This window comes from Vicia villosa, unplaced genomic scaffold (assembly GCF_029867415.1).
Source record: "Vicia villosa cultivar HV-30 ecotype Madison, WI unplaced genomic scaffold, Vvil1.0 ctg.003609F_1_1, whole genome shotgun sequence".
In the NCBI taxonomy this organism is placed as follows: domain Eukaryota; kingdom Viridiplantae; phylum Streptophyta; class Magnoliopsida; order Fabales; family Fabaceae; genus Vicia; species Vicia villosa.
In genome coordinates, this window is record NW_026706253.1 from 128,279 (window position 1) to 200,367 (window position 72,089).

At 32.7% G+C, this 72,089-nt stretch overlaps 2 protein-coding genes and 2 pseudogenes across 14 annotated transcripts; 1 reads left to right on the forward strand and 3 right to left on the reverse strand.

Annotated features, from left to right (window-relative positions):
* Nucleotides 1–17,095: 17,095 nt before the first annotated feature.
* LOC131641272 (protein FAR1-RELATED SEQUENCE 5-like) lies at nt 17,096–18,890 on the reverse strand (annotated as a pseudogene).
* Nucleotides 18,891–44,542: 25,652 nt separating this feature from the next.
* On the reverse strand, nt 44,543–47,222 carry LOC131641274 (non-specific lipid transfer protein GPI-anchored 1-like). 2 transcript variants are annotated; one of them, XM_058911581.1, is made up of 2 exons: nt 46,693–47,222; nt 44,543–44,845 (listed from the first exon to the last, which is right to left on the reverse strand). In XM_058911581.1, the coding sequence occupies exons 1-2, from the start codon at nt 47,033–47,035 to the stop codon at nt 44,667–44,669; spliced, it is 522 nt and encodes a 173-aa protein (XP_058767564.1). In that variant the 5' UTR covers nt 47,036–47,222; the 3' UTR covers nt 44,543–44,666. The 2 variants fall into 2 exon arrangements, 1 of the variants encoding a protein (XP_058767564.1); XR_009295472.1 differs by lacking the exon at nt 46,693–47,222 and adding an exon at nt 46,102–46,686 and having other exon boundaries at nt 44,709–44,845.
* A 1,444-nt stretch (nt 47,223–48,666) lies between these two features.
* LOC131641276 (magnesium-chelatase subunit ChlD, chloroplastic-like) lies at nt 48,667–55,527 on the forward strand. 12 transcript variants are annotated; one of them, XR_009295476.1, is made up of 14 exons: nt 48,667–48,872; nt 48,956–49,137; nt 49,458–49,743; nt 49,867–49,919; nt 50,417–50,617; nt 52,204–52,338; nt 52,664–52,825; nt 53,131–53,251; nt 53,338–53,445; nt 53,669–54,300; nt 54,381–54,432; nt 54,690–54,787; nt 54,906–54,961; nt 55,360–55,527. XR_009295476.1 is itself a non-coding variant. In XM_058911583.1 (9 exons), the coding sequence occupies exons 5-9, from the start codon at nt 50,606–50,608 to the stop codon at nt 53,421–53,423; spliced, it is 516 nt and encodes a 171-aa protein (XP_058767566.1). In that variant the 5' UTR covers nt 48,669–48,872; nt 48,956–49,137; nt 49,458–49,743; nt 49,867–49,919; nt 50,417–50,605; the 3' UTR covers nt 53,424–53,574. The 12 variants fall into 12 exon arrangements, 1 of the variants encoding a protein (XP_058767566.1); XR_009295475.1 differs by having other exon boundaries at nt 54,690–54,961; XR_009295480.1 differs by lacking the exon at nt 54,690–54,787.
* Nucleotides 55,528–64,585: 9,058 nt separating this feature from the next.
* LOC131641273 (protein FAR1-RELATED SEQUENCE 5-like) lies at nt 64,586–67,961 on the reverse strand (annotated as a pseudogene).
* Nucleotides 67,962–72,089: the final 4,128 nt, after the last annotated feature.

The window sequence follows — 72,089 nt, forward strand, 5'->3', positions numbered from 1 at the left end:
ATTAAGCACACTAAGATTCTGACAAAAATTGGGCAGAGTAACAGCTGTTTTTGGGTAAAATCCTTATCTCAATGCCTTGGAATTAACCATCAAGGGCTTTCAAGGAAATACCTGCACACATAAACATACAACAGAACAATTCCAGACAGACAGAACGATCACAGCATAGCAATGGAATGAGTCCAGAGGTACTAGGTCCATAAGTCCGAATCTCCAAATTGCTAGGGATAGTAACTGATAGTCCAAAGAGAGCCTTATGTATTTTTTAGATTTTTGATTATTTATTAGTGTTTTAGCGAAAAATAAAGTATGGTCCAAGTGGACAAAGAGAAAATGACAGAAAGTAAATATGATGAAATGATAAAGTAAAGCGATAAAGCGAGAAATATAAAGAGCGGTAATATAAAGAGCGGTAATATAAAGAGCGGTATAGTAAAGGTGCGGAAATTAAAGTTAGTTGTTAAATGTTAAAGATAACCATCTTGAAACTTGTCAAGTATGTTATCAAAGTTAGTAGGAGATCGATGGTGAGTGAATGATGTACTCGGATTTAAATTCAATGGGGTTTATCAGAAGCTTGATAAAATCATAGCGACTACACGATAAAAACCTCCACAAGTCTTAAATCAACCGCATACAATTCTCTTCCATATTTGATCTTTTTTATTCGGGACACGAAATATTGTGCTATGTTAAGCAGATCGCCAAGTGATTTATAAAGAAATCACCCTACAACGAGGCGGGTCAAAACTTTATGTGCTAATGCATGCGAGAAGAGCGATATGTAGATCGCCTTCCGAAAGCAATACCGCACGAAAAGAAAATAGGTGAGTGATCTAGTCTTCACCAAGAATCCATAAGAATCCTCAAGGTATTAAGACTTTCATCGATCAAAATAAAGAGAAGTAAAAGATGGAACCACATTAAAAGCTCCTTTCATCTATAATTTCAATCACTTAATTTTGCGGATTTGGATTCTCATCCTATCGACGCCCTAAGTCCATTGAAATTAGAGAGAAATTAGGCCTTTAACTTGTGATTCAAAGAAAATATCAAAAGAATGGAGTAGAAGATGAGTTAGAACCAAGAACAAGTCAAAAACCACAAAAATCAGCATTCTGCCCAGTGTAAATCGATTTGCACAGAGTGTAAATCGATTTGCATAACTCTGTTTTCAAAATCTGCGCAGTTTTCAGTTATGTAAATCGATTTGCACAAGATGTAAATCGATTTGCACAACACAGTTTTCAAAAAAACAGCAAATAAAGAGAAGAAACTTTGTTTAAACATAAAACCAAACACCTTGTGATCTTGGATCAATTTGTGCACGAAAATGTATCAATTAAGCAAGCAAATCTCATCAATGTAGCACCAAAGGTGCATCAAGCATAAACAACAAAGGATCACATCTTGAATTATGGATTGGATCTAGAATTTTACCAAATCTTTCACAAACTTTGAATCTTCTTCAAGAACACACAACCACAAGCTTTGATCTCTCACAATTGATGAAGAAACTAGTGTTTATGTTGAGGTTTAGCTCTAAATTAGTGAGGTTCAAGATGTGACTCACTAATTTGTGTGGAAGAGAAAGAGCTTTGAGTGATGGGTTTGGAAGAGGTGAGGAGAGAATTTGCAATAAGTTTCTTGGCTATCAAAGCTTGAAAAATGAAGAGGGGAGTGCCTCAATTTATAGCACTTAGGCTTGGGAAATTTTGTGGCTTGGAGTTAGGATTCGAAAATAGAGTTAGGCTTGGAAAATTGATTTGGAGCCAAAAATGAGATCCAATGGCCTTGATGCAATCACATGAGGGTACATGATTAGATGATGTAGGAAATCAAATGTAAGAACCAAGTCATGCTTCCCATGCTTGCAAATGATGTCAACACTTCAAAAAGCTGAAATTTGCCTTCATTTTTCCAAATTCGTGCTGGTGCAATCGATTTGCACATTATGCAAATCTATTTACATGGCTGAAAAAAGGCAAAATCTGGGGCAAAAACAGTTATGCAAATCGATTGCTGTCTTATGCAAATCGATTTGCACTGATGGCAGAAGCAAATCTGGTGCAGAAACAGTTGTGTAAATCGATTTACACCTTATGCAAATCGATTTGCACAGTGAAAATGTTGAAAAATGCTCCTTTGATGGGTATTTTAACTTGGTACCTACAAAACACAAACATACAAGAGCACAAGGCAATATTTTTGGTATTTTGGTTAGTAAAACAATATACACAAACTAAAACATGGGTGCTCGATGATTCCTTTGCAGATGAATTGAGCACAACATTGCAAGTAGAGATCTAGGTTAAAATTTCTTGATTGATGATTGGTATGCAAATGATGTGTGATCTTAGGGTCAAAAATTGGGGTATGACAGATGCCCCTATTTAAGTTTCTTCGATTTGGAGATACGATGATTGGAAATCTTCGTTTTGACAAAATCGAAGAGACTTAAATATATAAAACACAATTTTTGATCCTAAGATGCAATGCAATGTTTAATGAATGCATATGATGATAATAAAGCATGACAACACTGGGGAGTAACAGGTAATCCACTGGGGAAAACAAATATCTTGCTATAACTCTGCTGGGGAAACAAACGTCTTGCGAGTAGAAACTTCACTGGGGAAGGCAAGACTTTGTTGGAGAGACGGAACTTTGGTGGGAAAAGAAACTTCTCTGGGGAAAACACTTCGCGTCAGAGAGGTTATAGCATCACCTTTCGCGCCTCAATGGTTGACGATAGGCTACCAACTCAATAGTTGAAGGTAGAAGATAATTGAATTACCGCCCCAATGGTTGACGATAGGCTGCTAAGAACAATGAGTTGCCGCTGAGAATAGGGATCAACTTCTTCTTTAATCAAGGACATGGCTTGAGAAAAGGAACTGGATGCAAACTGTCACTTACACTGAAGCGACTTGCCATTTGCTGACTTTGCTGAGGAATCTTTAAGCAAAACGAACTGTCTTCGTGAAGAAGGCTGCCATTCGTTATCTCAAAGGGAACAAACTATCTTCTGTTGAAAGAGACTGCCATTTGCCGACCCTGTCGAGAAATCCTTAAGCGGGACGAACTGTCTTCTGCTGAAAGAGACTGCCATTCATTGACCCATCTTAGGAAAAAGTGAGCAAACTGTCTTCTAATGGAGGAGACTGCCATTTGCTGACTTTAAAATTAGAATTCTTATTCGAACTGTCTTCATGAAGAAGACTGCCATCCGTTATCTCAAAGGGAACAAACTGTCTTCTGCTGAAAGAGACTGCCATCTGCCGACCCTGTCGAGAAATCCTTAAGTGGAACGAACTGTCTTCTGCTGAAAGAGACTGCCATTCGTTGACCCATCTTAGGAAAAAGTGAGCAAACTGTCTTCTAATGGAGGAGACTGCCATTTGCTGACTTTAAAATAAGAATTCTTAAACGAACTGTCTTCATGAAGAAGACTGCCATCCGTTATCTCAAAGGGAACAAACTGTCTTCTGCTGAGAGAGACTGCCATTTGCCGACCCTGTCGAGAAATCCTTAAGCGGAACGAACTGTCTTATGCTGAAAGAGACTGCCATTCGTTGACCCATCTTAGGAAAAAGTGAGCAAACTGTCTTCTAATGGAGGAGACTGCCATTTGCTGACTTTAAAATTAGAATTCTTAAACGAACTGTCTTCATGAAGAAGACTGCCATCCGTTATCTCAAAGGGAACAAACTGTCTTCTGCTGAAAGAGACTGCCATTTGCCGACCCTGTCGAGAAATCCTTAAGCGGAACGAACTGTCTTCGTGAAGAAGGCTGCCATTCGTTGAGCTTCTTCCATTTGGAATCAATAAGTTCATAAAGTATGAGAGATTATCACTTGATTTGAAGATAAGATTGATATGTGGAGACGCACAAACTTGCTCAAATAAAGAGGCTTCAATTTGTTGTCAACCAAAACATGATGGGATAACACAAGTTGCTCAAAGTCAAAACCTGCCCCTTGCTTTCAAGCACAAATTCCAAGGGAGTGCAATAACATCACTGCTGGAAAATAAATCTTTCAATATCTGATAGGAACATCAATCACAAACAAGTTCTCCATTATAGAGAAAAGCATAATCCTCAAGAGGTGCAAAATAAATGCCTTCTCAATCTAGGTTTCCCAGCCTAGAGAGGTTCAAAATAGTATTGTAAGAGACCAAAGTTCAACTCCAAGAACAAGCTGGATAGAAACGGTCAAACAAAGCTTTGCCCCTTGAGGAATAAACTCCACCGGGGATTAATTCCATCCTGACAAATGAGCTGAGGAGGAACACTGAAGAAAAATTCTTCCACGAAGAACAAACTCAGTGGGGATTATCAATTTCTGCGAGGAATTTACAGATCGTCTTCTTCTTATCAAAAAGATTAGACAACACATCAAGCTCTATTATGGGGAATCAGAGAAAATTTCTTTGGAGAAAATCTCCATTCTGCACTTGCAGAGGAAAGAAGTTAACATCAAAGTAAACAAGTTAACATGCGGGGGATTTTAGTTCAAAACTCAACACAAGGTGAGAAAGAAAACCCAACAGTCAACCGTTGTCTCAAAGCTTCTTGGTAGAGAGTGACATACTCTGGAATGGTCATGGCAACGACCTTTGTACTTCAAGCTAATGAGGTGATCAAGGTAACTTCTGATTCACAACTTGCCCCAGACTACGTGGTCTATGAAAGGAAACTATCTCAAAAAGGTTCATAGAGATCCTTGGCATCATGAAGACTTGGAATAATCTGCCCCAGATCAACAGATTTTTGGAGATTTGTCAAATCTCGACGTAGCTGCCCCAGATTGACTGAAATTGGCACATTCCTTTGTTCGACAGAGTCTTCAAACTTTGCCCCATGATGGTAATCAAACTTGCAAAAGCATTATATTGGGAAAACAACATGCCCCTGGCAATGTTTTAGTTTTCTATTGATGATCAGATGTAAACTTCCTGGATGTCAAACAAATGTTTACAAGCAGAAAATTGTTTATTCTGAGAATGATAATGAAAATGCAATAATTATGTAAGTCTTGAAGTTTCATTAAAAAGATGTCACATAACTTTGTGAATGAATCACCAGTTAAGAGATGACATTGATTTTTTTTTGTATGCATATGATACCAACACAAGTTTTCAGCATAACCGATAGGAGTCAGGAACGCTTTCTTGTTTAAGTATGCTTTCGAAATAAACCCTGCTTCAATTAGGACTTTTGAGGGTTGTAACGTGGCCTGGTTCACGGTTTTCAAAAAAAAAGATTTTTAGGCTCAAAGTTTATTTAGCCCACCCCAACTTCGTGATGTTCTCTAGTCCTATGTTCAGTTAATTCAACATGAGTATTCATCTCTCAAAAGGATTTTGTGCCATTAAGGACCTGATGAGGCTTTCTTGGAGTAGCAGTCACACCTTTGTCTTCATTTTTGTATTCACACAGATTTGTTCATTTTTGAGGACCTTTGCTTTGTAGTCCTTTCTTTTCACTTTTCACTCTTTTCTCTCTCTTTTTATTTTATTTTATTTATTTCCCTAACTTTTGCCTGGACTAATTCTTTTGAATCGGTCGTCCAGCGGGATGCTCTAACTTTTGCCTAAGTCATTTGTTTTCAAGTTTTTGACTTAGCGAGCTTTTTCTTCTTCTTTCTTTCTTTTTTTTTTTCTTCTTTTTTTTTTTTTTTTTTTGATTTGAACAAATCGTGTGACATTGACTTTGTCTTGACTTGTTGAGAGGGTTGTGACTGCCTCGTTTCTTGGCGGATGAAGGATAACCATTGTGGTTTCACATTTTCCAGCCTTTTGATGCGCGGGGAATAACCATTGTGGTTTCCCATGATCCATCCTTTGATGTGGATATGACGTGCTTGACCTTTGGATGCACAATCCTTTTTGAAATATGAACACTCGGTCCAATTAACTGAAGACTACCCTGCCCCAGGTTAAAAATTAGGGTTTTTCGTTTAGAAAAGAAAACTCCTACTTCAAGGCTCAAAGGGGTTAACAAGGGATTATCTTCCTTATATCTCCGGTGTTTGGGAATTTGAAACAATGCCTGTACATCATCAGCAGGGTCTTATTCAAAAGCATACAACCAGAAATTTTGCGTTTTCAGATCCTCCCTCCAATCTTTGCATAAGCAAGAGTTTGGCAAAAGCAATTGGTATCATAATGCATAAAAACAAATAAACATGAGTGAAACGAATGGATTACTTCAAGACAAACATTATCGTTGTGTTAGCATTAACATTCAAAAATAAACAAGTTTCTACATGCAAACAATGCATTGAAAAACAAGAAATATTACAAATGGAAATCAATAAGAATACTAAAAACTGAGAAAAACTCTCTCCATCTGGGCATATGCTGAACGAAACATCTTTCGAGCTTCAGGCTACCATCAATAGTGATTCAATCATGCTTTGGCAAAGAATTGGCTTGAACATCATAACCAACATCTTGGAAAGTCAAAATACCAGCATGGATTAATCTTTGAACTTCATTTTTTAGAGGCCAACAATTCTCTAAGTCATGTCCAGGAGCATTCTGATGAAAAGCACAAGTGACGTTAGCATTGTACCACCAAGGAATCTTCTCGGGAATTGGAGGTGGTGACCTTGTCTGAACCAAATTCTTATGAACTAGAGCAGGGAACAATTCTGCGTAAGTCATGGGGATAGGATCAAAATTCCCCTTTTGAGGTTGATTTTGCTCGTTCGGTGGAGAATCTTGTTGACGAGTGCTTTGCTGATAATCTGGGATTGCATGAACTGAATCGGATACAGGAATGACATAGGAAACATTCTGATGTTGATGATGATTGTTTCCTCCTCTGATTATCTTCTTTGAAAAGTCATTACCAAACTTCTTCACACTACCAGCTGAGTTACCTTCTTCAAACAAACATTCCTTCCGGACATCCTTTTCTAGAAGCGCTTTCATTTCCTCCTCTCCACGGGAGTCAGTAGGTGTATGGACTACTACCCCCTTAGGAAAGGATGAGTTCAGAGTTTCAAGAAAGACCTTTGCCATCCTTTCTTCCTTCATAGAAGGATTGACTTGGGCAGTAACTAAAGCCTCAACCAGAGCAGTCAGATGCTCCATACCAGCCTTCAAAGTAACCACCTCTTCACGGAGCTCAAGAATCTCTTGTTTGATGCTTTCCATTTCTTCTTAGTAAGAGTGTTGGACTGATGATACCAGGAGAAAGGAAATAAGGCTCTGGAAAACTTCTTTAGAAAGCAGAACCAAATGCAGAATGATGCATGTAATGCAGATGATTTGTTTTTTTGTTTTTTATTTTTGAGTTTCAAGGAACTTAAGATATTAACTTGTAAACACTCAACATTGGACTAAAGCTTCGATTAAGTTATCATCAAAATCAATCATCCATCTTGGTGGATTAGAGTTTTCACCCCATCAACACCCAAGATCCATTGAGTTTGATGAAACTTATGATGTTTACAAGAAAAGACCTCTAAGTTCCTTGAAAATCAAAAGAAAAAGAGTTTTCATGGATGCATGAATGCATGGTTTATGCACCAACCACAACCAAGAGTACGCAAGGTCACATAAGATCATAGTTCAAAGGTTCGACGTCACGAGCATGGAGCCATGGGTCCAACCATCCCAAAAGGTATGATCTAAGGAATTTTGTACCTGCCGATCGGGTTCTACAAAGGTTCCCAGAGTTTTCAATCTTCTATCGGATATTACCGGCACGCACAATTGCTCATGGACGCCAATAATATGCCTAAAAAGACCTCGTCTGAGCGTAGTATCGCATGACAACAAGCTCAAATTGGTACTTGATCTTGTTTCTGCACTACATCCTAAAAAGGCTTAGATGTGTTAAAAAGGTTCTAGGCCATTCAACTTCTACGGACACTCACTATTGAAAGTAATAGCGTTATCACGATGGTTCGTAACAACCTCTACTACCTTCCATGAGGCCTCCACTGATTGGGGTTCCACCATATGACGCTCATGGTAAGGATTGCTCCTGACATGCGACTATTGGTCTTACCACCTCCTATCTCAAGTTACTCACCAAAGTCCGGGTTAGAACTTTATCTCATCACAGAGGAACCATCGAGCACCAAAAAGAAAAAAAGAAAATAAACAAACAAAGCACACAGCAATATATACAGATAAAAACACACAGATAAACAAAAATAGGCTTAACACACTTAAAACTGGTTCCCCAGTGAAGTCGCCATTTTTCTGTAGCGGGGAAAATCTGACATCGAAGCCATGGGATTGACTCGAATCAATATTCCGTTTTGAAATCGCCACCGCGCTTTATTTTTTCAAAGGAAAAGGGAAAAGAACGAAAAACCCAAAGTTTTGTTTTTTAAAACAAGAAAGAGAACTCAGGTTCGGGTGTTGATTATATGAGGGGAAGGTTTTAAGCACCCCTCATATCTGTGGTATTCCACAGGAACCTTTTTGAAAATCTGTGTTGTGTGTGTGCTAAAAAACGGTTTGTTTTATTTTTAAAATAAGCTCGGCAAAGCGTTAAGCTTTGTGCCTACATACCTCCTCGGTGCAATGGAGAAGTCAGAGCTAATGTAGTTCCGCTTTTGGGAAAAACGTTTTTAAAACGAATAAACACTTTGTTGTCGTTAGAGAGAAATACTCAGCCATTGATCTTGAGCATGAGAACAAACAAGTTCTTTGCATCGCAAATGAAAGAAGGGCGCCAACTCGGATAAAATCAACGAGTATGCCACTAGCTCTCTCACGCGGAAAAGATCTCGTTATTATCAATCAATTCCAAAATCGTGGGGTATAACCACTCGTTTCGACAATTAACAGTGTCTAAACTTTTGAAGAAAAGCCACTAAGGGCGAAAGATATTTTTAAGAAAAAGGTTTTGAAAAGGTTTGCAAACATAAGAATGTTTTGGAAAAAGAGAGAAGATTTTGAAAATTTAAGAATGGGAGGAGATGAAGAGGCTATCCTATTGCGTAAAATAAAAGCTAAGGAAAAGAACGGTCTAACCGAAATAAGAAGCCAACACTTGACATTGTGAGTCAAGGTAGATTTCCCTTCCTTTGGATTTATCAATACCAACACATTAACACTTGGGGATCCAGATGAACTTATTGTCTTAGCACCATTTTTCATTAAGCACACTAAGATTCTGACAAAAATTGGGCAGAGTAACGGCTGTTTTTGGGTAAAATCCTTATCTCAATGCCTTGGAATTAACCATCAAGGGCTTTCAAGGAAATACCTGCACACATAAACATACAACAGAACAATGCCAGACAGACAGAACGATCACAGGATAGCAATGGAATGAGTCCAGAGGTACTAGGTCCATAAGTCCGAATCTCCAAATTGCTAGGGATAGTAACTGATAGTCCAAAGAGAGCCTTATGTATTTTTTAGATTTTTGATTATTTATTAGTGTTTTAGCGAAAAATAAAGTATGGTCCAAGTGGACAAAGAGAAAATGACAGAAAGTAAATATGATGAAATGATAAAGTAAAGCGATAAAGCGAGAAATATAAAGAGCGGTAATATAAAGAGCGGTAATATAAAGAGCGGTATAGTAAAGGTGCGGAAATTAAAGTTAGTTGTTAAATGTTAAAGATAACCATCTTGAAACTTGTCAAGTATGTTATCAAAGTTAGTAGGAGATCGATGGTGAGTGAATGATGTACTCGGATTTAAATTCAATGGGGTTTATCAGAAGCTTGATAAAATCATAGCGACTACACGATAAAAACCTCCACAAGTCTTAAATCAACCGCATACAATTCTCTTCCATATTTGATCTTTTTTATTCGGGACACGAAATATTGCGCTATGTTAAGCAGATCGCCAAGTGATTTATATAGAAATCACCCTACAACGAGGCCGGTCAAAACTTTATGTGCTAATGCATGCGAGAAGAGCGATATGTAGATCGCCTTCCGAAAGCAATACCGCACGAAAAGAAAATAGGTGAGTGATCTAGTCTTCACCAAGAATCCATAAGAATCCTCAAGGTATTAAGACTTTCATCGATCAAAATAAAGAGAAGTAAAAGATGGAACCACATTAAAAGCTCCTTTCATCTATAATTTCAATCACTTAATTTTGCGGATTTGGATTCTCATCCTATTGACGCCCTAAGTCCATTGAAATTAGAGAGAAATTAGGCCTCTAACTTGTGATTCAAAGAAAATATCAAAAGAATGGAGTAGAAGATGAGTTAGAACCAAGAACAAGTCAAAAACCACAAAAATCAGCATTCTGCCCAGTGTAAATCGATTTGCACAGAGTGTAAATCGATTTGCATAACTCTGTTTTCAAAATCTGCGCAGTTTTCAGTTATGTAAATCGATTTGCACAAGATGTAAATCGATTTGCACAACACAGTTTTCAAAAAAACAGCAAATAAAGAGAAGAAACTTTGTTTAAACATAAAACCAAACACCTTGTGATCTTGGATCAATTTGTGCACGAAAATGTATCAATTAAGCAAGCAAATCTCATCAATGTAGCACCAAAGGTGCATCAAGCATAAACAACAAAGGATCACATCTTGAATTATGGATTGGATCTAGAATTTTACCAAATCTTTCACAAACTTTGAATCTTCTTCAATAACACACAACCACAAGCCTTGATCTCTCACAATTGATGAAGAAACTAGTGTTTATGTTGAGGTTTATCTCTAAATTAGTGAGGTTCAAGATGTGACTCACTAATTTGTGTGGAAGAGAAAGAGCTTTGAGTGATGGGTTTGGAAGAGGTGAGGAGAGAATTTGCAATAAGTTTCTTGGCTATCAAAGCTTGAAAAATGAAGAGGGGAGTGCCTCAATTTATAGCACTTAGGCTTGGGAAATTTTGTGGCTTGGAGTTAGGATTGGAAAATAGAATTAGGCTTGGAAAATTGATTTGGAGCCAAAAATGAGATCCAATGGCCTTGATGCAATCACATGAGGGTACATGATTAGATGATGTAGGAAATCAAATGTAAGAACCAAGTCATGCTTCCCATGCTTGCAAATGATGTCAACACTTCAAAAAGCTGAAATTTGCCTTCATTTTTCCAAATTCGTGCTGGTGCAATCGATTTGCACATTATGCAAATCTATTTACATGGCTGAAAAAAGGCAAAATCTGGGGCGAAAACAGTTATGCAAATCGATTGCTGTCTTATGCAAATCGATTTGCACTGATGGCAGAAGCAAATCTGGTGCAGAAACAGTTGTGTAAATCGATTTACACCTTATGCAAATCGATTTGCACAGTGAAAATGTTGAAAAATGCTCCTTTGATGGGTATTTTGACTTGGTACCTACAAAACACAAACATACAAGAGCACAAGGCAATATTTTTGGTATTTTGTTTAGTAAAACAATATACACAAACTAAAACATGGGTGCTCGATGATTCCTTTGCAGATGAATTGAGCACAACATTGCAAGTAGAGATCTAGGTTAAAATTTCTTGATTGATGATTGGTATGCAAATGATGTGTGATCTTAGGGTCAAAAATTGGGGTATGACACACAATTTCAACAAAATAACACCACGACGTTAATCTACTAATTAAACTTAACCACAACGTAAATTTTCATCAAATTCCGGACAACTAATTATACCGCTTAATTAAGCTATTTCGGTCAATTAGGACTGTTTTGAATACATTTATTCTATAATTTCTACTGTTTCACAATTCTTATCCTACTATTTAACTATATATCATTCAATTACTATGTCTCATTTACATTATAATATCCACTATATATGCTATATTATATATGTTATATGTGTCTTCATAACAGTAGCCAACAAGAAATACGTAATAGAACATAATTATGAACATGAAAGAACATAGGCCACAACATACACACGTTATGAAAAAGGCTTCCAGTCGTCACGGCTAGCCCAAGCATTTATTTACTTCCAGAAACCATTATTAATGAACAACAACATCAACATTGAAAAACTAATTGAAGTGACAGAAAACAAATTCAACACAACACAATGACCAATCTATATCCTAAACCCACATACAATGCATCATATTCCCAGTTAGGTAGTAAGAATTCCCCTTACCTTAGATTGGGTGCAACTTTAAGGAATTTCAATGGAGATTTTGAGAAAAATGACACTTGAGAGCAACACTTTGGGTCTCCTTCTTCTCCTTTTCACAACCCTAGCCCCTCGTTCTTTTCTCTTTTTTATTTTTATTTTTCTCGGATTCCACTATCTTTCTATTTTTCAAAAAGACAAAATGATACTACTACTTTGTTACCACTTTCTAATGGGCCTAATAAAATATACCCCTTAATACTTAGAGATGTCATTATTTAAGCCCAATATCTTTTCTATACTTAATGTAAAAATAACACTTCCACTTATATTCCATTAAAATAAAATCCGATTATTTTAATATAGCGATTTATTACTCAATGTCTCATATTTCCTGTCTAATCTTAATTACTCAGAAAATTCCCAAAACGATAAACATTAGCTCATTAATATTTTTAATACTAAAAATATTAAAATCTTCGATTAAATGTCGATCCGCTATCCCGAACTGATACCGACTAAATCGTCCCAAAATGCGAAAATTTCAGTAAACATCACAAATGTCTAAATTAAGCCAATAATTATTTTTCCGAGCGTTACAACTTCTAGAGACGTTTCTTTTTGGAAGGATGCTATCCAAGATGAAATGGATTCAATTATGTCAAACAATACTTGGGAACTAGTTGATCTTCCGAAGGGATCAAGACCCATTGGATGCAAATGGGTGTTTAGGAAGAAGTATCACAGCAATGGTACATTAAACACCTACAAGGCCAGACTAGTTGCAAAAGGATTTAGACAAAAGGAAGGTATTGATTATTTTGATACATATGCACCAGTAGCAAAAACTACGACGATTAGAATATTGTTTGCACTAGCTTCCTTAAACAACCTTATTGTACATCAAATGGACGTTAAAACAACATTCCTAAATGGCGATCTCGACGAGGAAATCTATATGGAGCAACCAGAAGACTACATACTTCATGGAAATGAACAAAAGGTATGTAAACTTGTCAAATCTTTATACGGTTTAAAACATGCACCAAAACAATGGCATCAAAAATTTGACACTGCCATACTTTCAAATGGGTTCATTCCAAACTCTTGTGACAAATGCTTGTACACAAAGGTGTGTGGAAATGCAATAATATTTCTATGTCTATATGTTGATGACATGTTGATTATTAGCAATGAAATGAATGGAATTTTAGAAACAAAAGGTTTTCTAACTTCCACATTCAAGATGAAAGATCTTGGATTAGTTAACACTATACTAGGGATCAAAGTAAAACGAAATAGTGGGGGTTATGAACTTAATCAAACACATTATATTGAAAAAATGTTGGAAAAGTTCAAACACCTTAACTTTAAGGAAGTAAACACTCCGTTCGATCCTAGTGTCAAACTTCAAAAGAACAATGGTAGATCCATGGCACAATTGGAATATGCAAGTGCAATTGGAAGTCTAATGTACTTAATGCAATGTACTAGACCAGACATAGAATTTGCAGTTAGTGAGATGAGTAGATTTACTAGCAATCCAAATGATGAATATTGGAAGGCAATAACAAGGATTTTTGGATATTTGCTAAAGACTAAAAATCCTGGCCTTCATTATGGCAAGTTTCCTGCCATACTAGAAGGATATACCGACGCAAGTTGGATATCAAATGTTGGAGATTATAAATCTACAACTGGGTGGATATTCACATTAGCTGGAGCTGCAATTTCTTAGAAGAGCAAGGAACAAACATGCATTACTCTCTCAACCATGGAATCAGAGTTTGTGGCTCTTGCATCTGCTGGACAAGAAGCAGAATGGTTGAGGGATCTCTTATTAGAGGTTCCATTAGCTAAAGAGAATGTTTCAAAAGTATTGATACATTGTGATAGTCAAGCCACCCTGGCTAGAGCATTCAGTGAAGTATACAATGGAAAGTCTAGACACATAGGTCTTAGACACTCTCTCGTGAGAAAAATGATAAAGGATGGGATCATTTCACTGACATATATACAAACAAGCTACAATTTGGGCGATCCTTTTACTAAACCACTGGCCAGAGATTTAGTAAAGTCTACCTCGAAAGGTATGAGATTAAAACTCCTTGAATGAGGGTTCCGACAATGATATCAACCCAATCTAAAGTTAATACATCTTAACCTAAGATTCAATGGGTAATAACAAGTCGTTGATTTGGAAGTTGGTGCAACATTTTGTGATAATGTTGACTATTATATAATTGAGGGTTGAGTTTTAAAGAAACTCTTACTAAAGTTCTATATCGAGGATATGTATCTAAAGAGATACTAATGAAACTTCACCTATATGAATTTCAATATGGTGCCATCTCAAAGTGAGAGTTGGAGATTCTCTCATGAAAAATTCATGAAAACAGGAAAAGCACATGGCCATAAATAGTGCTAGGCGAGATATGTAGGTGAAGAAACTTTAAAAGTGTGTGTATAACAACGCCGGTCTGATCACATGGGATAATGGTTCAAAGCATAGCTACCTAACGTTCCGATTAGACTTTGCGTTGTCTTTACTAAGGTTAAGTTCAAATCGAAAGATACCTCATTGTATTAACATTTTTATCTTCTATATTCTGGAATTAGAATTTTCACTATTAAAACAAGTGAGGGTTTATTGTAATTTATTACAAGTGATGTTCTAAAATGACAAAATGATGAAAGTAAGTAAATGCTAATAAATTCATGTAATAAAGTCCCACATTGGAAGATTCACTCACTTTTAAAGTCTTTATAAAGAGTTAATACCATTAACTCAACAAAAGGACAAAAGAGGATAAAGTGCCACATTGACAAATGTGGTGGTCCCAAGCATTATGCCACTTGTCCTAATCCTACAACCACTCGCCGGTGTCGCCACCGGCGACACCCGCTCCGACTCCGACTCCGACTCCGGGTTCGGGGGCGTGGGCGTAAAGGCGCTAGTGGCGGCTTGTAGACGGCACTTGAGCACTTAGGCACGTCACATCGGAGCGATCGGGCTATTCGCGGCTCCGGCGGGCGACGGCCGGCCTTTGGCCGGTTGTTACATTTTGCTCAGTGTCTGTGATTTGAATTTTGAATATGAAAGGTGACATCTGTTCACGAAATCATGCAGAAGTGAAACCATGCAAATGGTGCATGAACCAGTGTAAGTGCAACAGTCATATCTTTTGAAAATATATTGTTTCATTAAGGGTCGCAACCTTTGAAACCAATATTTTCATGGCCTATATAAGGATGATTCCGCATTCAGAAATCACATCATAAAATCCGAAAATCCTCTGAATAATTCCAGATCGTTCTTCGCTGCATTCGAGTTTTCGCCGGGTCTTTCGCAAACTCGATAAGGCTGAATTATCCTGGGTATTCCTGCATCGAAACCCTAACACATTCGGGAGTGCTTGAAATACTTTAAGGAAAGTGATTTCATTCACGATTCCAGCCTCGGTCCTCTCGATTGAAACATAAAATTTCTAACAGCAATTGTGTGCATCGTTTCTGCTTTTTCAGGTATCAAATTTACATGTTATTACTCAACGATAGTACTATAATTTTTTGATTTTTATGAAAAAAAAATTGACAACTCTTGTACTAATTTGTAAATATAACAGTAGGCAAATGTGTAGTGGTTGCAACAACAGGAAGCACAAATGACATTCCTTCACCGAATGATTGTGAGAAACGACCTGATTTGTGTCCAGATCATCCTAAAAAATGTATTCAGAGTTGTATAAAGAGAAGTATCCGTTTTGGTAGTGCATGTCAAGGAGCCCTATGTTGCTGCGGAATATAGCATCTCTATGTATTTCTACGAGTTAAATTTAGGTGAAAATAATGAAATTGTAGTTGAAAATTAAATATCAAAATTTACATCGTGTAAATCAGTTTTCGTTTAAAGTATATGTTGAAAAATAATGTGTTTTTTAAGTGTTAATTATTAATAAAGTGATTAAGACCCATTTTATGAAGTGATTAAGACCCATTCATGAAGTGATTAAGACCCATTTTATGAAGTGATTAAGACCCATTCATGAAGTGATTAAGACCCATTTTATGAAGTGATTAAGACCCATTCATGAAGTGATTAAGACCCATTTTATGAAGTGATTAAGACCCATTCATGAAGTGATTAAGACCCATTTTATGAAGTGATTAAGACCCATTCATGAAGTGATTAAGACCCATTTTATTCTATTTTAACACCTCCAATTTTTCCTCTCCTGTAACTAATATTGTTGCAACTAGTAAAAATATGCATCCTTATGCTTTATCGTGGCAAACCAAGGATCCAAAAGTAAATGATTTGTGAATCTTTATTAATTAAGTACTTTTTGCTAACAAAATATATTTTGGATTAGTAATTTATTTTTTTATTTTTTTAGTAGTTTAATGAAGATAGAGAAAGATTTATTTATCTATTTTAAGTCAATCAAAAGCTATTGCATTCCTTGAAAATCTGTTAACATTAACATGCATTCTTGGCATTTGTCGATTTTAAAAAGTAAGAATTCTAGCAAAACTTTATCTAAAGCAAAACTAATATGTGCAGGTTTTCTATACATGGCTTATACATAAACTAAGAAATAAAAGGTACATGAAAAGCTTTGATGCATTAAATTTAATTAATCTGCTTGCAAATCCTATGAGCTATTTTGTTTAGATATTTTATTTTAGAAGTTATATTATGTACTAAGGCAATCTATTTTGAAAGAAAACGAAAAGTTGTATTATACTAGGCTGATAGTGCCACAAAAGTTGTTTATGGAAGTACTAAAATTCAAAATTTATAAGATAAAATCAATAAATAGTTCCATATAAGTTTTATTTTTAAAACTAACTAAAATAGTCAACTGCAAATTAAAATCTTCAAGAGCTCCTTCAAATTCTGAATTTCTTCGATGCCAAAACTATTTTTAAAGAAATTATTCACTGAGCACGCATTCCTGCATATAAATCAAGATATAAAAAATATGAGATTAAATATTTATTAAATGTGAGTGATTAAGTATAAAATATAATACTTACCGGATTATGGATTGGGTACTTTAGAACAATTACGACTGTCATGATATGTACATTAACCACATGTTTTACAAAGTCTTGCTTTTTTTTGTTGTTGTTCAATAGCCTTCTCTTTTCCTCCTTTAAATCGTTTACCACTTCCCTTCATCTTTAAAATTTGCAGTGGACAAATTTCTACTTCTTTAGGAATATTACATCCGATGAAGGACTCAACATCTTTATCTTTGGTTTGTGTAGCACTACCTTCAAATTCAATTAGTTGTTTTTTTCATGCTAATAGCTCCACTTATTACAACACTTAATTTTTCCTTACTTTGAACTTCTATGACAGACTCAAACCTCATCCAAAATTCAACCAAACCAATCTTAGAATTCAAAAGGTGCAATAAAAAGAATTTTCACTCTCGGATATAGATGTTGTTCTCAATATCCCACCCAAAAAAATATCTTTAAAATACGCTGGGATCCACGTACTTCTAATATCATACAAATGTGAGAGCTAATCATTCTTTTCCAAGTTAAACTTAATCACGATAGAATTCCACGATGTTTCAAAATCATGTGGCGTCTCTAAACTCCAAACACAAGACTTGAAACTATTAGTGAACTCATCATTAGCATTTATAGTAACACAAACCTTTTCAGATACTTTTTCATAATGTGCCACATGCAAAATCTATGAGAAGAAGAATCAAAAGTATTTTCTATTGCAAGTTTCATGGCGGGATCCTGATCTGTTATTATAAGATATGGTTTATGTCCTCCCATCGCTTCCAAAAAATTTTCAAACAACGAAATGAATGAATCACTTTTCTCATTTGCTAGAAAGGCGATTCCAAAAGAAACACATTGTCTATGGTGGTTCAATCCGGTAAATGGTGCAGAAATTATAGAATATTTGTTTGTTTAATATGTAGTGTCAAAAGAAATCACATCTCCAAACAAAGAGTAACTTTTTCTGCGAATATCATCTGCCCAAAAAATATGTTTTAATCGACCTTCAATATCTACCTCATATGCATAATAAAATGAAGGATTTGCTTCTTGTTTCCTCTTAAAATTATCAACAAACACACACGCGTCAGAATCTTTAGTCAATGTCTTTATATCTCTCAAGCAATTTTGAAGATCCTTTTGTGTGCACCCAACATTTTTCGTAACCTCCAAGTTGTTCTTTTAATAAGTGATATGTTTTTTATGGTCCAACATTTGCTCGACTATTAGCATATAATATATTCCTATGAACATGGTTCACTTTTCTTGCTGATCTAAGAAATTGTCTCTTCCTTGGCGTGGAAAGTTCATGTCTTTCATGGAATCGAGCAAGCTCATATTTTCCTTGCTTTGATAGTTTGAAAGCAGCTTTAGCATTACATCCTTCTCTTGTAAGACTCCTTCTTCAAACTTTAATAGTGGACTCATTTTATTTTTCTGTTTTCTCTTTTATTGGTTTGTAACCTTCTTTTGAGAAGACAAAATACTTCTAACGCTTCATTCCTTCTTTGTTTTTACTTTCGGATGAGAAACACACGCTAAATCCAACATTATGTACATATCTTTTATAAAATTGTTCAGCATCATCTAATGTATCGAATGACTGTCCTATCCTAGACTTGGATTCTTTTTCACAATTTGGCATCCATTCATTTATCTTTTAAAAAGTAAAATAAATTATCAAAAAAACTTTAACAAAATCACATTTAAATAAACAAAAAAAAAACTAGAATTTATAATTAATTTAAATGCTCATTTACCTGAGACATGAGATTATCTTCTAAGTTACGAAGTCCATATCCACCGTCATGATTATCACTCATGCTCGAAAAAAGAGAAATAAGTATGAATATTAATATTTAATATTTTAAATATTAAAACATATAAATATTATTATTAACATATAATATTTTAAATATCATCTCGTTAAGTGTGAAATATTACCGAAGTTATAAATGATGCAAGAAAAATCTATATCAAATATGCAGTGATCAATTTAAATTATTATTTTCATTACAAACAAAAATAATTTTCAATATAGAGACATGTGAAATTTATTATAATAACTATCAAATATTATTTACTATAATAAATATAAAATAATATATCTCACTGTTTTTATATGATGATATTACTAAACTTTTCTTACCTGAAACTATTGTTGGAGATAGTAACAAAATTAAGAGATGATGGATAGTAGGTACCTTATGCAACTTCTAAGAAAAATATCAAAAACAGTAATAAAGAATAGGTTGGCGCTAGCTGGCGGCAAGGGTTTTATATCGGTAGCAATTCTACTAATAATAATAAGGCAAGGGTTTTATATTGGTAGCATGTTTTAGATTTAAAGGTTAAAATTATATATATATATATATATATATATATATATATATATATATATATATATATATATATATATATATATATATATATATATATATATATATATATATCAAAAACATGCTGCCGAAACCTAATGCCGCAGCCAACCATAAAGCTATAATGCATTTACTTTTTATAACAGAGTCGACTAAAATGAATCAAGCAACTTACGGATTAGGTGCCAGGCATAATAAGGAATTCAAATTTTTTAAGGCATCATAGATATAGCATTCACATAACAATGTAGACTAAGTTTCAATTTCAAACTTAAATAAGGTGGAGACAAATCCAATTGGGTGTTCGCTTTTAAATATATAATTTCATTGGAAAATACAGAGTTAAACGTGAAAATTCAATAGCCCCAATTAATCCAATGATATCATTGAAAAATGGTATAAATGTTAATATTACAGTTGTTATTATATCACAAGACAAAATCTCCAAAACAATGTAAAAATGTTGATTTTTAATGATGAGAAGGAAAATCTTTTAGTTGTAATTCTTTCTATAGTTATTAAATGGGATTGGGGGAAATTAGAAAGCTCCAACTAAATCAATAATTATTGAGACATTGGCTATATATCAAGTAGTTACAAAGGGTTATAGAGGCCAAAATCAAAATTGACGAGTAGGTTTCTATAAGTATATGTTACGAAGAACATATCTCTAGAAATCTACTCACTAATTTCGATTTCTATAATCCTTTAGGACTACTCAATATAGGCGATCATTATCCATCTAATTGTATGTCAAAGTTTTTTCCCAGTCTATTTATTTACTATCAAAAGAAGTCTACCCAAAAGATTCCAATTAGTGATTTTATAAACCAAGACATTAAAATTTCAATCATTGGCATATTCTTTCCATTAAAAACCAACAACTTTAGATTGGTTTGGAGATTTTGTTCCGTGATCATAACAAATGTAATATCAATGATTGTATCATTTTTCAACGACATTATTGGATTTATTGGCACTATTGAATTTCGTCCTCTAATAATGTATTTTTTTTATGGAAATAGTTCCGTGATTTCTTTAGTTATAGATGTTGCTTCCTTTACTCATGACTTTTTATTTCATTTCATGCTTTCGATATAAATCCTTGATATCTTTGTAATCAACCTAAAGGTTGTTGATAAAGTTATTTGTTTCATGTTTGTTATATTATAATAAAATAAAAATGAAAAATAATCTTTATTAATTTGTAGAGAAATATTATGTTTACACCAAATTTAACACCCACACCGTATATTATACTATTACGTATATGATTTGTAACTTTTTAAATAATTTATTTGCCTTAAAATCTGTGCCATGCTATGAATGCTTTGCAGTATAAAGTTGGTGTCAAATACGGTGTATGAAAATAAGTGTACAAATAGCAAAGCTCTAATTTGTATGATTCAAACTTCTTAAAGGAATGTATTTTAATGTCTTATGTGGAGAGAGATGGCCTATGAAGGATCTTTTTTCTTTCAATTTTACAAACTTCTGGAATGCTTAGATTAATAAGTTAAGAAAAAAAAGGTAGAGATTTAAAATTGCGAGATAGAAAACAAATAGAAAGAATTCATAAAATAAAATGTACATAGATAACAAGATAAATAACCTTTCCTGCCGTCGAAAATAAACACCTCTCGGACCATATCATCCTTGTTGACAAAAACCTATGGAAAGAAGAAATAAAGTTTATACAACAGTGTACCTTGTTAGTAGAGAGAAATAAAGTTTATAAAAATGATTCATTTAACACATTGATCAAGATTCCATCACCATACACTTACCCACCTACGCATCAGACAAACGTGTTAAAATAAATTTTAACTACTGTCGTTAGAGATCTGGTTTTGGGGTTTTGGCCATGATGGTTCAAGTTGTGGCTCAGTTTCAGAGATATGGAATAGTTGCTATTTATAATGTTGCTATATTTCCTATTATCCCAATTTCTAACCATTCCATTAATCCAGCTATAGCTACGGGCCTAATTCTTGACTTATAATTGTTGAATTATTCAACCAATTCCTTCCGTTTTTAACTGCTCGCCGCTTACAAATTATACCACCATTTCAATTGGAAAAATTGCATAAAGTAATTAATAAATAATTTACATGTAATATTTATTACTTTTTTCAATTGAAGAAAATGAGTAATTTAATATAAAAAGTAATAAAATATAATATACCAGGTATTTTACATGTCTTAGTTAACGCTAAACCACTAATGATTATTTATAATTTTGAAATATACATTTTTAAACAATACTTTTAAAATGAAATATATATCTTAACTTTCTTTGATAGATATCAATAATAGATTTAGTAGGATAAGATGACAGAAATTATACAATTTTTTTTCCAATAGGTAATGGTATTAATCACACAACAGAAGGATACAATCGAATAATTATCTCTTTATACACGATAGAGGTAAATGTTTCAAAAAAGAAAATTACAAGACACAGATGAAACATTAACTACTATAAACCACTTCCAAGAGGATAGCACAATAGAACTTACACACTCGTCAAAATTGATAATGCTTTCCCTAAACAAAATTGCGTTCATCGTAATCCAAATATTCCGAACGACCACCATCCAAATAACACCAACAGTTAATCTTTCGTCTAAACCTTAATTACGTCAAAAGAAAGAAAGGAAATTTCTTAACTCAAGGTTTGTCAACAGAATCAAATCACCAATCCAAGCTCAAACTTTCTTCCAAATTTTCAAAAAGAATGGGACACGAAACGAACAGATGATTATAATCCCCATCCACTCAATATCAGAAACCAAAATCCATCTCTTCTTCAATTATAGTCTCGTCGGGTTTCTATCCAAAACAAGTCTCCACACAAAAACTTTACTTTTGAAGGAGCCTCTAGATTCCAAATGAAATTCAACCTTTTCAGCACCACATCTCCCACATCACAACCATCCCCTCTTTTCCTTATTATTGAAGCACAAGATTTGACCGAAAATACGTTGTATTCGTTAACGGCCCACACGAAGACATCCTGCACATCCAGAACCATTTCATATTGGGAAATCAATTATGTCAAGTACTGATCAAGAGGCATATCGTCTTCATCCTCATCACTAAACCAATCTTGCACATCCCAAGTCCAAACATTATTCTCCCAACGATCACCATCCGCTACTAACATGAACGAAGATGATGCCTTAGCGTACATCTCGGGAAAAGCCTCTGATAACGCTTGCTCCCCGATCCACCTGCTGAACCAGAAAGAAGATTTTTCACCATTCTTAACCCTACACACAAAAAATATCAGAAGCAGAGAGGCCTCTAGAGCCTGCACAATCATTAATCATCACTAAGTCACGCCACCAACAACTACCTAAGCAAATACATGCTCTAACTACACTTAATGAATATCTCTAGAATGTTTCTTGAGGTTTCGATGTCATTAAGAAAAAGAGAGTTGGTTATCTTGCTAAAAAAGACTTCTACTTAGTCTGAAGCCTTGATATCATACAAAATCAATCAAAGGTGAACTTGTACAAAAGCTTAAGCAGATTATTTTTATCCGGGTAGTCATTATTGTAGAAGTTTGATTCTATCATCAAGTTCAAATCTGTTGAATAAAGCGTTATAAAAGAAGGGTTCTTTAAGGATCTACATTATTGAGAGATGTCGATACGGTGTTCTGAAATCTTAGTGTGTGTCAATAAGTCTGAGTGAAAGATGAACACCTAGAATCCAGTAAGATCAGATGGATCTGGTGAAACTTCTTTGATTGGTGAAAGAAGATGTGTTGATCACATGTTGCAACAAGACAATGTTTGACCTATATGCACTACGCCAAATTTAATTTTTAACAGCACCCCTACTAAAGCGCTTCTGGTAAAAAGCGCTCTTATAGGTTGCACTAAAAACAAAATAAAAAAACACGCTAAAAAAGCGCTCTTAAAGGGGGGGGGTATGAGAGCGCTTCTGAAAAGCGCTGTGGTAGGGGGGGTGTATGAGAGCGCTTTTGAAAAGCGCTTTGGTAAGGGGGGGGTATGAGAGCGCTTTTGAAAAGCGCTTTGGTAATGGGGGGTATGAGAGCGCTTTTCAAAGCGCTGCTATAGGGGGGTTTAATGAGAGCGCTTTTTGCTAAAAAGCGCTGGTATAGACCAGGCTATGAGAGCGCTTTTCTGAAGCGCTTTAGTAGCCTTTATTAGTAAAAATTAAAAACAAAAACACGCTTTCACTTTCTCACTTTCTCTCTTTCGTTTTCTTTTTATTACTGTTTCTCACTTTCTCTGCAACCGAAAAACCCTCCCTCCGTCGCCAGCCACAGCCACCACCGTTCGTCCCTCCGTCGCCAGCCACCACCGTTCGTCCCTCCGTCGCCAGCCACCACGTTCGTCCCTCCGTCGCCAGCCACCACCGTCGTTCTCTCCTCCGTCTGACTGTGCAAGGTAATATGATTTATGGGTTTAGTTTTAAGGGTTTCAACTAAGGGTTGCATTGCAATTTGAGAATGAAGCATATTACATGTTTGATTAAATGTCTTTAGAGTGTTATATATTTTGAAGTTTTGTTAAGTTTTTATTGTTCTCTCTTAAATCTTTGTGTCTTAAAGATTCATCATGTATTAGAATATTCTAAACATAGTTAGACACTTAACCGGTTTAATTTGGTTGATGTAAAAGGGAATTGAAGATTCAGTTCCGGTTTTGATTTTGATTTTGAGTTTAGTTTAATTTAAATAGCTATGGCAATTGAAGATTCAGTTCCGGTTTTAACAAATTCTGATTCTGTTGAGCAGGAAAAAGTGCTTCCTTTAACTGATAGTATGATGGAAAGGGGTTTAGGGATATTTGGTTGGTTAGAATTTGTGCAGTGCATTCTTGTTTCATTTGCAATGTTCTTTGAAGTTCTATTAAGGTTCTCTCATCATGTGTGATCTTTATTAAGTTTAGAGATTGTTTAAATCAGCCCCTGTACTGTGTGTTCTTTATTAAGTTTAGAGGTTTGAATCTTGGGACCGGATCGATTGCACTTTAGGATTTTTAGCACCGGTTAACTACGTGTTCAGGTTTTTCTTTAATAGTTGGACTGTGAATTCTGTTTCTGCTGATGTTTTGGATTTCTATAAAAAGGATTTCTTTCAAATGGTGCAATATATAGTAATTTTTCCTCTTTTTTTCGCCACCTGTAAGCTATATGATTATGGTATTTGTATTTTACCTTGCCCATATCTTCGTTATTATCAAGGTTATGTTAAATTAAGAAATAGTTTGGTGATAAGAATTTTGCATTATCATTATTATTTTACTATGCAACTATGCTTAATTTTATGTTTCAAAAGGAGAAAACTAGTAACACGAACTTCAGAATTTCATGTAAAAGGAATGTAAATGACCTTAACTGTCAAAAGGCAAACAAGGAAGTATTATTTGTAGCATATTTATGTCTTGGACTTTATGATTTTAATCATATTATTATTCTACTGGAGGTCTATTGATTTGTTTTGGTATATTTTTATTTAATTTTACAGTTACTTTGAAGAATCCGATTTCATTCACGAAGCTGAAGCCACCGTCTTCTTCCTGCACTCCCCTCGCCGTTTCAAACGCCGCCGTCTTCTTTCACGGTACCTGCCTTATTTTTATCACATTGTTTTGTAGTTTATCAAATATAATTTAAGTAGAAGCTTTTGGGTGGAACAATTTGAACTTATTACCTCTTGTCAAGCTCCGATACAATGACAGTGCTATGCATTGTCAATAAGATATTCAATTAAATGCTTAAATTAAATTGTTCAGTGGAACTCCTTGTTGGTTAATATCTCTAACATGCTGTTCAGATTGGTTCAGTGATGTTGAGTTTTCTTATTTCTTGGTTTACTGGTTATATTATCCTTTTTCTTATTTCTAGAGTTTTGTATTGTAGAAGTAGGTTAATTATAAAATGGTCTTGGACTTTATAATTTTAATCATATTATTTAACTGCATCGTGTGTGTGTGTTTAATTTTACAGTTACTTTGAAGTCTCTGGTTTCTACTTGTACAACACCGATTCAAACCTACCCATCTCCCACATCAAGTCTAACTCAGGTTACTATCCCTTTCTTCTTGCTTATAGTTTGTTATTTTCTGCTTATAGTTTATTGTTTATGGTTCTATTTAATATCAATTTAGTGTCTCTCAACCAGTTTTTTGGTTTGTGGACTTATATTACCTTGAAATAAGGTAATGTCTTCTTTAAGAAATCGGGTATTCTGATTAGGTATTCTATTATGATGATAGCTATTTATTATCTTGACAGAATTCCTTAGTACCTGATAGAGAAACCAAGAAGCATTTGTTTAGCTTAATTAAGTCATGGATAAGACATGGATGAGATCAAACCGATTGTCGAAAGAGTACGAGAAAGGGGTATGGGAATTCGTTGAGTTTGCGGTTAAGCACTCCGAAGACCCGCTTCGAATGCCGTGTCCTTGCTTGGGTTGCTGTTATGGGGATAAGGTTGACGGGAAACAGTTGGGATCCCATTTACTACGGTTTGGAATTGATAGAAGTTATACATGTTGTACAATGCATGGTGAGAAAAGGAACGGGAATGCTGGGTCGAGTTGTAATAGGAAGTATGCTTCAAACGACGATTGCACAGACACATACGATTGCGATCGAGTCGAAGAGATTGCAGAAGCGCTTGAAGAAGATCTTGCGGATTGTCCCAAAATGTTTGAGAGGTTGGTAAGCGATGCAGAGAAACCGTTGTATGATGGTTGTTCAAAATTCACAAGATTGTCTGCGGTGTTAAAGTTGTACAACTTAAAGGCGGACAATGGATGGTCGGATAAAAGTTTCACAGATTTATTAGCCCTTATGAAAGATATGCTACCAGAGGATAATGTTCTTCCCAATCGAACGTATGAAGCCAAAAAGATGTTGTCCTCTATTGGCATGAGCTATGATAAGATACATGCATGTCCAAACGATTGCGTTTTGTTTCGAAACGAGTATGCAGCGTTGAATGAGTGTCCTAAATGTGGTGCCCCTCGATATAAGAAAAAGTTGTCTCCTGCTAAAGTCTTATGGTATTTTCCTATAATTCCGAGATTTAGACGCATGTATCGTAGTGAGACCGATTCAAGACACTTGACTTGGCATGCAGATGAAAGAATTATTGATGGAAAGTTGCGACATCCGGCAGACTCACCACAATGGATGAAAGTTGATACTGAATATCCTGAATTTGGAAAAGAAGCAAGAAACCTTCGGTTGTCATTGTCTACTGATGGAATGAACCCGCATGGTATTCAAAGTATCTCGCATAGCACATGGCCTGTGATTCTTATGATCTATAACCTACCTCCGTGTACAGCAATAAAGGTCAAAAGGCGTGTCCCGTTTGTGAAGATGAAACCGATACGACACGATTGGAGCTTTGTCAGAAGAATGTCTTTCTCGGCCATCGTAGATTCTTAAATTCTAATCATCACTACCGTGGGTGGAGAAAAGCATTCAACGGAAAGGCCGAACACGGTACAGCCCCGCCTTTTTTGTCAGGTGATCAAATTTTTGAAAAGGTGAAAGATGTGAGCACTCAGTTTGGCAAGCCTTTTGCACATTCACTTGTCAAGGGTGGGTGGAAGAAGAAGTCAATTTTTTTTGAACTTCCATATTGGAAGTCGTTGTACGTAAGACATTTCCTGGATGTTATGCATATTGAAAAAAATGTATTTGACAGCGTCATAGGTACGTTACTCAATATACAAGGAAAGTCTAAGGATGGCCTTAACATAAGGAAGGACATGGTAAACATGGGAATGAGAACTGAATTGGGACCCGTGACGAAAGGAAGACGAACATATCTGCCACCTGCTGTTTACACTCTATCTAGAAAGGAGAAGAAAACATTGTGTAAGTTTCTCAGTGAAGTTAAAGTTCCAGAAGGCTACTCTTCAGATATTAGAAGACTTGTGTCCATGAAAGACCTCAAGTTAAAGAGTTTGAAGACGCATGATTGTCATGTTATAATGGAACATTTTTTACCAATAGGTATACGTTCTATTCTTCCAGAAAAAGTAAGAAGCGCAATAACTAAGCTGTGTTTCTTCTTCAGGTCAATTTGCAGTAAGGTGGTCGATCCCGCGATCTTACCAACATTGCAAAAAGAGATAGTTGTTACTTTATGTGATCTTGAAATGTATTTTCCTCCCTCGTTTTTTGACATAATGGTTCATCTAGTCGTGCATCTTGTGAAAGAGACACAATTGTGCGGACCAGCTTATATGAGATGGATGTACCCTGCTGAACGTTATATGAAAATATTAAAAGGGTACGTGAAAAACAGAAGTCGACCGGAGGGCTGTATTGCCGAACGATACGTTGTTGAAGAAGCGGTTGAGTTTTGTACTGAATATCTGTCAAATGTTCAATCTATTGGACTCCCTAAGTCTCATATTGTCGAAAAAAAAGAAGGAAAAAGGCTAATTGGAAATAAAGTTGTGACAGTATCAATGGTCGAACGGGATCAAGCGCACTTGTATGTTCTGCACAATGAGATTGAGGTTGAGCCGTATGTTGAAATGCACAAGATTGTTCTCCGAGATTTAAATCCAAATAGAAATGAGAACTGGATAGTACGAGAGCACAATCGAAGTTTCATACCGTGGTTTAGGGATCATATTTATTCAAAGTATCGTTCAGATCCTGCTTCAGTAACAGAAAGGTTGAGATGCTTAGCCTATGGTCCAACTGTAATTGTGCTTTCTTATAGCGCATACGCAATTAATGGATACAGATTTTATACCAAAGAACAGGATGATAAAAGTACTATGCAAAATAGTGGTGTTACCTTGGTGGCTGAAGCAATGCACATATCAAGTGCGAATGACTTAAATCCGAAATTTGCAAATTTGTCATATTTTGGGGTTATCGAGCGCATTTTGGTGTTTGATTACGCGAAGTTTCAGATTCCTGTATTTGGTTGCAAGTGGGTTGAAAATAATAGTGGCATACGAATGGATAAGTCAGGATTTTTGCAAGTGGATCTCAATAGGGTAGGGTACAAAGATGAGCCTTTCATTCTAGCCTCTCAAGCTAAACAAGTGTTCTATGTCAATGATCCTTCAAGTACGAAATGGTCTATAGTGCTTTTATCTAACAAAATAGTTGATGAAAACATTGAAGATCAAGGTGATATTGGTGTTGGCATTGATTCTTGTACAAGAAGCGATCAAAATGAGAATGAATCTTGTACTAGAAATGATCATAATGAGGGTATTTGGATTAATTCAACCGTCCACGTTGTTAAGAGACGCGTTGAACACAATCCTACCAAGAAAAGAAAGAGACGTTAGTGATAAAGGTAATAGTTTTATTCACTTTGTACCGATTGTTTTATTCAATAGTATAGTACTTATTCAATTTGTTTTATTCAATTTGTACCGATTGTTTTATTCAATTTGTACCGATTATTTTATTCAAATTTTACCGACTAATTTGTTTTGAACCATGTATCCGTTTGTCGACTTCTTTACATGTAAATATACTATTTTGACGATTCCGGAGCTGCTCATGCACTTATCTTTACATTTCGGGACTGTTTTTTTATCGGTTTTGCTTCTGCCCGTAATCAAAAGTCGGGCTTAGGGTCTGAATTTCGGAAAACCGACTTTATTTTTGAGTCCGTGGGGACGTTTTACCATAGCCATGTAAATTTCGTTCAATTCCGACAACTTTCTTTTTTGACGCTCATTTTGATTTGTACCGATTTCGTTTCCGATACACTTGTTCATGCATGGTTTGACTTGTATAGATTGTAAGCTTATTAATAGTGTACTAATGTGCTTTACTTTGTTTGATACAGGTTCAATGGCTTCAGATAAAGATGCTCCACCTGCAAACTCACAAGAAAACTCACAAGAAAGAGATGCTCCGGATACAAATGCTCCACCTGATACTGAAGCAAAAGAAGTTGCACGAGGCATCACGATTATGAAGGGAATCATACGACATAGAGACCAAGGATTAGTATACCCTTTGGAATGGAATTCTGAAAACCAACCAATTGGTCCTAATTCTGCAAAGTTGACAAGTTACATTGGTACACTTGTTCGTATGCATATTCCAATCTCCGTAGCTAAATGGAATATGAAGAGTGACGACTTGGATAATAGAAAAAAGGCGATTTGGGAAGAGCTTCAGGTATATACCATATATGGTTGTTGTTATTATATTGACGATAAATTGTTTACATTACTTATACTAACACACTATGCGTATGTTTTTTTGCAGAGGACCTTTGACATACCAGATGAGCGTAGACGGTACATATGCTTAGTTTGGCCGGAAAAAGATATAGAGGGTGGAAAGCTTTTTTGACAAATAACTATCTTAAGGATAAAGATGGAAACTTTCTTGAAGAGGCGCCGGGAAGACCACTAAAGTATAAGACCTTCATTGATGAAGAAGATTGGGTTAAGTTTGTAAATCAAAGAGATGAAGATTTCCGGAAAAGGAGTGTCACAAATAGCGCGAGAGCATCAAAACCCGCATATCCATACAAAAAAGGGCGTATGGGATATGCACGCTTGGAGGATAAAATTGTAAGTAAATAGAAATGCGTTTTAATTAATTGTCTAAATGTGTTTTATTTGACGATTTTGCGATTTGTGTCAATGCATAGTTAGAGGAGTCTAAAAGTGAGGAAACCTCACTTCCTGTGCATGTGTTGTGGAGGGAAGCTCGGGTGGGCAAGAATCAAGCCGTCGATCCCGAAGTTCAGAGAGTGTATACTGAATGTGTAAGTATAATACTGTGTCTTTATTTAAATCAAATGTTTTTTAATATATAAATGATTTTTTATCTCCACTAATAATTATTGAAATATAAATGAATTACAGGAGACCTTGTCGCAATCGGTGTCCACCGGTGAGGATCATGATGATAGGAGCGTACTTAGTAGAGCCCTACATGCTCCTGAGTATCCCGGTCGGGTGAGGGGTAAGGGTCATGGTGTGACTCCAACCTCTTATTACAAGAATCCTAGGAGAAGAAATCCTTCAAATGAAGAAGTGTTGCAAAAGTTGGCGGAATTGCAAGCACAAGTCTCTGCATTGCAAAGAGATAAAGATTTGTATATGAAAGAAAAGTGCAATACTGCATCGGTGAGAGAAACTAGTGATAAAGCTAGTTTCAACGGTCAAAGAAAATTTCCCGAGGTATTTCTTACAAATTGTTCTATTTCCTTACAAATTGTTCTATTTTGTTAACGATAATGACTTTATATTTACTATTGGTTTAGGGCATTTCCTCTTGCCAACTATACTTATCGGAACCGAGTTATCGACTAGTTGGCAAGGGAAAAGTGCACAACACTGTGGGAGATTTACTTCACCATAGACCGCTCCCGGATGGACACCTGAAAGTATCGGTGGATGTTGTAGTAGATCATGATGCGATGCTACCGGTACCTGACTTGGTCTCAGAGACGACATTGCTGCGAGATGCAATAGGATCATTTGTTGCATGGCCCTCGGAGCTCATTGTCATTAGTGATGAGGTATATTGAAAACGATTAAGAAATCATTTAGTTTTCGAATGTCAATTCTAAACCGTTTATTAACTATTTTTTACATTTTAATTTTAGATTGCTCCTATAAAACCCGCAAATAAGGGTAAAGGGATTTTACAGGAGGAGGAGTCTGTTGCATCTCTAAAAGAGGTACATTTAAAGTGTTAATAATTAATCTGAATCTAAATCTGCATGATTTTATATTTTACCTAACTTATATGATTTTTAGGCATCCGCTCGGGAGTCACAACAAGTGACGCAGCAAGTTCGTACCGTACCACCCACTGGTCCTCCGAAGCCAGCGGGAAAAAAAGGCGGTTCTTTTGTGCCTCGGTACCGGTCGACGCTCGCAACAATGGTTGATATGTCCGATTTGAAGGACGGTGCGTTACGTGAAATCGTTATGGATGAGAGTGTCTTCGGTATTGAATTCAAGTCATTTATTGAACTTGGTGACTTGGAGGAGATTTTTAAGCATGATCAACTAGGCGTCAATAACATGCACTCATACATCCGGTAATATTCCCTCATCCGATATATTATTTAATTAGTCCCACAATATAATTTATTTACACATTTCAATGAAAATAATCTAATGTTTATTATGTTTTTATTTAAGGTTGTTGTATGACAGAGTGTTGCGCGGGACTCCGTTGTCTAACAGATTCCGTTTCGTGTCTTCCGCCCACTGCAGCGGAATGGCAATTGCTTCGGAACGGGAATCAGTTAGACAGCGATTAGTCGATAGATTCATGTCCACCGGCAACACAGAATGTCTGCATCTTTGGGCGTATAATACCCGACCAGTAGGGTTAGTTTCTCATTCTTTGTTCATCTAATTTCTGTTTCTTTTGTGTATAGCCAAATTTTCATATAACCTATTGTTTTTATTTATAGAGCACACTGGTTGCTGCTTGCTATCAACCCTATAAGGGAAGTCGTGTATTATCTGAATTCGGTAAATGGTGAATGGACCAATTATCAGGCCATGAAGGACATCGTTGATTTGTAAGTGGGATCGTTCTAAATATATACTCGTGTATATTTATATATATATTTACTTATTTGTGGGATTGATCTAAACATATGCTTTTATATATTTGTTAATTAGATCAATACAAGTGTTCCGAAGTCAACGGGACGCACAGGTATCCCGAACTAAATCTAGCAACATTACTTGGATCCAAGTGCAAGTAAATTATTTTTCACAATGTTGCTTATAATATATTTATGCTACTTGATAAAACAATGCACAACTATAGAATCTTATTTGTTTTTCTATGTAGTGTCCGCAACAGCGAAACAGTTACGATTGCGGATACTTTGTATTGAGGTATATAAAAGAAATCCTTCAGGCAAATCAATTAGAGATTCCGCTTACGGTATGAATTTATAACTTAAGATAATTTCATATAACTTATTACATTTAACTAAATGTATCATTCATATTTTTTTTTGTTTTGTAGTACCTTGACGAATTCCGTGCCGCTACATACCCGAAACTTAAGTTGGAAGAAATAAAAGAGGATTTGAGTCATTTTTATATTAAGCACTTTTTCATGTAGGATTTGTGTCGATTTACTTACAATTTTATATAACATTATTGATGTTGTAATATATGATGTATATATATAATTTTGGATATTATTTTGGTATATATATTGTCTTACTGATGGCTGAAATAATATCGTCGAAAATAAATTACAGGTCGAAAATAAATTACAGGTCGAAAATATTACAGGTCGAAAATATTACAGGTCGACTGGGAGGATTAAATTACAGGCTGCACATTAAAAAACCTCACAAACCTACTAAAGCGCTTCTTAGTAAAAGCGCTGCCAAAGATTAATAAAAAAGAATTAAAAAAAAAAACGCAACATACGAAAGCGCTTCTGGAAAAGCGCTCTTATAGGGTGGGCTTTAAGAGCGCTTTTTCCTAAAAAAGCGCTCTTAAAGGCCACCCTATAAGAGCGCTTTTCCAAAAGCGCTTTCGTATGTTGCTTTTTTTTTTTTTTAACTCTCACAGGGGGGGCTATAAGAGCGCTTTTCTGGAAAAAGCGCTCTTAAAGGGGGGCCTACGAGAGCGCTTTTTCTGGAAAAAGCGCTCTTAAAGGGGGGCCTACCAGAGCGCTTTTAGAAGCGCTTTTGTAGGCTACGCCAGCGCTGGCTTTGGCAGCGCTTTAAAGCGCTGTTAAAGGCCAAAAAAAGCGCTTTTAAAAGCCCTGCGCGTTGTAGTGATGTCAGACATCTCTCAGGATATGTTCCTGTATGATCAACAAAGGATAGTGATCAAACACGTGGCCGTATGAAGGGGGAGAAAAATAAGTTGGACTGTATAGTAGTTTCTCCATAGCCTCCCTTTGTTTATCTTGTCTCTTTTGTTTTTCTTTGTATGCTTGTAAGGAACCCATGGGTTGCTCATTAGTCACGGTCTTTAAATCCTTGTTTTCTTCAATGTTGGTAACAATGAAGTTAAAAATTGGATTTAAAGTGCGAAGTATTTTCTCCATGACTTTCACATCATCAATATCTTCACCATTTCTTTTAGTTGATTGAATACGGCAAATACTCGAGAAAAATAATCAGAAATCGACTCATACTCTTCCATAAACAATCGTTCAAAGTCACCTTAAGAGTTTGAAGACAGATCTTTTTTACCTGCTTGATTCCTTTATTGCAAGTTTGAAGCATGTCCCATGTTTCTTTGGCCGTCGTTGCGTTGGATGTCTTTTCAAATGTATATTTATCCGCCGATTGGTAAATTAGGAAGAGAGCTTTCTTGTCTCTCTTTCCTGACTCCTTCAACGTGTCTTTTACACTTTGGCTTAGCGAGGCTTCATCTTGCTCCTTGAAGCCTTTCTGAATGATATTCCACACATCTTGAGCTTGTAGTAACGCCTTCATCTTGATACTCCAATTATCATAGTTGTTCTTCGTGAGCATCGACATTTGGAAAGGGAAACCACCTTTCGCCGTCTTTTGAGGATCTTGAAGCTCTGATACCACTTTGTTGGAAATAAGGCCTCTTGTGTTTAGGGAAAGTGTTTAAAAATATTGGAGGCTTGAATAGAATCTTGATAGGTAGAAAAATTCTTTATGGAAGAGAGAACTTTGTATTTTTGCTTGATGCAAATGTGTGAGATTACATCTCTGATTATAGTACTCTAAGGAGATCTCTAGACATGCTAATTCTAAAGAGTTCACAATCCTAGAAATCTCAAGACTATTCTAGAAAATATTATAATAATAAGAAATATCTAGACACTTCAAATACTATAAAATTCTCTAGAAACATTATTCCAAATAACTAAGTCCAAAAAAAAAAATATTAAAACACAAATCAAATTTATATTTCAACATCATCCCATCCCATCCGATATTCTCATTTAGTAGAAAAAGCTGTCAGCGGACTACGAGATTCAACCGCCACGGAGGTTGTCAAGCAGATGGGTTATTTTCTAATGCAAATAAATATTATTAAATTTCTAGTGGTTCATGAGAAATACCTTGAGTACTTCAGCCATTCTATCATTAGATGTAAAGGGAACACCACGTTTGATGGCTATTTTTGCAAGAGCACTTGTTTCCCATAGTTTTACTATAGCTTTGCCGGACCTTGCGATTCTTTATTTCTTCCTGCCGTGATAAACATCATAACTAGTGGGATACCCTTGGTTCACACGGGTATTTATGGTGGTCGTATCATAATTTTGTTTTTAAGATGTAAATAAGAAAAAGAAAATTATTTTACGAAAAAGAGTTTATTATTTTTGACTGAATGAAAAATTTTATAAATAAAAAAAATTATTTCACATTAATAATATATATTTCAATTTTTATCTTAAATTAAAAATAATTTTAAAACAAAACTATTAGTAACATAAATAATTAAAAAACCAATACATTTTTCACATGTTTGAATTCATATATTATTTTAAATATTTTTTTTTCAATTGTACAAAAAATGTAATAACCTGTAGGTTTGCACGAATTATGATTTGAAAAACCATATTTATATTTAGATCCTAACTATAGTTTTCCATATATACAAATTCTTAGATCAATCATATATTTTCTCATACATAAATAATTACATTTTTCTCGTGTTTGGATTCACATTATTTAAAACATGAGTAAAGCTATATGTACACAGAAGATGACATATACACCATATATTCATACTGTATTGCATACTTTTTCTTTTTATTTATTATTTTAATCAAAATTAAAATTTGTGCCAGTACAAAATAAAAGTTAAAAGCTACGGTGTAGCATATAGTGTGATAATTGGAGTGTACATATAGCTTTCTATGAAATCAAGACTCCCCATTTATTGTTTTGATGAAGACAAAGTGAAAATCAAATAATCATGTAAAAAAGTATGAAAATAGCTTCAAGTGAATTTTATCTATTCAAATGATTCAAGACTTATCATATTGAAAGCTAGCATCAAAGAATTCAAGAATTACATTTTGAAGACTAGCATTGATCTTGATTTATTGAGTTATAAGCATGCATTTATATTGATCAATTTATCGCTCTATTATTCTCGAAAATGTTACTTGCATGCATTGATCAGTTGTGTTCAAAATCACTTTCAAATATATTTTTTATCCTGTTTGAACCATGTTAATTCACTTTTAAATATAATTTATTAATTAGGATAAATCAATAGATGTTGCATTAGGTTGGTTCAAATAATTAGACAAATTATCATACATAAAAATCTTTGATTCAAATGCATAAAATGAAAAATAAAATAAATAAAACTTTTTTTAAAATGCTGTCACCACTTGTTATGTCAAGTCTGGTTAACTGACTTAACAAAACCTGATGTTGTATGAAATTTGAATAATAATTTTAAATTCAAAATTGCTGCAAACTTATTAAGTCAGATATCCGTTTGAAATTCAAAATGTCCTGTACATTTTTAATAAAAAAAAGAAGTATCTTTTTAACACCTTTTCATGCACTCTTCATGAAACCTTTTCATTTTAATTATTCTAAACTCTTGGTCTGAAATTGAGAATGTAGGGTATAAGAGAAATGTCATTTCCTTTCTAAGCCAAAGATTCTACACTTGCTAGTACAAAACATTATTTTCATTTATTTTCTTCCTTTTGTTTGACCTATGATATAAATTTAGAGTTAAACTTATTCAAACTTTTGCAGTGTTTTGGAACAGCATGATAAGTTAAAAGATTCCCTGAAGAGAAAATATCTCTACTCAGCAATTTCATTATCCCCTAGTCATGAATATCTGTAAGGGCATTGATGAAGCTGCTTTTGAAAGATGTCTTCAGTAGGATATATGAAAGTTGTTCTATATCATAAATCATTACAAAAAATATTTAAATATTATGATTATATCATTTTGTCATCATTTTGTGAATTATGCAGAATATGAAGTTGGTTCATAGAAGATTTGGATGCAATATCATTTTTTCAAATGGACTTAGAGATCCTTATTGTGGGGGGTTAACATGAAAATCCAAAAAATCAAACTCATCTTAATTATTATATCAAAATGTGTTAAAACTAACTATGTGACGTTTGTAGATTTCAGAGTTCTAAAAAACTTATGAGATAGTCTCGTTGCGCTTTCTACCGTGAATGGTATGTATGAATTTATATCATAAGAATAAATTGAAGTTGTATTAAGAGTTCGAAACTAATTTATATGATTTTATATATGAATATATAAACCAATTTATTCGGAATATGTTTTATGAATATTTATTTTTTAGGAACTCATTGTATAAATTTAATGGATGCAAGTAAAAATGATCAAGATTGGTTGACTCAGCATATGAAGAAAGAGGTGGTGTGATGCATGGATGGATTCAATAATGAAATGTTGATACTGATGCATTCAACAAAGATAATTTATAAATAGAAAACTTTATTTTTTTATGAATAAAGAATTAATGGTAAAACATGAAAGTGTATTTTTTTGATATTCTCTTGCTCATTGTTTTTTTAAACTTGTATAATACCGTGCATGAGCACATTTATAGGTTTCGTACGCGCATTTTTTCATATACTATAAAAAAAAATCATACACTTATTTGTTCACAAATTTTAAAATTGTATTGATAAATTTATATTTTTAATTTTTAGATCAGTAGTTCCATTTTTCTGTTTCGTGTAATTTCGATAATAAAAACCGAGATTTATTTATATTTTATTATCTTTGACACACTATGACTATCAAAATGGAGGGATTTTAAAAACTTTTCTTCAGTAATTTGTATTTTCTTTCTAAATCTAAGAAACACCTACCTGGTTTAAATTTTGTGGCATTATGTAGTGCTTTCTTAGTTTTATATATAAGTGGCTGTCTTAATTATTGCTATGTATTTGTTAGTTACACAATGCTTGCTGCCAGGGACGGACCCAACCATTTTATATAGTGGGGGCAATATATATATATATATATATATATATATATATATATATATATATATATATATATATATATATATATATATATATATATATATATATATATATATATATATATGTATATATAGTGGGGGCAATATATATATATATATATATATATATATATATATATATATATATATATATATATATATATATATATATATATATATATAAAGTTATTATTTATTTTTCCTGCAATTTTATATATAAATAAAAATAAATGATTTTAGTATATTAATGTCAAATAAAAATATATCTTAACTACAATATTATTATCGGTATTATAGATAATTCTAAAACTAAAGATATAATATTATTTCTATTTAATACAAACTTTATCTAAAACTTACCAATCTCTTGTAAATTATATTAACAAAATATTAATTTGTATCATAATAATATATTTTTATACTATTATTATGTAAAGGAAAATTAAATTAACTGCACCCAAATAAATAGGCTGAGAGAGATATAGATAGTGTTAGAGGCTTACAATACGTATTTTCATCAAACTTGTCTATAACATATAACATAAGTACATGTAACTACTCATGCATATGCAAATGTAGTGGGGGAACCCACCCACACAACCTATAAGGTGGGTCTGTCCCTGCTTGCTGCCTGGTTTAGGCTCAAATATCCCCATGTGGCAATTGGGGCACTGACATCATCGGTTCCACTTCTATACTTTAATAATATCACACCTCAAAATGCTTATTATGATGTTGTTAGAAGGGACTCAGTATAACTTATTTTTTATATCATTTATATTATTTGATTAATTTATTTTTATAATTAACATAATTAGTTAAGATAACTTGACTATAAATTCATTACAGGTATGCAGGAAGCTAGTGAGACATGCTAAACTCTTGGTGTGAAATTGAGAAAGTAGTGTATCAGAGAAATGGCATTTCCTTTCTAAGCCGTAGATTCAACACTTGCTAGCAACAAACATTATTTTCATTTATTTTCTTCCTTTTGTTTGACCTATGATTTAAATTCAGAGTTAAACTTATTCAAACTTTTGCAGTGTTTTGGAACAACATGATAAGTTAAAAGATTCCCTGAAGAGCAAATATCTCTACTCAGCAATTTGATTATACCCTAGACATGGATATCTGTAAGGGCATTCATGAAGCTGCTTTTGGAAGATGTCCTCAGTAGGATATGTGAAGTTGTTGTTTCTTAGTAGGCAAACAACGAATGTACTATCAATGCATATAATGAAAATGTTTAAGACGCATTTAATGTTTATGAGTGTCATGTATATAAAGAGTTTGTATGAATTTGTATCATAAAAATAAATTGATGTAGTATTAAGAGTTTGAAACTAATTTATATGATTTTATATATGAATATGTAAACCAATTTAATCGGAATATGTTTTATGAATATTTATTTTTCAGGAACTCATTGCATAAATTTAATGGATGCAAGTAAAAATGATTAAGATTGGTTGATTCTACATATGAAGAAAGAGGTGGTGTGATGCATGGATGATTCAATAATGAAATGTTTATACTGATGCATTCAACATAGATAGTTTATAAATAGAAAAATATATTTTTTATGAATAAAGAATTAATGGTAAAACATTAAAGTGTATTTTTTCGATATTCTCTTGCTCATTGATTTTTTAAACTCGTAAAATACCGTGCATGAGCTCGTTTATAGGTTTCGTACGCGCATTTTTTCATATACTATAAAAAAAAATTGTACACGCATTTGTTCACATATTTTAAAATAGTATTGGTTAATTTATATTTTTAATTTTTAGATCAATAGTTTCATTTTTCTGTTTCGTGTAATTTCGATAATAAAAAACCGAAATTTATTTATATTTTATTATCTTTGACACACTATGACTATCAAAATGGAGGGATTTTGAAACATTTCTTCGATAATTTGTATTTTCTTTCTAAATGTAATAAAAACCTACCTAGTTTAAATTTTGTGGCGTTATGTAGTGCATTCTTAGTTTTATATATAAGGTGTTGTCTTAATTATTGCTAGGTATTTGTTAGTTACGCAGTGCTTGCTGCATGGTTTAGGCTAAAATATCCCCATGTGGCAATTGGGGCACAGGCATCATGGACTCCACTTCTATACTTTGATAATATCACACCTAAAAATGCTTATTATGATGTTGTTACAAGAGACTCACTATAACTTATTTTTTATCTTTTATATTATTTGATTAATTTATTTTATATGAAAAACATAATTAGTTAAGGTGACTTGACTATAAATTCATTACAGGTTATACAGGAAGCTTGTGAGACATGCTATAAATTTATTCTTAGTAACCAACATTATTTTCATTTATTTTCTTCCTTTTGTTGGACCTATGATATAAATTTAGAGTTAAACTTATTCAAACTTTTGCGGTGTTTTAGAACAACATGATAAGTTAAAAGATTCCCTGAAGAGCAAATATCTTTACTCAACAATTTGATTATCCCCTAGTCATAGATAAATGTAAAGGCATTGTTGGAGCTGCATTTGGAAGATGTCCTCAGTAGGATATATGGAGTTGTTGTTGCTTATTAGGCAAACAACGAATGTACTATCAATGCATATAAGGATAATGTTTGAGACACATTTAATGTTTATGACTGACCGGTATATAATATACATATTTATTATTGAAGGTTCTCTAATATTAATTTTAGGACTTATCTTTGGAGAACTAAAAAATATTATTAATTATTATGCATTATGAGATGCACTGAGATAGTGATGTCCGTCGGCATAAAAAGGAATTTGACCATGTTTCAACCTATGCCTGTTAGCTTCAAAAATTATGCTACAAAGTGCAAGAAATATATTGGAGTCTCACCTCTTATTCATTGGATCACTACTTACTATGGAGGTCATGAAAGTTGTTCTATATCAGATATCATTACAAAAGATATTTAAAGATTATGATTATATCATTTTTTGAATTATGCAGAATATGAAGTTGGTTCTTGGAAGATTTGGTAGCAATATCATTTTTTCAAATGGACTTAGAGATTCTTATAATAGTGGCGGGTAAACATGAAAATCCAAAAAATCAAATTCATCTTAATTATTATATTAAAATGTGTTAAAACTAATTATGTGGCGTTTATATATTTCAAAGTTCTAAAAAACTTATGAGATAGTCTCGTTGCGCTTTCTACCGTGAATGGTATGTATGAATTTGTATCATATGAATAAATTGAAGTAGTATTAAGAGTTTGAAACTAATTTATATGATTTTATATTTGAATATGTAAACCAATTTATTCAGAATATGTTTTTTGAGTATTTATTTTACAGGAACTCATAGTATAAATTTAATGGATGCAAGTAAAAATGATCAAGATGGGTTGATTCAGCATTTGAAGAAAGAGGTAGTGTGATGCATGGATGATTCAATAACGAAATGTTTATACTGATGCATTCAACATAGATAGTTTATAAATAGAAAACTTTATTTTTTATGAATAAAGAATTAATGGTAAAACATGAAAGTGTATTTTTTAGATATTCTCTTGCTCATTGTTTTTTTTTAAACTTGTAAAATACCGTGCTAGCAACGAATTCATATCCATCATTGATTCCCATTGTCACACACCACACCCTAGCTTCCATCGTCACACCCTAATTCGAATTCCCATTGTCACACACCACATTAAACAAAACAAATCATATTTATCTGTGAAAATCACATATTGATCAGAGCTTTCAAATTCTATTTCATCAACTGTGTCGTCGTAGATCGGAATCTAGGAATCCCCGCCGTCGTTGATCCTTGTTTTTCTATTATTTGATATTTGTGTTTTAGGTTATTGATTTAATATTTATTTTAAAAAATAATTAATTGTGTTGATTTTAATGATAAAATAAATATTATTTATTAAAATTTTTATTAGTAATAGATAGTAAAGTAGTTATATGAATACAATAAATAAGGGAGAACAAGTTAGGGAAAATAAATAATAAATATTACAATGATATTTTAAAAGGACAAATAATTAGAGATAAATAAAATTTGAAAGAGGACACCTATTATGAAACATAAGGAGTAATGAATTTAAAAAGGAAACAATTTATTAATTCAAAAGTAAAATAATATATCAAATTCAGTCAAATGCTTCGACAAAAAAATCAATTGAATATTTATTTAGAACTTTTAATAAATTATGTTCGAAAAACTGTATTATTTTGAAAAAAGAAACATTTATTTTTAATAAATATTTTTACTTTTAAAGTGCATTAATTATTTTATTCCAAACACATCTTTAATTATATCACATATTTTTCTTCAATTAATAATAAATACACATATATGAAAATCAAGAGTGAAGACCCATTTTAGTTCTTCACAAAAATCGCAGAGGTCATATTAGTCCGAGAAAAAAAATCATATTAAATCTCTTACAAAATTTAACCGAGATATGTTAGTATCTCTACTAATATTTTTTTCAAACAGATTTTTTCTTACTTTTTAACCGTGACTGGTCTGTCAGCGAAGACTCATTTTAGTCTCTCACAAAAAAGGCAGAGTCCAAATTAGTCCTTGAGAAAAAAATTCCTTGTGTAATTTCTTAAAAAATTTAACCGAGTCATCTTAGTCCCTCTTTTAATATTTTTCAAACGATTTTTTCCTATTTATAAATCGTCTGGACTTGATAAGATAGACCTTCTTTTGGAAATTGAGTACGGGTAAAAGGTTGAGTTCCTTTGCATATGGTCTTCACAATCCGAGTTTCTACCAGGAGTTGTGTTACCTAGTTGTGAGACATCATAATCTTATCATTGAATTTGAGTCGTTAGATTCGGATCTTTCCTAATCTGAGTCTCAAACTTCTCTTCATATGTTCCTATTTGAGTCAAAGCCCGATAAATTTTTTAACTAATGATCCTGCACACTTGAACATATGTTAGTATAACTAATTGTTCATTAAATACTTTGTTATCATCACGGCTTAAGGGAAATGATATAAACCAATTTTCTTCCAACATACCATGTGTATTATTTTTGCCATAAGTACTATTTACAAAAGTAAGAAATTATCCTAAATTACTCCAATAGCAGAACTAAATCTTCCTAAAAGATCATTAACAACTGAAACAATAACAACACCTAATACACAAGAAAAACCATAGTCACCCACCATATGCCTGATAATAAACTCAACAAAGAAAAAACATTGTGGTATTGCAATGATTTTTCTACATTCCCTTCATAAATAATTTTAAATCAACAGTCATAAAATAGGGGTCCAGTCACAGTTTAAAAATAAGAAAAAATCAATTAAAAGAGGGACTAACATGACTTAGTTAAATTTTGTAAGAGATTAAATAGAGAATTTTTTTCTTAAGGACTAATTTGGACTCTTCCTTTTTTGTGAGAGACTAAAATGAGTCTTTATTGACAGTTCAGACATAGTTTAAAACTAAGAAAAAAACTGGTTTCAAAAAAATTAGTTGAGAGACTTACATGACGTTAAATTTTATAAGAGATTTAATAGCGATTTTTTAGTTGGAAATCAGTATCATTTCTTTTGAAGTCTTGATCTTATTTTATAGTCTTAAAAGAAATAGACTTTGTGAGGATAGAATAGTTTTTTCTAAAAGCCAACAGTTACTTTCCAACGGATAGAAGTGTAGATGTTGAATAGTAGAGCACGTTATTTCCTTAGCTTGTAGATGGCAACTTTGATATGATGGTCGTGGAAGACAACTTTTGAATAGTACGGAGGTCTTGATAATTGTGAATTATTGAGCAAACCGTTGTACTGAATCTTCTTGAGAAAGCTTCTTGATTTATCTTCAAATAATATACTTTTGATCTGAAGTAGTAAGCTTGAAAGATATAACTTTCTTTTATTTGCTCTTATGATTATTTATCTGATGAGTAGTTCAGAAACTACTTTGTTATGATAGCATGAGAACATCAGAAACAATAAGAGCAGAACTTTGTCTTTTAGAAATAATAGCAACAACCTTTCCAAAGTACGACGCATGACTTCCTAGATCAAATCTGTATCTGAAAAGATAGCTGGTTTGTGAGTGAGAAAACACAAACAATACAAGAAATAATATTAGAGTTTTTCATAATAGAATAATGCCTTCAGATAATAGTGCAATAGTGTGTCTTAGAACCAGTATTGATATCTGAACAAAGAGTCATAACAACTAATTTGTATTTCTGATCTTTGATCTTTATCAACTAATGTAAACTATGTCATCAGAGTGATGAGCAACAACTCTTCTGAACGAACATATCTTGACATATGATCTTTGAAGCAATAACCTGTATCTGATGTAGACTTTGTTTTCAGATTTTGAGATACTTGAGACTTCTGAAGCAGCAGCTTGTTGAGAAGTACATAGGAGATTCTCTTTCAGATTAATATTCAGCATTTCATAGAACTTCTGATGTTTCTTCAGAAGTGAAAGAGAATAGTCTTTATGACGATATCATTTCTGATGATTATTTAGACAACAGTCCTAAATCATACAGAGCTTCTGATGGGCACACTCAAGAAAACATTAGAAATAAAATTGTTTACATATAAAATACATATGTTGTTATCATCAAAAGTTAGAGATGTAGAACAAAATCTTGTTCTAACAGCTTTAATGCGGTATCCAACGAGTTGTCAAGTATTTACATGCGAATCTTACTCAAACACCTTGAACAATGTGGGATGAGATACCAATACACATTCAACCTTATTTAGTATTAGGTAAGGGTCTATACAGGGTGGGTTTGACTATATTTTGCCTAGGTTTGACTATATTTTGCCTATCCCGTTATCGAACTCGGTCAAATTTTAATTAGTTAGGTTCAATGTTCAACCCTCAGTTTCACTGTCAAAATCGAACCAAAACAAATCGTTCATTTAAGGATTAAATTGGATTTGGTTGTTTAGAAATATATATATTTTTTGATAAATTTTTTCAATTGCAAAAAACTTATAACACATTATATAATATCCAATAAAATTCATCCATATGACATAACACTTTATAACACCTTATATCCATAAAATACATAAGGTGAAAATGATACAAAATGAAATAATCACACTTAATCTAAAAATTATTTAAACACATTGGTCTAGTAGCAGTAGTAGTGTTGTTAAATAAATTATTTTAAATTTGTGGTTGGATCACACATTAAAAAACCGAAGTTTATGTATTTATTTTTAACTTATTTTGATAGTATTTGTACATTAACTTGTACGAAGACATAAAATGCTATATTCCACAGCAACATAGGCCTCCTTCACAGGAGTTACCGAAAGTGATGCCTTTCTTTTTACAACTTTGAATACATTCTTGAGGATGAGCTGGACACAAATCGGGTCGTTTCTCACAATATCTCGGTGAAGGAATGTCATCAAATCTTTCTTTTGTTCCAGCCACTTTATATGTGCCTACAATTGTATATAAAAATTAATATCAGATTATATAATAATTTTTAGGAATTATCGTATCATTGACTAGGGGTGGGAATAGGCTAGGCTAGGCTAGGCTTTATAAGGCCTGAGCTTGGCCTACGATAAACTTACAAGGCCTGAGCCTGGCCCATGGCCTACTATAGGCTCGTTTTTTCAGCCTGGCCTGGCCTTTTTAAAAGTCTGGCCTGGCCTGAAAGCCTATTTAAAAGCCTCTTTCTTATTAATGTTTTCAATTAATTCATATTACTTAAGAAGCCTTATAGATCGCATATATATGAACATTTAGATCGACCTATTTATCATTTTTTTCTAATATATATATATATATATATATATATATATATATATATATATATATATATATATATATATATATATATATATATATATATATATATATATATATATATATATATATATATATATATATATGGAGCATATCAAGTGAGAGCATTTTAAAATGAGAGATGAGAGGAATAAATATCAATCATTGGATTCATCAAGAGAGAGAAGGTTAATGCATTAATGTGGCTATTAATTTCTCTCTCTTGATGAATCTAATGGTTGATATTTATTCCTCTCATCTCTCGTTTTAAAATGCTCTCACTTGATATGCTCCATATATATATATATATATATATATATATATATATATATATATATATATATATATATATATATATATATATATATATATATATATATATATATATATATATATATATATATATATATATATATATATATATATATATATATATATATGCCAACCTATTTAGACTAATTTTAATATATATGAAAATATAGGCCGGCCTACAAGGCTTTATAGGCCTTTTTAATAGCCTAGGCCTGGCCTATTTTATTAAATAGGCTTTTAAAAAAGCCCAAGCCTGGCCTTTTTATCAAATAGACCTGGTCTGGCCTGGCCTTAAGTAGGCTAGGCTATAGGCCCCTGTAGGCCGGCCTGGCCTATTCCCACCCCTATCATTGACTAATAAATGTTTATCAAAATTATATTATGAGTAGAAAAAAATATTTGCAATCGATTTGAAAGACATTCTTTTATGTTTTAACAATTGACAATTTCAATTACAACATCACAAAATAAAATATTATTCACATAAAAGGATTTTGTTTGTATTCTGATAGAGATACAATTATATGATAAATTATTTTAGATAAAAGTTTAAATCAATTTAACATAGAAAAATAACATGTAAATTTAATGATACCTTGAGTCAAAACAGAAACGATGCACATAATTGCAATGAAGAGATACATATGGTTGATACGGGTAGCCATGTTTTCACTTTTCAATGAAAATCAACAAATAGTTATGGACTATTTATAGAGACAAGTAGGAATATAGTAGTTATGGAAATCAATTAAACAAATGGTTAAATGAGCACGCAATTGCAATGATAAAAAAATACGCGAAGAGAGCAATGTTTCATGGCTTGAATCATAAGATAATGAAAAAGAGAGATAACTTAGAAGAGAAAGCAATTTTTAGATCTGTTTTAAGAAGATATCACAAAATGTTTAACAAAACACAACTAAATAGAGTGAGTGGAGTTTCCATTTGTGTCTAGTAAGACAAAAGGGGTGATAGTTATTTTTAATGGAAAGACAAAACTAAGTAAATGACTGTTTTAGAAACTAGAGTTTATCCCGTAACGGTATAATTCTATGCGTGTGTTTAAAGGCTCAAAAAAAGACAAAACTTCACGCGTGAAAACAAACACACCATATGAACAGAAAACACGTGAATTTCCACCAATAAAAAACAAGTACTGAAACGCGTGTTAGAAAAGAAAACTTACTAGGACAATCAGAGATGTTAGCTTTCACACCACAAACACCAGCAAGTTGAAGAAGCTTATCCTCTTGAATCCCCATGCTCTTACTTTCAGGACTCCCCTTATGAGTCTGCTGAATGATATAGCACAAGCACTCCGGATCCGTATCCTTAATACTCTTCGCTGCATCACAGCATTCCTTCTTCGGCGTCGGTGCTTTCCCCGTCGCAAAGTCCAAACATGGAATCACCTTTGAGACCACCTGGCCACATGTCTTGGACAAGTCTTCAGCTGCGTTTGATACATTGGAACAAACTATGATGGTAAGGGCCAGAACACAGAGGCATGTGAATGTTTGGTGTTTCATCTTTTTTGTTAGGGTGTGAAATGTGATCCAAGAGAAGAGGCGTTTTAAGTTGGTGTGGAGAGGGTGAAGAGTAAATGAGGTATAGTGTGGTCTTGTTCTATTTATTGATGAGATTGAGGAGAGGTATAATAACGTTGTACAATAGGGTAGATAGATGTCTTTATTTTATTTGACAACTCAACTTGTGTAATTAATTCACTCCAACTAAATTCTATAACTATGTAGCTACTAGTACTACTCTTCCCTTGGTCAAAAAAAAGCTACTCTATTTATTTCACAGTCAATAGTTTTTCTCATCATTTTCATAAGGATTTCATCATATCTTACTGATTAAGAAAAATATACGAACAAAAGAAAAAATAATTTTATAAAACTACTCTAATCAAATGTTTAAATGAAATGAAAATAATCATAATTAAGAGTAACTTATGCGCCAACAACTTACGACTGAAACATATCCGAGAAGCACGGCTTCTCCCCCACTTCGCTCAAATTACATCATGCAACAAAACAAATAAGTATCAACAGTGTTTCACACACATGTCGTATACTAAGGAATAAAACATCGACAACATTCAACTGTCACACAACTCAACTGACTCGACAACTTGGCCGGACGGACCGACCTGCTCTGATACCACTTATGTAACACCCCAAATTATACTCGAAATATAATGCGAGAAATATCAGAGTATTTAAATTTTCAAACAAAAAATTGGAGTATCACATATCAACTTAAAACTTCAACTTGTATTTTATTCAACAATGATACATAGCATTCGAGTAACAGTCAACTATTAGCTTTATTCAACTCAAACAACTTAGAAGTATAACAAGTACTTCATATTATTCAACTTGGATTCAACGGTTATAATAACAACAACTAAAAACATCGACAATATCGAAATAACGATATAAGTAACCCCCGAGTGCTACGTATCAGAGCGACACACCAGCTGGACTCGATGAAGCAACAAATTTCCACAACTATACTTGAGTACCTGCCCATTTCCCATAGTAGGGGAAACATCAGCAGCAAGAGTGAGATATCAAACTATATAAATAGGATCATGATAAATCATATATTAGGTAAAGAATATAAATGAATCACCGCTTCACACAATATCAACATAAACAGCACAAAGAACATCATCAATGAATAGTTATGATATCAACATATACACATATTTGACAGGTCATCATATAAGCATTATCAACAAGTCAACACATATGCATCTTTATTATATACACTAGTACAAAAAGATTAATATAATTTTAAAATTTACACCCAATATACTAAAAACGGGTGTAAATAAGAAATACGGTGGCAATTTTGTAAATAAAATATCATTTTAAATATTATCAGGTGACAATATACACCCTATTTTCTAAAAACGGGTTTAAATTGAAAATATTATTATAATCAAATTTTAATTACTCCCTTTAAACAAAAAAACGGGTGTAAATTTATATGAATAAATTTTTTTATTTAATTTTATAACTCAAAATATATAATCTATGTGGCATAGGTGAGTAAAGTATTTTTATAATATTAGTTGAAACATAATACTCTAAATTCATTTATTTTCAAAAAACTCTAAACATAATACTAATACTGATTTTCAGAAAACTCATTTTCACAAATCCATTATCAACTTTTGCACGCATGCAAAAAAAAACCCATTTTCAGTAAACTCATTTTCAATTTTTTTTTCAACTCTGCAGTTTGATTTCACGAAACTCATAGCGAGATTAAAGTTTGATTTTACGAAACCCATTTTCACGAAGTTTGCAGAAGATTGCAAAACCCGTCACCGTTTCCTTCACTCTCATTTCGGTAAGCTTCTTCCATTCCCAAATTCGATGAATGTTTGTTCCATTTTAGGTTTCTAATAATTACCCGTGGTTTTGCATTTTCAGAAATTCGAACACTGAAACTCTTATTTTAGGGTTCTTGTTGAGGGTAAGTCATGGTGGCAATTTTGTTCACTGCAATTGGGGAAGTTGAGGGACAAATTGAGTCGTGTTACGATGAGAAATTACCGGGATCGGGAGAAAAAGAGAAACACAACGCTTCTGGATTGAGTGGGTCTTTTCCTTTGGTATGTTTCAAACTTTCAATTTACCTTGTGATGATTTGGCTTTGAATATAGATGTGATTTCATAATTATTGATTGGTATTTGATTATGCCATTTTGGCTAGAATAGTTTATGATTTGAATACATTATCATGATTTAGTTCATTCCTAGCATTGGTATACTATTGCTTCACTGATTACTTTCATCTTGTACGGTTCTGTTTTCTTCTTTGTTAGTTCGTTTGGATTTACTGTGTTGAATATTGGAATTGATTTTCTCTCTTTCAAACATATGATATAAGTGTGTGTTTGGTGACTTATTTTCCTTTTCATCTTTGATGCAGCTTCTCTAATAGTCATAAGATGTAGTGGTGACTTATTTTTTCGAATGATGAGCTTTGTCCTCTTAACATTTGTGGTCCATCTTAAGGAGGATAGTCGAAAAGTTACTATAGTAGAAAAGGATAACAATTTTGACGTGTGTAGGGATATGAGTGGGCGGAGATTGAGACATGCTAATGCTGACAAGAGGTTGGAGGAATGGAGAGATGGTGATGGTGAGGAGGATAGGAAGCTTGAGAAGGTTGATGAGGATTTTCTGAAGAAACATATTAAGAAATTGAAGATATGGTAAGCCATCTCATCTTATCTTAGTTTTGTTTTCGTATTTCTCAATTATTAAACGGTATTGATTTTTAAGATTATTATGAAGGCAGTGGTTAACAAAATAAGATAGTGTATGTTTGGTTGTAGTTACGGAGAAACTGATTTTATCTCCGTTCGTACTCTTCACCGCCGGTTGAACGGTAACCCTCTTTCTCTCATCTATTTTGTTTACAGTGCCATCTATTTCTTCAACGAGAGAAATGATTTTTCCCAGTTTTCTAAGATTTTTAGTTTAATTATATTAGATTTATTGACTGAAATTTGAATCTGCTAGTTTTGTAAGATTAGATTTATGGACCGAAATTTGAATCCCCTATTGAATTTCAATTGATTTTAGTGAAATTTATATGAACCCTACATTGTGATAATGCTTTGATGATATGAGAAGAGTAAGAATGTTTATCTGTTGTTTTGGATGTGATGATTCAGAGATTTGCAAAAAGAGAAGAAAAAATGAGTCGGGTTGTAATTTCATCTTTCTCCTGTTAAAAATGTTAATCAGAAATCTAAGAATGTTTATCTGTTGTTTTGTGTAATTTGTTACCGAAATTAAAAATAATGTTTTTTAATAATTATCCTAAATTTAAACACCTACCTCACTGTATCTATATAATTTGAATATTGTTTTTCTAAACAGGATGACAAGGATGAAGAGAATGAACAACAGCAAGACCAATTACCTGAAGAATTTATCTTTGATGCTGAAGGGGGTTTGGTGGATGAAAAACTTCTCTTCTTTGCCCAACAAGCACAGAGACGCGGTGGGAAGGCTGGAAGGGCAAAAAATGTCATATTTTCAGAGGACAGAGGCCGATACATCAAGCCCATGCTTCCAAAGGTACTCCTTACCCCATTTGTTCGTTCTACAAGTGAAAGTTAAAACATCAAATATAATTAGCTGGTTTGCTGTTTATAATTTTTTCTTGGAACTTTGGCTAGCACCAATCAAGTATATAATCAAATAATTTGATTAGTTCATATCAACTTGCATTTATGTCTTGGTATTCTAATTGAATCACATTTACAATGCCCACTAAGTAATTTCAAGACTATTTCACTTCATTACAATTTCAAGTTGTATATGTTTTTCCCCTACTAAATGAAGCCACTGTTTGCAGGGTCCTGTAAAGAGATTAGCAGTTGATGCAACCCTTAAAAGAGATTAGAAAGTTTCTTGGCTATTATACATTTCCTCCCTTTCAACTTCCTGCACTCGGACCATCTCCGATATCCATCGGTATCGTAAAACTTTCCATAGTAAAATGAGAGTATTTCTTCCATCCCTTTGTTCTCTAAAAAAATTATTTACGAGAGTAAAATTCTTGCCAAAGAGAAACAAAGCAAGTACCAAACATTCTGCATCAGCATCACTCCATGCGACTGAGACGGGCAAATAAATTGCCGGAGAAAGTGGTTTACAATACAAATCTTCTGAAGCAGCAAGATTGAAAGGAATTTCTGCCTGGTAATTAGAACCTATCTTAGGACTGAATTCATCATCGGTTTCACGCTCAATGAAAATATCAGTATATTTCTTTTTATAGAGCACCATTTGACAAGAAAAAAGCCTGATAAGTACCTAGTCATCAACAATACTAGTAGGCAGGCAGTGTTAATCACAAGCTATCGTATTTACCAAGTTAATAATGATATATCAAAGTATGATAATTGATATTAAGGAACTCAGTATTATTATTGAACTAGCCCTAAGGAATTGATTGATACTGTGTTTTGTAGCATTAGAAGCCTTTGCATAATAGAGTTATGTAACAAAAATATTAGGTATGAAAACGTTTTCATTCAAATAACAATGAATGAAATCATGATCATCATAAAAATAGAACTCAGCTAAGACAACCAAAATATCAAAACCCTCATTTAAACATAGTAGAAGGTATAAGAAACATGAAGAATGATTGATCAAGAATACACATTTATGTATGTTATTATGATTCACATTGTTAATATGAAGGAACAAAAGAAGAGAGAGAAGCTATACCTGGTTAGTTTTTGTGAGGAAAGTGATCACCGAACGAATGAATATTTGGTTACTTTTTGAGTTCACTTCTCTTTACAGGACCCTGCAAACAGTGGCTTCATTTAGTAGGGGAAAAACATATACAACTCTTTTATTCCTTGGCTGTGCCTAAGGTGGTACCTGTTATTTTCATGGTTAACCTGTGCATAACTGGTTATTGATAGATATATTTGCATAATTGCAAATTTTCAAATCAGAATGACTGTTTTAGAATAGAACAATTACAATAAGTTTGATTTGTTAATATGATTCATTATATGTACCTAATCTAAACACATCAGAGTTTAAGTGGTGATATTTGTTGAATTTAACATAAAACAAGATTCATTTATTATGAAACTGTCTCCATAATCTTATTACTAATAATTACTATGCTTGTTAAATAGGTATCTATAATTCCATTTCGTGGAGATTCTGCTGAAGTTCTCCTGCCACCTTCTAGATCAATTGCAATGGCAAGGAAACGTCTTGAAAGACTGCCATGTGGTGGAGGGTCGCCACTTGCACATGGTCTTACCACAGTAAGCATATCTCTTAAGATATCTTGTTTTAATATTTTAAATGGTTATTTCCAACTACTGACATGTTTAAGGAACATTGACATTACCACTTATGTGGAAATGACAATGGCCATAAACTCAAAGCAGTAAAGAGATGGACAATGGACAACATCCATTTAGATGGTTGCTTATATTGTATTTATGATTAAGAAATATTAATATAATTTTATATGTATATTCCTTTTTATTTCACTTTGGTCTTTTCAAGAATCAGAAATAGACTTTGTTCCCCAAAATATATCTTTTGCTGAATCTTAAGCTTATTCTTCTTCCTTAAAATGCCTAGGCTGTTACGGTCGGATTAAATGCAGAGAAAAGTGGTGATGTTGGACGTATAATGATTGTTGCAATCACGGATGGTCGAGCCAACATATCATTGAAAAGGTCAAATGACCCTGAAGCTGCTGCTGCTAGTGATGCCCCTAAACCTACATCGCAAGAATTGAAGGTAAAGCTAAGCGTTGTAATTAGAAATGTATGGACTTCCAAATGAGATGAACAATTTCCTTAGTAACCAAAGAAATGAGAATCTAAACCTTTAACTTTGGCAACATATTAGAAGCCACACATTCTGTTGTTTTCTTAATCTCTTTTTCTTGAGGAGAAAATTTGTGTTATCTCTATTTTTTTTAATATGCATTACTTTCAATTCAGTCTTCTTAAATATGCATAAGTTCGCAGGATTTTACGTATTACATGTTCAGTTCTAATTTCTCCCAGTCTGAACTAATTATTGACTTTGTTTTAATGAAGGATGAAATTATTGAGGTGGCTGCAAAGATATATAAAACAGGAATGTCTCTCCTTGTCATTGACACTGAAAACAAGTTTGTCTCAACGGGTTTCGCTAAAGAGATTGCTAGAGTTGCTCAAGGTTTGTGTACTGCTATTTTATTGAATAAATGTATTTAGTTCTGCAACAGAAGTAAACTGGGTTCATAAAAAAAACTCATACTGCAGGGAAGTATTATTATTTGCCAAATGCTTCGGACGCAGTTGTCTCGATGGCAACAAGGGAAGCTTTAGCAGCTCTGAAGAGTTCATGAAACTGAATGAGAAGCAACCAAGGTTGAACCCCCTTCCAGTTTTTTTACATAATGTTCTTGTAAATTGGGCAACTATAAGTCTGGTGGGAAGAAAGCATATTCTTATCACAAGTTCCATTATTTCTTTTTTTAATAAGTTTTTGTTTTGTTTTGTTTTGGTGTGAGCATTGCTGCAAATATATATTTATCTTACAAGTAGACTCCTCAAATTCAGTCACTAAACTTCCAATATATATTTCTCACAGGTTAATTCTGATAGCAAACAAACAACATCATAAACTTCATTCTAAAACATAAGACACTACATCATAAATCAGATAAAATAGTTGAAATTTTCTCTATATCTTTAAGCCACATTTCTCTGGGTGTTGTTTTCTGCGTCGTCTCAAGAAGTTTTTCCTTTTTTTTTCTTTCACTCTCCATCCTCTGCAGGCTATCAATATCATCGTAGAAAGTGTTAATAGGCATAGATAGAAGATAGTTGTAATCATCACCGAGAATAGGTTCTTTTGGGTTCTCTCCCAATAATTCTTCCTTTTCCAATAATTGTTCTTTTGGCTTCTCTTCCAATAATTTTTCCTTTTCCAATAATGGTTCTTTTGGCTTCTCTTCCGATAATTTTTTCTTGAACAATTCTACTGCTGTCTTAATATCCCGAGACGGTTGCCACAATTTTATAAACTTGATTTTGTGGTCCAGACTCTCCATATCACGTTTAAGTTGGTCCACCATAGAAGTCTGCATGGACAAGTTGATTCAATTCATATTAGTTTCGAGTACTAGGTAAATTGAAGGTAAGAAGGATGTTGATGGCTATTCGATTAGTGAGGGGAAGCATCCTAGAAAATCTAGTATCTCTGCTTATGGTTCCAACGAGGTACCTAAATTTGATTTCTGCATTAAAACACCGCATATTCTTTTCTGGTTCACTAAATGATAAATCTCTTTACTCTGCAGAAACAAGTTTGGGTCCAAAAAGCAAGTTCTGGGACCTAGAGTATTTAGATTGGTGAGACACATTCCTTTCATCTTGCCTATATAGTCTAGTGATGTAGCTGCATATGATATATGATATGGTTTTTTCTTTTTCTTTTTTCTTGTGGGCAGTGCCCATTACATTGATTCCTTGCTGTGGAAGTTGTTATAGTATTTCAATAATTGAATTATCTTTACCAAGTCCGTTTCATTCACATGCTCATGTAAATGTTAGCTTAATTTACTATTCATGTAATTACTTGTGCCAAAGTTGACGATTTTCCCTTGCAGTACTAAGCTTGCTGACATACAATTTTGGAGCACGCATACATTTGCTAGCCGCTGGATTCTGTTTCTTAAATCTAAAATACAGAAGATTCAGTATTATAGTACTATTCTTTTTGTTGTGTTCAAATTTCTTATGAAAATTTCATCTGCAGCAGATGCAATAATTTATTTACTGATAGTAAAACCTAAAAGATCTTTTTGTTGTTCCGTATTATGCAGACATTCTTGGAGCCATTTTGCCTTGTATATCAGATAAAGAAGAGAAAATTAGAGTTGTAAGTTCACTTGAGCTTCACTTGTTGTTTTCCCCCCTTGCCTCTTGCAATTTTTAAAACCTAGCGGGGTCTGTGTAACATTAAATTAACAAAAACGTTCCTTATACATAGAATGACAGAAGTGCAATAATTTAAAGAGTAGTTGAGATTAGAATGATCAAGTTGAAGCAAAAGATATTCCACATAAATAAAAATGAAGAAAGCAGGTGCAATAAAAATAGTTGGTGTTTCATTATAAAATTTAATATAACTAATATGTACTACTGTACTGACACACAAGATATGTATCAGCTTTATCAAGTTATAACTAACTATTTGATTTACTTCTCATGTTTCAGAATTATTAATTGATGTGAACTGTTAATTTAAACTCGACAACTTGCGATGATTGATTTCAGGGACAGAAGCTCTCTTTGCCGACTTAGCCAATTTTCCAGTCTCGTCGGTACAGATTGCATTTACTCTTCTTGTGTTTCCTTGCCTTCTTTTAGCGTATTCTGGACAGGCGGCTTATCTGGTGCATAACTTGCATCATTCACAAGATGTTTTTTATCGCTCTATTCCAGGTTTGTCTTGTCTGTCACCCTACATAGAAAATAGTTTCTGATTTTTGAGTGATTTTCATCTGGTAGATGTTAATTATCCTTTTTTCTGCAGAAAAAATATACTGGCCAGTATTTGTTATTGCAACACTAGCAGCAATAGTTGCGAGCCAAGCCACAATAACAGCAACCTTTTCAATCATTAAGCAAGCCCTTGCTCATGGCTGTTTCCCACGAGTCAAAGTCGTACATACATCGAAAAAGTTCCTTGGCCAGATATATATCCCGGATATCAATTGGATCCTTATGGTTCTTTGCATTGCTGTTACCGCTGGCTTTAAAAATCAAAGTCAGATTGGTAACGCATATGGTAAGTCTTTTCTTCGCCAAATGTTGTGAGCCATTATTTTCATTCAATCATTCTATTTTTTGTGAAATTTCCGTTTGTGATTCATATATTTACCAATTTGGACTGAAAATGCATGATAAGCATATCAAGAAAGCAAAAAATGTTGGTTCTTATAATTTAGGCCTGACGAAGATGATCTGGTAAGGAATCAATTCAACCTTAATGTTTAGTGCTGAAATTGTTCTGTAGCATCCACAACTCTGAAAACCAATACTTGTAGTTATATTTAATTTATTTTGTTCATTGGATTCGCCATGACAGTGTCTCGGGGTGTCTGTGTTTCATTATGAAAGTAATGTTGTGTGTATGATGGTGTATAGGTGAGGCTTCAGCTGGAAGCACTTTTTGGTGAGAAAGCAAGACTGCGAATGAAAATGAAAATCTGATGAGAGAAAACCAATGCCTTCACCAGCTAGTGGAGTATCAGCAAGACAGGCCCTTAATTGATGTGTTTGCAAATGGTTGAAAATCAAAAGGTTGAGGAGCAAAATCTATCAGATCAAATGCAAATGGTTGAAGAGGATAAGGAGATAGAAATGTTGTCAAAACAAAAGCCAAAGAAGAAGAAAACTTATATATGAAGAAAGTGTTATGACTTAGTTAAAATATGATTTTTATGTGTAAGTTTTATAGTACTTGAAATATTATAACTGTACATGATTTTGTATATTTTTTGGTTAATATTAAAAATATTTTGACTTAGTTAAAATATGATTTTTTATGTGTATGATTTTATAGTATTTGCAATATTATGACTGAAAATGAAATATAACTAAATGGTGTATATGAAATAGGGTGTAAATAGATATAATTGTTCATTCATAAATGGCGTATTTACACCCGATTTTTATTAAAATAGGGTGTAATTAAGAACATATTTACACCAAATTTTTATTAAAATAGGGTGTAATTAAAACGTAATTACGCCCAATTACACCCGATTTTTATTAAAACAGGGTGTAATTAAAACGTAATTACGCCCAATTACACCCGATTTTTATTAAAATAGGGTGTAATTAAAAACGTAATTACGCCCAATTACACCCGATTTTTATTAAAACAAAGTGTAATTCAAAACGTAGTTACGCCCAATTACACCCGATTTTTATTAAAACAGGGTGTAATTAAAAACATAATTACGCCCAATTACACCCGATTTTTGTTAAAAATAACGGGTGTAAATTCGTTAGACATTTCTCACCCTGTGGATATACACCCGATTTTTATTAAAAATAATGGGTGTAAATTTAATAAAAAACGGGTGTAAATTAACATTTTTGTACTAGTGATATCACAAATTAGACATATTCGGTTAATCGCATTCACAAGTATTAATATTCTCACTCTATTCATTAAATCACAAATTCACATCTTCACATAATTCCATCATTCAATAAGTCACAAAAATACAATCACTATATAGTCACAAAACGTCACAACTATGAATCACATAAGACACATGGGACATGACTCATGTATATGCATGTGGTAACAATCGGAGCTTCAGCCCCCGTCACCAGGGCCGGCCCTGGACTCGGGCAAGAAGGCCCATAGCCCAGGGCCTCAAAAATATGGGGGCCTTAATTTGAGAGTTATGATTAAAAAATAATACTGAAAAAATAATATATATGTATTAGCGGAATTATTTGATAAATAAATGCTTGTAGCCTAGCGGTTCTCTGTTTGCATTTGGGAGATTGATGACTCCAGTTTGAGACTCCACGTTTAACAAATTTTTAACTATTGTTTTTTATCAGAATATTTAATTTAGAAAGGCACTCACTTCATTAAATAAAAGATGACAATATTTCACAATACTTCATTTAGAAAGGCACTCACTTCATTAAATAAAAGATGATAACATTTCTCAATAAATTCCTTATATAATTATGATAACAATTAGCATTTCACAAATTTTAATTATAAAATAATTTGAATACAATCAATTAAAGTTTATAATGACATTTTAAATCAAATTTTATTCTTGATAATTATTTATCTTAATTTATTTTAGAATAAATTTTAGATTATTTATATGTTATGATTAAATATTTAAAAGTTTATCATACAATTAATTAATTTATTATCAAATTTTTATGATGAAATCAAATTCATTATTATTTGTATTTTGATTTATTATTTTTCTGATTATAGAAATAAATTTCTTACCAATCAGAAAAACATGTGTATTAGGTCCATTTTGGAGGCGAGTAAAAAGCCGATTTATTATTCTTCTTCATTTTGGAGGCGAGTAAAAAGCCAATTTTTGTTAGGAGTCCCTTTTTCTTTTTGTCCAGGACCTCTAAAATGTCGGGACCGGCCCTGCCCGTCACCAATTGCCCAATTCAGAGGCACAAGGCATAAGCCTTCGTCACTAATTTGCCAATCCAGGCCGTCACAGAGTATGCATATGAAATGTGACTCGACAAACAAGACAATACAGCATACTCATCACAATCACCTATCGTCACGAGGCATAAGCCTATATCACAATCAATTACCATCTATACGAGGTAATTCACGTCACCATAATATTTCATCTTCACTTAGTCTCAAAATCATAATCACAAATATATACAACATCATGTATTACAAATCATCACAAAACATCGTCATGTTTCGACACATCATCGTAATTATACAACTTCGCATATAAACAAGTCATTATATATACATCCTCATGCTTCGGCATATCGCAACAAACATACAACTTCGTGTATTAAAAAAATTGTCACAAATATACAATTCGCATATCTTCAAGATTATTACAATTATTATCACGTTTCAGCACATCGGCACAATTACTAAATTTCACATATTAACAAAGTCATCCAAATCAAAACCACAATTTTCGATCAATTCGTAAGATAATCTCAACATGCTAATTTATCAAGTAAACCGAATCAACTTCCAATTATCAACTAATTCAATTAGACATAATATTATTTATCAAGACAACATCATTGACATATCAATATATTATTCTCAACATAAATATTCAACCAAATAACGATTACAGTCAAATTCTAAAGATACCGTAATTTACCGATAAACCGAATAATTTATCCAAGTCTAAGTATATACCAATTAGTTAGAATTATTGAAATTACTTCTACTATTAATTTAATCATTCAATTAATAATCCTATCATGTGAAGTTTCAATTCAATAATCTATTTCCAATCCAATTTCCAATTTACTATTTCATTTTCTATTCCAAAACCAACATTTAATATAAAGATACTCAAATCCACACAATTTTGGTCGGTTCATAAAATATCACAATTTCAACAAAATAACACCACGACGTTAATCTACTAATTAAACTTAACCACAACGTAAACTTTCATCAAATTCCGGACAACTAATTATACCGCTTAATTAAGCTATTTTGGTCAATTGGGACTGTTTTGAATACATTTATTCTATAATTTCTACTGTTTCACAATTCTTATCCTACTATTTAACTATATATCATTCAATTACTATGTCTCATTTACATTATAATATCCACTATATATGCTATATTATATATGTTATATGTGTCTTCATAACAGTAGCCAACAAGAAATAAGTAATAGAACATAATTATGAACATGAAAGAACACAGGCCACAGCATACACACGTTATGAAAAAGGCTTCCGGTCGTATATATATATTTACTTCCAGAAACCATTATTAATGAACAGCAACATCAACATTGAAAAACTAATTGCAATTTTAAGTAGTGACATAAAACAAATTCAACACGACACAATGACCAATCTATATCCTAAATCCACATAAAATCCATCATATTCCTAGTTAGGTAGTAAGAATCCCCCTTACCTTAGATTCGGTGCAGCTTTAAGAAATTTCAATGGAGATTTGAGAAAAATGGCACTTGAGAGCAACACTTTGGGTCTCCTTCTTCTCCTTTTCACAACCCTAGCCCCTCTTTCTTTTCTCTTCTTTTTTTATTTTTCTCTTGATTCCACTATCTTTTTATTTTTCAAAAAGACAAAATGATACTACTACTTTGTTACCACTTTCTAATGGCCTAATAAAATATACCCCTTAATACTTAGAGATGTCATTATTTAAGTCCAATATCTTTTCTATACTTAATGTAAAAATAACATTTCCGCTTATATTCCATTAAAATAAAATCCAATTATTTTAATATACCGATTTATTACTCAATGTTTCATATTTCCGGTCTAATCTTAATTACTCGAAAAATTCCCAAAACGCTAAAAATTAGCTCATTAATATTTTTAATACTAAAAATATTAAAATCTTCGATTAAATGTCGATCCGCTATCCCGAACTGATACCGACTAAATCGTCCCAAAATGCGAAAATTTTAGTAAACATCACAAATGTCTAAATTAAGCCAATAATTATTTTTCTGGGCGTTACAACTCTCCCCCACTTAGAATATTTTCGTCCTCGAAAATTCGTCCAACACAACCATCTCTAACATCGCGTTCTCATCCACTTTCTTATTCTCAAGTTGCGCTTGGCAACACTCCGACTATTACTTTTCCGATATATTGGTATCTCAACACGACTTGAATCCAAAACTCATACGTAAGTCTCCCAATTATTCTTACAATATAACCGTTACTAACCTGCCAACCATTTCAGCAATATCTTGGAACAACATCTCACGATATAGCAACAATCTTCACTCGCTCATACTTGATGATACAACATTGCTTCATCATCGCAACAACATACTCATCATCGATACACATATAGAATTCTTATTTCCATACTCAGGTGTCATTCACTAACAAAGCACCAACGACAACATTACTGCAACAACGGCAAAATTATCATAACACCAACCTGATAACATAACTCGACTAATAACCACACAACTCGTCCTTAACCAACAACTTACAAGAACATCATATTACAATCATCGCTATTCACAAGAAAACACAATACATCTGGCACATCATGCTTCAACTGCGAAACTCTAATCATCTGTCTTAATTAACCATCCTTCATTAGAGTTTTTACCGACTTATACGATTCACAAGCTTCAACTAAGTTTCAGACTTTCCTCAACATTCACCACTTAATGTACCATCGAGATAGTAAAATAAGTCTATAACATCCAATACAATTCTGTCTACTATCAACAAGAGGTTAAGGGTGATCAAGTCCTCAATTTGTCAATAGACAGCCGACAATCATAATGGAGTATAACCATCATTACCAACTATAATAGTGTTCCTTTAAAAAATGAACTTACGTCACCAAAATATCATACTTCAACAACTTGCAAAACTATCTGAACCTGCTAACACTGACGTCTTGCAACACGTTTCAACAATTTTGACAGCTTCTACCACAGTTTCAATCACTTATCAATAATCCTACAGCAAGGCCTACAACAATACTTCACTTAATTGTTTTCCGTTGTCAACAGCTTACACATGACTACTTACACAACAACATGCTCGACTTAACTTTATTTCGGACAATTGCGGCAATAACCGTTTATATTCAACATGCTTCACTTCTACTATATCCATAACACTCCTATAAGGCAGAGTATAGTCTCACCTCTTCGTAGGCTCAAACGATACGTCAATCCGACACCCGAAGCTCAAGATATAATTCGCCGACGTTATCCGAAATACAAACATCAACGTCATGCTGCGATAATCCTTATGATATCTCTCAAACTCTTCAAATGACACATTTGATCTTAAAATTGCTCCTCAACAAACCTTCGAATTACTTCTTCAATTCGCTCATCTCTGACGCTGACGTCCTGCGCGATACCAACACACAAGTGCGTTTTCCAAGGACAAGCGTAACGGCTAACTTCACCTCTTTCCAGTAGGCAAATGTGTAGTGGTTGCATCAACAGGAAGCACAAATGACATTCCTTCACCGAATGATTGTGAGAAACGACCTGATTTGTGTCCAGATCATCCTAAAAAATGTATTGAGAGTTGTATAAAGAGAAGTATCCGTTTTGGTAGTGCATGTCAAGGAGCCCTATGTTGCTGCGGAATATAGCATCTCTATGTATTTCTACGAGTTAAATTTAGGTGAAAATAATGAAATTGTAGTTGAAATTAAATATCAAAATTTAGATCGTGTAAATCAGTTTTCATTTAAAGTATATGTTGAAAAATAATGTGTTTTTTAAGTGTTAAGTATTAATAAAGTGATTAAGACCCATTTTATGAAGTGATTAAGACCCATTTATGAAGTGATTAAGACCCATTTTATTCTATTTTAACACCTCCAATTTTTCCTCTCCTGTAACTAATATTGTTGCAACTAGTAAAAATATGCATCCTTATGCTTTATCGTGGCAAACCAAGGATCCAAAAGTAAATGATTTGTGAATCTTTATTATTTAAGTACTTTTTGCTAACAAAATATATTTTGGATTAGTAGTTTATTTTTTATTTTTTTTAGTAGTTTAGTGAATATAGAGAAAGATTTATTTATCTATTTTAAGTCAATCAAAAGCTATTGCATTCCTTGAAAATTTGTTAACATTAACATGCATTCTTGGCATTTGTCGATTTTAAAAAGTAAGGATTCTAGCAAAACTTTATCTAAAGCAAAACTAATATGTGCAGGTTTTCTATACATGGCTTATACATGAACTAAGAAATAAAAGGTACATGAAAAGCTTTGATGCATTAATTTAATTAATCTGCTCGCAAATCCTTAGAGCTACCTTGTCTAGATATTTTATTTTAGAAATTATATTATGTACTAAGGCAATCTATTTTGAAAGAAAACGAAAAGTTGTATTATACTAGGCTGATAGTGCCACAAAAGTTGTTTATGGAAGTACTTAAATTCAAAATTTATTAGATAAAATCAATAAATAGTTCCATATAAGTGTTATTTTTAAAACTAACTAAAATAGTCAATTGCAAATTAAAATCTTCAAGAGCACCTTCAAATTATGAATTATAGAAATTATTCACTGAGCACGCATTCCTGCATATAAATCAAGATATAAAAAAATATGAGATTAAATATCTATTAAATGTGAGTGATTAAGTACAAAAAGTAAGAGAATTTTTTTACCCACCTCCCTATTTTCTTGGTCACCTCTGGTGAAAAATTCAAAATACCCTTACTTCGGAAATGCATTTCCGAAACGTTTTTTTTTTTTCAAAATTTGTCTTATTTCGGAAATGTATTTCCGAAAAAAACGAAAAAAAAAATGTTTTCGGAGATGCATTTCCGAAAACACCCCTTTTTTGGGTTTTTAGAGATGCATTTTCGAAAACATCCCTTTTTGGGAGAGGGGGTGTCTTCAGAGATGCATATCCGAAATATTCCAACACCAATTTGGTCTTGGAATGTTTCTACACACTTTCGAAAAAATTCAATAATTATTAAAAAATTAAAATCAAGGTGAATCAATACAATTAATAGGTATAAAATCAAGGTGAATCAATAAAATGAAGGTGAATCAATAAAATCAAGGTGAATCAAAATTTTCTAAACAATTTTAAAGTTAAAAATTATTTTACTAACTTATATAAATCAAAAACATCTTAATTTCATAAGTAAATTTTAAATTATATAGAATTAAATATAAAATTTATTCATTAAATAAAATTAAGACAAAATCTTTTTTTAATTTTTTTAAACTAAATAAAAAATTATAACTCATTTTTAATTATGAATCAGAATAGAAATATATAAATATATAATAATAATTATTAATTTTGTAAGTGAAATATATAAATATATAATATATAAATATATAATAATTATTATATATATATATATATATAATAATTATTATAAATTAAAACACTCATTTTTTTAATTTTTATAATTATTATATAAATATATAAATATATTTATAATTAATATATAATAATTATTATATAAACATATAAATATATAAATATATAATAATTTTTATTAATATATAATAATTATTATATAAATATATAAATATATAAATTAAACATTCATTTTTTAAATTTTTTTTGTAAATATATAATAATTATTATAAATATATAAATAAAAAATTATAACTCATTTATTAAGTGAAATTATTTTAATTATTTTAATTAAAATTATTTTAAATTTTAAAATATGAATCAGAATAGAAATATATAATAATTATTATTTATAACTCATAAATTATATCAAAATATATAATTATTATTATTCATTAATCATAAATTATAACAAATTTATGATATGTGAATTAATTAATATCTAAAATTAATTTTTAGGATTTTTTTAGATTTTTTTTTTGTTTTTTCGGAGATGCATCTCCGAATTAATCAAAATTTGAATTTTTGGGATTTTTTCGGAAATGCACTTCCGAAATCTGGAAAAATTTAGAAAAAAAAATTTCGGAAATGCATTTCCAAAGCAGGGGTAAAGTGGGGTTTTCGCTGGGGGTGACCCCATAGGGAGGTGGATAAAGAAATTTTCAAAAGTAATGCTTACCGAATTATGGATTGGGTACTTTAGGACAATAACGGCAAATACGGCTGTCATGATATGTATATTGACCACATGCTTTACAAAGTCTCCCTCTTTTTTGTTGTTGTTCTCTTTTCCTCCTTTAAATCGTTTACCACTTCCCTTCGTCTTTAAAATTTGCCGTGGACGAATTTCTACTTCTTTAGGAATATTACATCCGATAAAGGACTCAACATCTTTATCTTTGGTTTATGTAGAACTACCTTCAAATTCAATTAGTTGTTTTTTCATGCTAATAGCCCCACTTATTACAACACTTAATTTTTCCTTACTTTGAGCTTCTATGGCAGACTCAAACCTCATCCAAAATTCAACCAGACCAATCTTAGAATTCAAAAAGATGCAATAAAAATAATTTTCACTCTCGGATATAGATGTTGTTCCCAATATCCCCCCCCCCCCCCCCAAAAAAATATCTTTAAAATACGTTAGGATCCACGTACTTCTAATATCATACAGATGTGAGAGCCAGTCATTCTTTTCCAAGTTAAACTTAATCATGATAGAATTCCACGATGTTTCAAATTCATGTGGCGTCTCTAAACTCCAAACACAAGACTTGAAACTATTAGTGAACTCATCATTGGCATTTATAGTAACACAAATCTTTTCAGATACTTTTTCATAATGTGCCACATGCAAAATCTATGAGAAGAAGAATCATAAGTATTTTCTATTGCAAGTTTCATGGCGGGATCCTGATCTGTTATTATAAGATCTGGTTTATGTCCTCCCATCACTTCTAAAAACTTTTCAAACAACCAAATGAATGAATCGCTTTTCTCATTTGCTAGAAAGGCGGCTCCAAAAGAAACACATTGTCTATGGTGGTTCAATATGATAAATGGTGCAAAAATTATAGAATATTTGTTTGTTTCATATGTAGTGTCAAAAGAAATCACATCTCCAAATAAAGAGTAATTTTTTCTGCAAATACCATCTACCCAAAAAATATGTTTTAATCGACCTTCAATATCTACCTCATATGCATAATAAAATGAATGTTTTGCTTCTTGTTTCCTCTTAAAATTATCAACAAACACACACGTCAGAATCTTTACTCAATGTTTTTATATCTCTCAAGCAATTTTTAAGATCCTTTTGTGTGCACCCAACATTTTCGTAACCTCCAAACTGTTCTTTTAATAAGTGATATGTTTTTTATGGTCCAACATTTGCTCGACTATTAGAATATAATACATTCCTATGAACATAGTTAAGTTTTCTTGCTGATCTAAGAAATTGTCTCTTCCTTGGCGTGGAAAGTTCATGTCTTTCATGGAATCAAGCAAGCTCGTATTTTCCTTACTTTGATAGTTTGAAAGCAGCTTTAGCATTACATCCTTCTCTTGTAAGACTCCTTCTTCAAACTTTAATAGTGGACTCATTTTCTTTTTCAATTTTCTCTTTTATTGGTTTGTAACCTTCTTTTGAGCGGACAAAATACTTCAAACGCTTCATTCCTTCTTTATTTTTACTTTCGGATGAGAAACACACGCTAAATCCAACAGTATGTACATATCTTTTATAAAAATGTTCAGCATCATCTAATGTATCGAATAACTGTCCTATCTTAAAGTTGGATTCTTCTTCACAGTTTGGCACCCATTCATTTATCTTTTAAAAAGTAAAATAAATTATAAAAAAAAACTTTGAACAAAATCACATTTAAATAAACAAAAAAAAACCATAATTTATAATTAATTTAAAATGAGATTATCTTCTAAGTTATGAAGTCCATATCCACCGTCATGATTATCACTCATGCTCGAAAAAAGAGAAATAAGTATGAATATTAATATTTAATATTTTAAATATTAAAACATATAAATATTATTATTAACATATAATATTTTAAATATCATCTCGTTAAGTGTAAAAATATTATCGAAATTATAAATGATGCAAGAAAAATTTATATCAATTATGCAGTGATCAATTTAAATTATTTTCATTACAAACCAAAAACAATTTTCAATATAGAGACATGTGAAATTTATTATAATAACTATTAAATATAATTTACTATATTAAATATAAAATAATATATCTCACTGTTTTTATATGATAATATGACTAAACTTTTCTTACCTGAAACTATTGTTGGAGATAGTAACAAAATTAAGAGATGATGGATAGTAGGTACCTTATGCAACTTCTATGAAAAATATCGAAAACAGTAATTAAGAATAGGGTTGGCGCTAGCTGGGCAAGGATTTTATATGGGTAGCAATTCTACTAATAATAATAAGGCAAGGGGTTTTATATTGGTAGTAGTTCTAATAAAAATAAAAGTAATTGGTCTGATTTGTTAACATTAAAAACAAAGATTTCACGTGCCATTTTTATTTAAAAAGAAATCTAATCCGCTAATATAAATTAAATAGATTTAACGTTCTAATTACTTGTTTCCGTTTCTCATAATATCAAAATGTTCTCTTTTGGGTCATATATATATATATATATATATATATATATATATATATATATATATAAAAGTTATGCTATCTTTTTTATACACCGTATCTTACCCCCAGGGCCGGTCCTACGAATTTGGGTGCCTTGGGCGAATCAAAAGAGTGATGCCCCTATAATTTTTTTAACGATAAATGCACAAGAATAAAAGAAATAATTGGATAAAAAACACATTTTCATTTAACATTATGCAAAAAGAATACAAGTATGGATCTTTGAATCAATATTTATACTACATCAAAACATAAATCACTATAAAGATACTTATTCTTCTTCTTCTCTATATTTTTTCAAATACTTAGATCAAACTTTTTACTAGTTTTATAGCCACATCAATACACATGTCTTTTTTTTTGTTGCAAACTTTTGTTAACTTCATTAACAACAGTTAACAATTCAAACCAAATAATCATAGCAACTAAAAATTCAAAGTTTTCAATTTCATGAGTTGCTAAAGATTAGTCTTCACTTTTAATTTTGGGATCATATCTTGTTTAGCTAGTTGAAGTAGTGCTTCTCTTACATATTATATTACATGTTATCAGCGGAATGAAAATACAAAAGAACAAGAAGGGGTAGGTCGCAGGGTTTCTAATTTGTCCCAAAGAATCTTTAAATCCGTAAAGTATGTGGATAAGGATATATCGCCTTGTTGTATGTAATGAATATCACGAAGAAGATCTGAAACGCGAAAGTGATTACCTTTGGTGAATCTTTCGCGAAGATCTTCCCAAAGATCATAGGCAGAGTTGAAGCAGATGGTGCTCTGCGCGATGTGCGAAGACAAGGTGCGATTGATCCATGAAATCACCATGCTATTGGCGCGTTCCCATAGTTCAAAGTTGGCATCGGATGCTGAGGGTTTTGGAAGGGAGCCATTGATGAAGGAGACCTTGTTCTTGGATGTAAGAGCTCGCTTCATCGATTTGCTCCAATTGTGGTAGTTATTGTCATCAAGAGGTGGTGCGACGATGATGGCTCCAGGGTTTTCGCCATGGTGAAGATAGTATGGATTGCGTGGGTTCATGGTGGGATCTTGGATTGGATTTGTGTTGTGTATGGATTCGAAATCGCTGCTGTCAGAAGCCATGGAAGAGAGAAAGATGCAGGGATGAAGATGCAGGTATGAATGAGGGAAAACAAAAAAGATATGGAGGAGATTGATAGGTATAGTCTTTTGATACCATATTACATGTTATCGGCGGAATGAAAATACAAAGCCATGGAGAAGAAACAGAAATGCATTAGCGGGAAAAGAAGAATATCTGAATTACATTGGTTTGACCTAGTTATAAGATAATATATACAGGCCTATATGTGGGCCTTGCCCGGTACCAATCTAAATGGGCCTTGAGGAAAGAAATGTATGCTAATATCTGAAGTTTGAGATTTAATTGTATACACACTATTCACATGACTTTCTCAACATGTTTGTGACAATGGTTTAACAGTTAAACTTTTCACATTGTCTCTAAGAATTTTTCAACGTTTTTTCAAATGAGAAAATACATTATAAATACGTTGTAACACTCCAAAAAAAAACTTTAGTACAATAATTTGCAATATCACAAAGTGTCAAGTTGAGGCTATGACAATCACATGCTGTGTATAATGCTCTAAGGTTAACATCTAATAATTTTCTTTGTACACCCTGATATTTACTTTCATGTTTGATTCATTATCATATCCTTGTCCTCTCACATTATTAGTATCTAGACCAAGAGTTTCTAATACATTTTGTAATTCTTCAAACAATCCTTTCCCTGTTGTGTCATAGACTTTAAAAAATTGTTCAAAAAAACTCTTCAATTTTTATTGGACTTGTAGAAACATTCACACAACGTATAATGAGAGTCATTTGTTCTTGATGACTTACATCAGGAGTACAATCAAAAATCACAAAAAAATATTTTGCTTCTTTGATTTTTTCGACTATTGCACTTTTGACTTCATCACCTAACATGTTAATCAATTCACTTTTGACTATTACATTCTTTTATTATTTTTGATGTTGTAGTGCTTCTATAATTTTGTTAGCCAATATTTTCCAAATTTTTTTTCTAGCAAGTATTTTTATAATAGAAAATTCTCTTTTAATACATATAGGGGTTAAAAAAACTTTTTTTGGTGCCCCTAAAATTATGGGACCCTGGGCTCCTGCCCTGCGAGCCCGTGCTCAGGACCACCCCTGCTTACCCCATCAATATTTACGAAGAAAAATACTATTGCACAAATATCAAGACAGGAAAAATTATTTAAAATGAAGAATTTGTGCATTATGTGTATAGTTATATAGTGTTGATGTACAAAGGAGATGTAAACATATCATTTCCCATATATATATATATATATATATATATATATATATATATATATATATATATATATATATATATATATATATATATATATATATATATATATATATATATATATATATATATATATATATATATATATATGGCAAAAACATGCTGCCGAAACCTAATGCCGCAGCCAACCGTAAACCTGCTAGGGGTGTTCAAATATATGGTTAACTGCTTTGTATACTGGAATTGAATTGCATTGCACCATAAAAAAACTGAACCACTTAAATAGTTAATGAACTGAACCATTTAATTTAAACAATTCAAATTCAGTTTAAAAGTAGTTCAGAACCAGTTTCTTTTTATAAATTGGTTTAAATATATAAATTAAATTTTCATAAAATAATAAAAAAAACTCTAAAAAATTAAAAATACTAATTTAAAAAAAAATACAAAAATATTTTTCGCAGAAAGCAAAAATAAAATTTTTTAGAAAAAGTATATTCTAAAAATATTACTTTTTAATATAAAATTTTAAATTTCATATGAAATTAAAAAAATTAATTTTAAAAGAGTTCAAAATAAAAACTTGATTTAAACTATTCTAAACGCTTTTAATCAAAACCTTATTTTCAAAATTTCAACAAAAATCATAAAAATAAATAAATAGAATTTTTCAATCTTTTTTAGTTAATTTATAAATCCAGTATATATATATATATATATATATATATATATATATATATATATATATATATATATATATATATATATATATATATATATATATATATATATATATATATATATATATATATATATAAAATCAAATTTTAAAAATGTCATTTTAAAATAAATCAGTTTTAAAAACACAATTGGTTCTAAAATCATTTGATATAATAAACCAGTTTATAAAAGTAAATTGGTTCAGAACTGGTTATAAGTTTCTAAAATCATTATTGTGGTTCTGTGCGGTTCAGTTCATGAACCATGAACACCCCTAAAACCTGCCACAGCCAAACAAAAAGCTATAATGCATTTACTTTTCATAACATAGGCGACTAAAATGAATCAAGCAACTTACGGATTAGGTGCCAGGCATCATAGATATAGCATTCACATAACAATGTACACCAAGTTTCAATTCAAAACTTAAATAAGAAGGTGGAGACAAATCCAGTTGAGTATTCGCTTTTAAATATATAATTTCATCGGAAAATAGAGTTAAACGTCAAAATTCAATAGCCCCAATTTATCCAATGATATCATTGAAAAATGGTATACATTTTAATATTGCAGTTGTTATTATATCACAAGACAAAATCTCCAAAACAATATAAAAATGTTGATTTTTAATGATGAGAGGGATTGAAATTTCAATGCCCTGATTAATAAAATCTCGATATTCGAAAATCTTTTAGCGGTAATTCTTTCGATAGTTATTAAATGGGATTGGGGAAATTAGAAAGCTCCAACTAAATCAATAATTATTGAGACATTGGCAATATCAAGTAGTTTTTTTTAATAAGCAATTGATTATAAGATATCACACTAGGGGTGCAACCCTTACAACGAAAAAACACTAGAGAGTTATGTTACAAAGTAATGGCAATTTATACCAATCATAAAAGTTTATCCTACTAAGAAGTTCCTTGTTGCTAGCCCACCTCCATGAGAAAAACATGATATTTGATATCACCTCGTCGAAGCTAAAGGCACCGCCGTCAAAGATCATTGTATTTCTCATATTCCACGTACACCAAATTAAGGCTATCCAAATCGAATTTAGAGTAACTTTAATGTTGGTGTTTTTCACCTTTTCTTGGATGCTCCCAAAATTCTTGAACTCCTCTAAGGTAAGCTTCAATTCGTTCCCCAACCACCTATGAATTCTACTCCACACCTCTTTTGTAGCATGGCAATGGAAAAAAAGATGTTCCAAAGTTTCCAGATTGTTTGAACAAAAAAGGCAATCAATGGAAGAGAGATTAGGCACACCTCTATTGGCTAATTGATCTTTTAGAGGTAACCTATTGATGAAGAATCTCCACGCAAAAATCTTTATCTTTTCCGGTATTTTAGTCTTCCAAATGACATCTAACAACTTGGTAGTTGAAGTTGGCCAAGCTAACTCCTTTGCGCTTGAGACCAAGTGCGAGACACTAGACACCGTGAAAGATCCGTTTGAAGTTAGCTTCCAATGATAATCATCCAAAGCCAAAATGTCCGGCTCCATCCGTTGGAGAATCAACCCCAAGTCCCTAAGTTCATCTCCTATATTCGAGGCCGAAGCGGAAGTGGAGTAGGTAGAAGCAATCGGAACCGACGGATTTAGCGCATCCGTATCAAAAATATCTTCTAACTTCCACGTGAATTCACCTTGGTTAAAGGAGAAGAGATCACTCACTGTGCAAAGATTGTTGGTTGTTCTAGCAAACAAAAGTGGGAAGGTGACGCGAATCGGATGATCATCCACCCAACAATTATGCCAAAAGAGAATGTTTCTTCCTTGCTTGAAATCACATTTAACCCATTCATTAAATCCTTGTCCCCATTTGTCCTCTTTGAAATCATTAAGGACTATGTCTCTCCACCAACGGGAATCGTCTCCGGATAAAAGATCCTTACTAGAAGCCAACACTTTAGTTTTGGGGTCTTGATATCTCAAAAGTAAAAATCTACTTCAAATAGCCTTATCTTCCTTTAAGATTCTCCACTTCCATTTAAGAAGTAAAGCTTTGTTCATTTCTCCCACATCTCTAATACCTAACCCTCCTTTCTCTTTAATTAGGCTTACACACATTCTCCCACTTCACTCAATGTATACATCTCGATTTAGTATTCCCACACCACAAAAAGTTGCTAAGAAGACTTCTTATATCTTGAATAATTTTGCTTGGAGCTTTGTAGAA

Bases quoted from the DNA above. Each gene is read 5' to 3' on its own strand.
- LOC131641274 (XM_058911581.1), bottom strand. From the start codon at position 47,035: ATGAAACACCAAACATTCACATGCCTCTGTGTTCTGGCCCTTACCATC. The intron at 44,846-46,692 runs GTAAGTTTTCTT...ATACAATTGTAG, and splicing joins TAACATCTCTGATTGTCCTA to GCACATATAAAGTGGCTGGA.
- LOC131641276 (XM_058911583.1), top strand. The intron at 52,826-53,130 runs GTAAAGCTAAGC...GTTTTAATGAAG, and splicing joins CTACATCGCAAGAATTGAAG to GATGAAATTATTGAGGTGGC. The intron at 53,252-53,337 runs GTTTGTGTACTG...CTCATACTGCAG, and splicing joins GATTGCTAGAGTTGCTCAAG to GGAAGTATTATTATTTGCCA.